The 65,045-nt window shown below is 32.8% G+C and overlaps 5 protein-coding genes, 1 long non-coding RNA gene and 4 pseudogenes across 7 annotated transcripts; 6 read left to right on the forward strand and 4 right to left on the reverse strand.

Annotated features, from left to right (window-relative positions):
- Positions 1–4,873: 4,873 nt before the first annotated feature.
- LOC146937624 (uncharacterized) lies at positions 4,874–9,822 on the reverse strand. The gene is made up of 2 exons (XM_085751844.1): positions 7,076–9,822; positions 4,874–5,394 (listed from the first exon to the last, which is right to left on the reverse strand). Exons 1-2 carry the CDS (start codon positions 9,765–9,767, stop codon positions 5,081–5,083), a joined length of 3,006 nt encoding a protein of 1,001 aa, XP_085607970.1. The 5' UTR covers positions 9,768–9,822; the 3' UTR covers positions 4,874–5,080.
- Positions 9,823–19,017: 9,195 nt separating this feature from the next.
- Positions 19,018–20,356, reverse strand: LOC146937625 (ribulose-phosphate 3-epimerase, cytoplasmic isoform-like; annotated as a pseudogene).
- A 51-nt stretch (positions 20,357–20,407) lies between these two features.
- LOC146937626 (uncharacterized) lies at positions 20,408–21,683 on the forward strand (annotated as a pseudogene).
- A 5,640-nt stretch (positions 21,684–27,323) lies between these two features.
- LOC146937627 (auxin-binding protein ABP19a-like) lies at positions 27,324–28,110 on the forward strand. Its single transcript, XM_085757787.1, has one exon. It carries the CDS (start codon positions 27,375–27,377, stop codon positions 28,002–28,004), a length of 630 nt encoding a protein of 209 aa, XP_085613913.1. The 5' UTR covers positions 27,324–27,374; the 3' UTR covers positions 28,005–28,110.
- Positions 28,111–31,633: 3,523 nt separating this feature from the next.
- LOC146937628 (uncharacterized) lies at positions 31,634–38,164 on the forward strand (annotated as a pseudogene).
- A 76-nt stretch (positions 38,165–38,240) lies between these two features.
- On the forward strand, positions 38,241–39,775 carry LOC146937629 (uncharacterized). Its single transcript, XM_085749481.1, has 2 exons — positions 38,241–38,862; positions 39,714–39,775. Exons 1-2 carry the CDS (start codon positions 38,241–38,243, stop codon positions 39,773–39,775), a joined length of 684 nt encoding a protein of 227 aa, XP_085605607.1.
- A 1,874-nt stretch (positions 39,776–41,649) lies between these two features.
- On the forward strand, positions 41,650–48,862 carry LOC146937630 (DEAD-box ATP-dependent RNA helicase 53, mitochondrial-like). Its single transcript, XM_085751845.1, has 7 exons — positions 41,650–42,064; positions 43,384–43,511; positions 43,632–44,043; positions 44,825–44,923; positions 45,193–45,417; positions 46,457–46,618; positions 47,945–48,862. Exons 1-7 carry the CDS (start codon positions 41,717–41,719, stop codon positions 48,245–48,247), a joined length of 1,677 nt encoding a protein of 558 aa, XP_085607971.1. The 5' UTR covers positions 41,650–41,716; the 3' UTR covers positions 48,248–48,862.
- Positions 48,863–50,336: 1,474 nt separating this feature from the next.
- On the reverse strand, positions 50,337–53,217 carry LOC146937631 (receptor-like protein EIX2; annotated as a pseudogene). Its single transcript, XR_015033305.1, has 2 exons — positions 50,825–53,217; positions 50,337–50,474 (listed from the first exon to the last, which is right to left on the reverse strand). The product of XR_015033305.1 is annotated as a receptor-like protein EIX2 (transcript).
- A 4,729-nt stretch (positions 53,218–57,946) lies between these two features.
- LOC146937632 (uncharacterized) lies at positions 57,947–58,796 on the forward strand. Its single transcript, XM_085751846.1, has one exon. It carries the CDS (start codon positions 58,043–58,045, stop codon positions 58,571–58,573), a length of 531 nt encoding a protein of 176 aa, XP_085607972.1. The 5' UTR covers positions 57,947–58,042; the 3' UTR covers positions 58,574–58,796.
- A 2,418-nt stretch (positions 58,797–61,214) lies between these two features.
- Positions 61,215–62,242, reverse strand: LOC146937633 (uncharacterized). Its single transcript, XR_015030991.1, has 2 exons — positions 61,717–62,242; positions 61,215–61,421 (listed from the first exon to the last, which is right to left on the reverse strand). It is a non-coding gene; the product is annotated as an uncharacterized LOC146937633 (long non-coding RNA).
- Between the last annotated feature and the right edge of the window lie 2,803 nt (positions 62,243–65,045).

Here is a 65,045-nt window from a genome sequence, read left to right on the forward strand (position 1 = left end):
ATTTAAATGACATATTAATTAATCTTAAATTGCTTTATCATTATATTATCCTTAATAAATGCGAAAATAATTATATTTGAGAACTATATTAAATTATTAAGTATACAAAAATACATGAAAATTTTGTGTTAATATAATTCATTTTGTTTAGTTATTAAATTATTAAATGGATTTTTTCTCAAAAAAAAAAACATTTTGGCTTGTTAAAAATACCAAATACGTGAAACTTAGAAAGAAAAAAAAAAAGAAAAGAAAAAGAAAAAAGGAATGACATTGAGACAAAAGATTGAAAATAATACAATTTTTGATTGAAATGGTGGGTGGAATTGTTTGCAAATGGATGATATTTATAATAAAGGGTAGATAACAAAATTAACAATATTATTTAATAGTCCCCACAAAAAAATTTATTTAATAGTAACTATCTAATTGACAAATTAAAGGAGAAAAAGTCATATGTTGATTATCAAATAAATAAGATTAAATGACACTTAAAGGATTGTGTATTATCTCATATATGGTCAAAAGAAATAAAAAAGAAACCATGTATATTGCTCAATGGTTGATTGAAGCTTTTGATACATTCTATTGAAGAAACCATGATAAGTGAAAAGTCGTCATAGTAAAACATGATGATTTAAGATGTCTTCTTATTAGAAAAGGTTTGTCCAAATTAGATGATGTGAACCAATTGTATGCAACCTTTATGATGATGTTTAACATGTCCGGAGATGTGTTTAAAATCATCAATTAGGATTCATCAAATAAGAGTTCATGTGTAGGATTCATCAAATAAGAGTTCATGTGTAATATACGTTTTTGTGCAAGACAAAAATTCATAAAATAGATATAGATAAAGGCTAAATCAATATATTGAGATTAGTTTATCGACATATAAATTCATTAAATAATATTCAATAAACCTAAGGTATCTAAACTCTAACATCTTGATTCTATATCAAATACAAAACATTGTCTTGATTAAAAATTATATTGTTGATGTTGAACATCTTGAAGTCGTAGAATGTAGACACATGCTCTCCAATGAGATCCTGGGAAAGTAACATTATCAATTAACAATTAGATACAAATAAAAAAGAAAATCAACCCCATAATCTACGACCTAGTGATGAAACTTCTATGATTTCAAAACACATATAAAATAATGAAAAAAAATAAGGATTTGTTGATGGGGGAAGAGACACATGAAAATAATGAAAACAAATTGTCTATATATAGGGGAAAAAATCATGGCATGATCAATTTTGATTGGTTGATGAAAACTAAATGAGTCATTGTCCATCTTGATTGGCTAATAAAAAAACAAATGAGTCATAATTCAATTTGATTGGATGATAAGAAAACATTAAATGTGATGAAGAATGTGAAGATGTCACATGTACTTTTGCCCATAGAAGTAAGCTTTTGTATTATATAAAGATGCACTCTCTACCAAAACAAATTCTAGCGACTAGCATGCACTCATGACTTGTCAAAAAAAAAAAAAAAACATGCACTCATGAATACAAAATCTTTTGGAAGAGATTTTTAGTAACATTCTTAGATTCTGTATTTATGAAGCTTAATTTACTTTTGTGGAATTTGGAATCTATAAGTAAAGAGTACATATCCAGTATTTAAGTTGATGTAGCTTTTTTCTTTGAGATTTACTCTTTAATTTTACCGTTTAATTTATATCTTTTAAAAAAAACATTCCTATAAAAAAATTAAATTTTTTATTTAAATCCTTTTTATTCTTAATCGACATAAAACAATTTAGGGTTAAATATGTTTTTGGTCCCTATAAATATGTCAACTTTTCGTTTTAGTCCCTCTAAAATTTTCCTTCAACTTTTAGTCCCTATAAAATTTTCAATCTTCACTTTTGGCCCCTCTTTTAAAGTAAACTCATATGTAGAATTCATATTATTTAATAAAAATTTTCCAGAAAAATTCAAAATATTATAAGAATCACTCCAAAAAAAATTCAGAATTTTTTAACAAAACATGAATTTAATATGAATTTTTATATGTTTTAAGGTTAAAAATTCATATTTAATTTGTGTTTTATTAAAAAATTCTAATTTTTTTTTAGGAAATTTTTTTAGAATATTTTATACATTCCTGCACAATTTCATTAAAAAATACAAAATTAAATTAAAAATAGGGACCAAAAGTAGTGATTGAAAATTTTATAGGGACTAAAAGTTGAAGGAAAATTTTAGAGGGACTAAAACGAAAAGTTGACATATTTATAGGGACCAAAAACATATTTAACCCAACAATTTAACTTTGAGAAATTGTTACTTTTTATAAAAAATTTCTAACAAGTTGATTATACTGTATGGATAGGGTTCTAAGATAAAAGGACACAGTCTTTTTCATGTATTCGTTGTACACTTGTACCTTTCTAGAGCAAGAAATCTTTTTTATTTCTTGCTAACCAATGACTTAAGAACAGTGATTAAGGAATCATTTAATAAGAACTTTGTCAAAGGATTTCTAGTTTGATCCGATCTGAACTTGCACTCTTATTGTGAAAGCCAAAAATTATGCTAGAAATGGAATAAGTTTGAATTTCTTGCCATCTACATGCGCAGAAAAGCTCATGCTTCATGTTAATTAAAAAAAATATTGAACGGATGGTGAAGGTTTGGGACCTAAGAGTGTGTTCGGTTTGTTCAAACCTCCTACGTGCAAACAATTTGTTGGACTAGTCTATTTAGAGTTTTGTACTGACTTTAACGGTTCCTGCTAGTAGACGATGACATTGGTCTCTATTGTGGGCCTTGCTTGTGGACGATGACGTTGGTCTGCGTCCTTGTATACACTAACGTTTAGACGAACATTATATGTCCGTCTATTTTATTTTTTTAATGCGTTAATGTGTATAAATAACGGACAATAATTTTTATGAAATTTGATTTTGATTAAAATTATATGTATAACTATTTTATACTCTCATATTGTAACAAACTATACTTATCTTTTTCAATGACACCAACAATATAACAAATATACCTCTAAAAAAAAACAATATAGCAAATATAATAATTCTTATCTTTTTGAATGACATCAACAACTTATCATTCTTATGGCATATTTGTTTAAAGGTATAATTATGCATTTTCTTTTATGTATGGTAAAAATATAGTAAAGATATACATGAGACCAAGAGAAACAGTGGCGGATCTACCGTCCGGCGACCCCGGGCACTCGCCCGGGCTCAATCGATAATTTCTTCACAATAGGTTCAACCCAAAGCCGATTAACACACTTGAAAAAAAATATATATTGGGCAAACTCACAATCATAGTCAAGAGAAGAGAGATAATGAAAAAACAGGGGAGGCAAATTAGGTTGTATAATAGATTCGTATTTCAATTTGAGAGAGGTTATGAAGAGGCAAATTCAGGCTATATTGTAGATTTGGCTTCCATTATATATATGATCAATTGAAAGTTGGAAGAAAGGAGAGATAATGAAAAAACAGGGGAGAAGAGAGGAGTGTGTTAAGGAAGATGAAGATGCACAGTTAAGAGAGAGATTCGTCTAGTTGGTAAAGTAACTTTAATTATTTTGTTTTCTGAAGAATCGGTGTTAACCACTATTTTTTTTTTTTTACTAAATATCAATTACTCTTATAGCCTTTCATCCTTTAAAAAAGATATTACCTACTTTTTGATTACCCATGCACAGCGATAAATAATAATTACTAGTACATTGTTATGAAAAAATATTAACAAGTTTTTATTTTTTTTGGAATAATAAGACTCTTTGTTTTTAAAACACTATCCGTATACTTCTTTTTTGAGTAATCTATCCGTATACTTCTTGATCACTAATACATTTGCAAAGAAAAACCATCTAAGGTTTTTTTTTTTCTTGAAAGGAATTATTTACATTAATGTTACCTCAATCGGTCTTATTTACAAGAAATAATTGACTTTTTAGATACATTGAATAATTTATGTATTTGGTTTAGAATATAGACCATATACAGTAGTTATTCAATTAATCTAAAAAGTAAATTGTTTTTTATAAATAGGACCGGATAGAGTAATATTTTTGCTCGTGTACTTTAATGTTTGTAAGTAAATAATTATTTTCCTAAATAATTGTTTTCATTAATAATGTATCGATTAGTATATTTGAACCGAATGTACCGCGAACCCAAATAATCTACTGAATATGTATACCCCCAACAAACCTCATTGAGTTGGCTTTGATATTGTCGGTGTTGACAACATCCGTGAAAGATTATATTTCATCTCTCTTATTTCAAATTGTACTTTTGTTGAAAAAATAATGAACTTCTTTTATTTCGATATATATATATATATATATATATATATATATATATATATATATATATACATGTGAATTTGCGCTGCGGTAATTTTTTCGCCCAAGCTCTATGAAAATCCTGGCTCCGCCACTGAAGAGAAAGTACTCTAATGATTCATATTATTTGTTTTAGACAACTTCACATACAACTTGTTCCTATATCACTAGTAACATGAAAAACGTTTAACCATGATATTCCACATCAACAAGATTATTAGGAGGCCACACTATGCGTAGGCCTTGTAATTGGGTAATGGAAATTTCAAGGCCATTTTAACACCAGCCATGATATTCTCATCAGCAAAAGACTTCAATTGTATGATCAACAAGTTAATCACGATATTCCCATTTTAACATCAATCATACATTACTATTTGAAGTGTGCCTAACAAATGTAAGTCTTTTGCTCCCCTACAAAATTGGGTGCTAATAAGATGAAAGTCCCACACAAAAAAAAAAAAACATCAAAATTAATGACAAACTAATTTTGAAATATTAATACCTTCTAATTAACCAACCCAAAACATAAACACAAAGCTATTTATAGTAGTATATATAGTTATAGACTTCGACCCTTGTTTTATCTTGTCCTTTTTTTTCTTCCTTTTCTAGATCACTGCATTTGAACCGGCACTTCCCGATTCGAGATATTAGTCTCTGTAATTAAGCGCATAATATACGCAATTTACACACACACAAAAAAAAAAATTTGCTGCATTTGAAATATGTATTGTTACTTTGCTTGTGCAAGCATCTCAACCACTTCCCTCATGGTTGGTCTCTCCACACTATGTTCATGAACACATAACATTGCCACAAAAAACACTTGTTTTGCTTCATCTAAAGGAATTTGAGGTAGCCTCTCATCAAGGATCTTCATCACCATATCTTTGTTCCAATTAGTTTTCATTTTGGTCCATTGAACAATGTCTAAACCTTCTTCCTCAAAATCCCCCACTGGCCTTTTCCCTGTGATGAGTTCTAGCAGCACCACTCCAAAACTATACACATCACTTTTCTCATCAACTTTCAATGTGTATGCATATTCTGCAAACATAAATTAATGAAAATCAGTAAAATAATAATACAAACAAAATTATACTAGCTTTTACAACTTACGCTAGACGATATTTCAAACACAACATGAAAAGAAGTGTATTGCTGCTAAAAACAATGTATGAAAGGGATTCGGATTCCATGCATTAAATGTGTTACATATTAATTAATCTTTCTCGAAGGTGTAATTTGAACCAACCGATCTCACATCAACAATCACGATAACTTAATAATGTTCTTAATGCGTGTATTTCCTAATGCAAGGAGTCCAAATTCGTACTAAAGACTAGAACAATTATATTCTATAGATGAACAATGGAAAAAGGTTTATTAGTATCAAATTAAATGTGTTTAGAGATATCCTAGTTGTTTTTTGTGCCTATAAGTTCATTTTTTTTTTTAAATATTTTTCCTGGGGTTTTGAGAAAGTGAATCTTATAGATCCTAAAGCAAAACTTTGATGGAAAAAAAGTACTACATTTTTTTTTTTTTGTTATGAATGTGATAAGGGGTGATGGTCAAAAAAGGATGGGTGTGATTAGATCTTGCAGTTTCATCTTTCAAGGCATGCAAGCAAAAGCACAATATTCAATTAGCGTGAGAAAAAAGCAAATGGAATTTCCTTTGTGTTGTGTTAGTGGAGCCTTTGCTTACTCATTTTAGGAATCCATGTACATGGTGCCTGACAATGTGGTCCCACAAAAAGAGTGATCCATGTAAAAGAAGTATATTTTTTAACACAAAAATATATGTAAAGTATACTTGTATTTATCCCATGGTACTTTTTGCTATGAATATTTGAATTTGACTGTTGAATTTGAAAACAAAAGACCCTGAAATTATCTTGCTTTTTGTAGCACGTTAGTATTTTTACTCATCTCAGTTGTCATAATCTCAACAATGGTGTCCTATACATGTTTGAATTGAAGGTGAGAGCAAGGTTAGCTGAATCACGATAAACCACGGTGATTCTTCGCGATGAGCCACAACGATTCGTCGCGATTTTATCAAAAACTATACTTTTGAACTTCTGCAATTTTGACAAACTTAGTATCAATCCAAACATACATACATATTTCTGTTTTTTTCTTTTTCTTTTCTAAGGGAGCTAGGTAAAGATGTTTCCTAAACTTCAAGTTAATGATGCTGACCAATTAGATTAAGGTAGAGTATTTAAATCTATTGAAGTGTTAATGTACTAAGTATGAAGGTTTTAAAAAAGTTTGCAACAATCTAGACTATATCATAAATGTTTTTCACATCAATATGGACATAATGCGATCGCGATTGAAACTGCGTTGACCACACTTAACTGCAATTCTCAATATCAAAGATCGTGGTATGACTGCAATTGAGATAGCTTATGACTGCAATTGAGATAGCTTCAACAGTTATTATCGTGATTCACAATATCAGGGATCACAACGTCATGACCTAGTTTTGAAACCTTGCCAAACATCTTTCAAACTAATTGCGAAGTACACTAAGCATCAAGGTTTCAAATAGAAAGTTTCGCGACCTATCTAACCGCAACATCAAGATTTTCTATGTCTCTACACTGCAATGCAATGCAATTGCGATCCTATGCAATGTCAATAAAAAAATTCTAAGCATCTTTCAAACTAAAGAAAATGATTTTATATATTTGAGAATTTTGTATTAAAGTATGTACCTGGAGCAATATATCCATAAGAACCAGCAATAGAAGACATGCATTCTGAATTCCCATTATCTTGCAAGAACTTAGCAAGTCCAAAATCAGCAACATGAGCCTCAAATTCAGAGTTCAACAATATATTATTTGACTTAACATCTCTATGAATGATCAAAGGTGAACAATCATGATGCAAATAACATAGTCCTTTAGCAGCTTCAACAGCAATTTTCAACCTAACATCCCATTTCAAAAACTCACCTCTTTTCCCATGCAAAACTTCACCAAGGCTACCATTTTCCATATAATCATAAACAAGCAAATTTGTTTCTTTGTTTGTACAAAATGCAACCAACCTAACAATATACCTGTGTCTGATTCTACCTAATGTCTTAATTTCGGCCGAAAAGCCATTATCAGCATGAGAAGAAGAATTTCCTTTGTTGATTCCTAATAATTTCTTCACAGCAATTTCATCTCCATTTGGCATTGTTCCTTTGTACACAACACCTGCTCCACCTCTTCCTATCACATTGCTTTCCTTTATGCAACCTATGATTTCTTCACTTCCATATTCCATCTTCTGAAATGCTGTTAATTTCCATGAACTTGAATGATTCCTCCTCGATTTTCTACTCTTCATGATAGCTAAAGTTACAAAAACCAACGAACATAACAATAACGCCAACGCGAAAAGCAACTTAAACTTTCCAGGGAAACTGTTTCTCGAACCGTTCTTTTGTTGAGATTCCGATTCATCTGTTGAAGAAACTTTGCATGGATTGAACTCAACCAACACATAACCACATAGTTGAGGATTACCTTCAAAGGAATTTGGCTTAAAAGTTGAGAATTGTCCTCCTTCTGGTATCGAACCGGAGAAGTTATTGTGAGAGAAATCTGCTGAAGTTAAGCCCTTTAAGGCTCCTAGCTCCTTAGGAAGGCTTTGGTTTAAGTGATTCCATGAGACATTAAGATGGTTTAGTATATGAATTTGAGCAAGTTGAATTGGAATAGGACCTGAAAATTGGTTTTGACTCAAATCCAAATAAGTTAGTAAGGTACATTTACCTATTTCTCTTGGAATAGTACCTGAAAAGTTGTTGCTGCTTATATCTAATTTGAGAATATTTTTGAGTTTTCCTATATCTGATGGAATTTCACCTGAGAATCTGTTTCCACTAAGTTGAAGAGTTTGCAAATTTGGAAAATTTCCAATTGAGGTTGGTAAAGAACCTGATAACCTATTGTTTGATAGATTACATTGTTCTAATTTGGAGGTTTTGTTTTTATGTGTTTGTTGTGGAATCACACCACTGAGATAATTGTTCTGTAGTTCCAAAAGAGATAGATTTGGTAAGTAAAGAAAACCATGTGGAATTGAACCAGTCAAATAGTTTTGACCAATTCTAACTCTTTGGAGTGTGTAGCATTGACCAAGATCATTAGGCAAAGAACCAAACAAAAAGTTGTTAAGCAAGATCAAAATCTTTAGTCTCTTCCCAAAGCAAAGTGATTTTGGCAATATTCCAGTGAGTTTATTTGTCGACAAATCAACCTCGGTTAATCTTCCATTCTGACCTAGCTTCGAAGGAATAACTCCAGTAAAGTTATTCCTCCAAAGCTTAAGAACTTCCAATTTAGGAAGCTCGGAAATGAAATCAGGAATTTCGCCGTGAAACTTGTTGATAAACAAGTTCAAAAGAGAAAGTTGTAGAAGGTTCGAGAATTCGTTCGGAATTCCTCCTGTTAGGTTATTGAGTGATAAATCAAGAGCATTCAATCTACTCAAATTACCTAATTCAGGTGGAATAAAACCAGTGAGTTGATTTTTTTGCATGAAAAGTGTATCTAGCTTGTTAAGTTGACCTAACTCATGTGGAATTGAACCTTTCAAAAAACAACTTGCTAGGTCTAAATGAACCAAATTAATCAACTTACCAAACTCTTTTGGAACTCCACCATCAAATTGATTGAAATAACCTAAATAAAGATTTTCCAAACTAGTTAAGTTTCCAAGCTCACTAGGTAAAAAACCACTTAAATCATTTCCAGCAAGAGACAAAAAATTGAGCTGTTTCATTTCTCCATAACTTGTAGGAATTTTTCCAGAAAAGTAATTCCCTCCAAAATTCAAATGCTTGAGACTTGAAACCTGAGTAACACCATGAGGAAGTGAACCATTGAAACCATTGTTGTAAATATCCAACACTTCAAGCTCTTTCAATTTGTTGAATTCCCAACTCAAGTTTCCACTAAACATATTGTTTGATATGTTGAGGCATTTCAAACTTTGTAGCTTGTGAATTTCAGTTGGAAACTCACCATAGAAGCTATTACCTTGGATTGAAACATTTACAAGGTTGTGGAGTTTTGTGATGAAAGGTGAAAATGAACCTGAAATGTTTAAATTTGAAATATCAAGTGAAACTATAGACATGTTTGTATGGTCACATTGAATTCCATACCAAGTACAAAGTGACATGTAGTTAGACATGTTCCAACTACTTAAAGAAGTGTTAGAAGAAGGTTCAAAATCTTGTTTCATTGAAACTAAGATTGAAGCTTGAGTTTTCAAAGAAAGTTGAAGTGAAGAAATTGAAGGAAAACTAGTGAAGGAAACAAGTAGAAGGTAGAAAATGAGAGGAGTGGCCATTTTTTTTTTTTTTTTTGAGAGAATTTGTTTAGACAAAATAAAATAACATGTCATGAAAGTTGAACTTAGTTATAGTGAATATGAATATACACTTGAAGATACAAAAGATAGAGAGATATGAGAGGTAGCATCCAATGTTATATTTCTTTTTCATCTTTTTTTCTTTTTTCTCTTTCACAAACACTACTTTGGTGTCCACTTTAGCTTTTTTAAAAAGAAAAAGCAAAAGCAAGTAAGTGTGTTTGGACATAAAATTATGTATAACCACAGACAGGTTCATCACACAATTAATATGTGTGTTGCTTTTGTGTCAATTTATGAGACCATTTTAAGTGTTTCACCATTGGTCTTTTCCTTTTTCTTTTGTTTTTGCTTTTTTTTCTAATTTGATTTATAAACTGAATTCATAGGGTCCAACGACCAACATGGAAGTTGATTCAGATTTGGAATCTTCATTCATGCAGATGAAGAGATGTATGATTAAATCATGAATGGATATTTTTAAGCATCAATCATGGGGAAAAAAAAGGTTCAATAAGAAAGAGTTTTAGGCCAGCTTAATGCACCTCAATTATTTTTATTTCTGGTTTACTAAAGTGAGGGGGTGGGGAAGAGATATATATCGTACTTGTAGAAAAAAATTAAATAATCAGCAGACATAAAAAATGAAATCTATCATCAATCTTTTATCATCGTGTTATCGGTGCGAACTATCCATCAACTTTAGTTGATGTTTAATCTTTTCGGATAATCTAGTTGACAATTTATAGTGGAGATTCTGCTCTCTATTAGACAACCACATTTTTTTCATCTAAAAAACTTCAATACGAAACATTGTTTAAGGTTAGTCTTTGCACTTGCGCGTAAAGATATTAGGTTCACAAAAAATACCATTGTTTAAAAGATGAATTTTTTAAAAGAATAATACAACCGATTCCCAAAATACAGAAAGAAGCAATTGGATAAGTTGCTATATGACGATCAAGACATGTGAAATGATGAGCTTATTATCTTGCTAAAGTTTCATTAAAGCTAAACAATTGCTCTTGGAAAATTCATTATTGAGACAAAACATGAATGCATTAGGATATGTATATATTATATCATGGGAATTAAAATTTTTAGAAAGTTGAATTAACTCACCTAAAATTGATATTAGAGAATCAAATATGAGACCGCATTTCAAGATTTTAAGTCAACAGAGCCAGACCAACCTAAATGGGTTACATTTCTTAAATTTCAATGCAAATTTCATATACAAATTTGTATAAGTGGTTCCACTATTATTTTTTTCTTTTTAAATAAACTAGTGGCGAAACTCACTTAATACCAAATGCTAAGATCCAAGTGGAGAGTTGTTGTATCCAACCCTTTTATCATCTACTTACATAACTTATTCAAGCAGTGTGTGATGGTAATGAAGAACTCACAAAAATATTATACGAGAAAAGGAATACCAAATCACAAATATTTGCACGTGAATAATTTTCCTTTTTCGTATAAGAATGACACTAAGAAAGTGCATCACTAGAAGAGCATTAGTTCATACCAATCTTGTATCAATTAAAATTCAAATAATAGCGATATTTCTAACATGTTACTACTTCAATAATCTGATAACAACGCAATAGGTTGTATTATTCTTTTAGTGTCTTTATTTCATGATGCGTTAGAATCGGTGTCGGGATCTGCTGCAATAACTTGATCAATAAGAAGATGAAGATGAACATGATGAAGTGTGTATATTAATCCCAAGGTGTGTGTGGGACTCATCAACCTTTAGGTTCGATTCACATCAAGTGTATCGACCAATATGGTAGTTTACTGTATAAAGTTCTGTCAATTTTCCTCGTACACTAGAGAAAAGAAAGAATGATTTAGTATTATTTTCAATAGAATTCTGACATACAAGTATTATAGAGAAACTTATGTCATTTGATGCTATAGAGAAAATATGTCTTTTGGTGAAGAGAAACAACTCCTTAAAAGAGTTTCTTCATGAATGATTACATTGCTTCAATTGTCAAGTATTAATTTAAAGAGTTTTGCTAGAAGACACCTTTTATGAAGGTGTCTTTTAGCAAGTTATTCTATGAGCATTTGCTAAAAGACACCAACTAATTTTTATGAAGGTGTCTTTTAACATAGTTATAACTAAAAAGTGGAAATCACACCTTAAGGTGTAGATTGCTAAAAGACACCTTCATGGGTGGCTTCTAACAAAACCCTAATTTAAAAGTTTAAAAATAAATGTAAATGTAAATGTGAAAAATAAAAAGTTTAGGTTGATACCTTTGGCCCCATTGGACCCTCCATTCCTTGTAATTTTTCTTGTACATGAATACGGTACGAAATGAGCACGCTCTGCATTACGCATTATTACTGCATGTTTTTCACCCTATCACTATCACTATCAATTTTTTCACCCAAAACGTGAAAACAATAAAACACAAACCATTGATTATTTTTTAAAATGATGTCGGGAACCATCATTTCAATCTATTCCATTTATACCATTAGTGTTGCATGGACATAGGTATTGTACGAGGAGAAATGTTAACTACATATTTTAACACACACTTTTGCAATTGACCTACCAAATTTATATGGGACCCATATGATTTGGTGGGAGTCATATGAATTTTAACCAATAAAAAAGAATGTGTTAGAGAGTGCCTGTTAAAATGCGTGTTGTTAGCATTCCTCACGAGGAGAGAAGGCTAAGATGAATTGTAAGATAAGTTCTTTTTAAAGCTCATCATAATAGTATTTTTATTTTAGTCAAATTACTAAATTTTAATAAAATTTTTATTTTTCAATGATCTAAAACACAATAACTTATTAATTAATATAATAATTTTAATACATATTCATTTTTCAATTAATGATAAAGTCAATCAATTTAATATTTGTTGAGACAATATTAATTTTAGGTGATATTTTATTAACATTATTTTTAAAAATAGGAAGGAGGAAAGAAAAATGGAAGGACTAAATGAACTTTCTTTTACAGTAGCAAAGAAATTATAATCTTTCAACTTAAATGTGATATTTCTTGTAGAAAAAAACTTAAAAGTTAAAAATATATTAATTTATTTAATCATAAACATTCTCAAATAAAGTGAAAGTTTATCTATGTTTCCTCTTCTCTCCTCACTCTTCCCCCAAAACCTTCTCCCATTTCCCCTTCAAACTCTCAATGGGACCCTTTTATATAGTTATATATACACACTTTAGTAATATACCATGAGTATTGCCAATAATTCAAATGGGTCAATGCCACTATCAGCCATGGCAGATTGGCAGTGACTTGAGCTTGGCATGATCTATATGCTTCAAGACAAAGCATAATAGTTGGGGAATTGATTGCTGAGCATGTTGGTCCCATCTTTTGATGATCAATACTCTGCATTGTTTTGGGTGATGGGTTTTTTGGGCCCATTTTTGGCATCGCGCCACTGAAAAAACAAGTACTTTGGGGGTACACTTTCTGTTTCTTTTGAAAATACAAGAAGAGATATTTATCACTTGTTTATTCCAATATGGATAAAGCTAATTGTTATGAAATTAATGTAAAATATTGCAAGATATTGTACAACATAGAAGAGTAGAGAGAAAACGATAAAGAGATAACAAAAGAGTATATTATATTGTTTCTCAAGTATGTCTTTACACTAAATATGAGTCCTAGGATACAATATGAGCAAGTGAATGTAATTAAGGACCACTAACCATCCATTCACTTGTGGGAGTTATAGGAAGGTGGAAGACTAAGGATGGACATCAACCAAGTTAATTATTCATAACACTTCCCTTGGATGTCCATCAGGATATGCCTCGTTAAAACCTTACTAAAAAAAATCCGGTGGGAAAAAATTCAATGAAGGAAAAAGAGTACACCATCCTTTTGTGTCATAATTTGCCTCGTTAAAAACCTTACCAAGAAAACCCAATGGGATAAAACCATGGTTAAGGGGAAAAGAGTGCAGAACACATTTGTGTCTCCCGCTCATAAAGACAATTATATGAGACGAGAAAGGTCAAATAATCTTTTATATCTATACTTGATGGTGACTATGTAGAAAGATATGGTATATCTCCATGATCTTCTCCAAATAAACAGTCCTTGAGATATTGTCTTCATATTGAGTTGTAGAAAGAATCTTCTTATAAACTTAGAAAACCACAAGTTTCTTGTATGAGTGAAATCATAATCCTTAATAAATAGCATAATCCACTTACTTACATTTTCAAATGATCGAATGATATTGTTGTTTTTTAAGATACAAATTGTATGCTTGACTTTGCTGCAATATCTGACCAATTCAAATTGTTCACAATTTTCTTGAGCACATGATCTTTACTCACATCAAGTGACATCACAATCATTCTATTACATAATCAACTAGATTTGTTCATATTGACCTTTATATAACAAATTATAGAATCTATTCAGGAGTTCTAATAATATTTATACGATTATCATAAAATCGATTATAAGAAATTCATTTCCATATCCTTAAAATGGACAAATGATATCATCTTTTCAATAATTTTGATAGTATGTATTACGCAAATGAAATCCTTCAGGGAGTTTCATATTTCACTATCAAGTGAGCCATATAAATAAATTGTAACACATCTTTCATATGATTTGAGTCTTTCATGTGCTACTAAACTTAATCAAGTATGAAAAAGTTCTTGAATTCACTTCAGGTGAATATGTATTTAAAGAATATATGTCTCTTAAAAATAAATGGTAGACATTTACCTATTCACTTCAGGTGAACATATCAAACTATATATATATATATATATATATATATATATATATATATATATATATATATATATATATATTACCACACCAATTCCATTTTCATGCAAAAAATCATATATACTCATTTAACTTCACACCTTCAAGTGTGCGGACTACAAGTCTAAACAAATTCTGCTTTATGAAGCGAGTTTGATTTCACTAGAATTGTTACTTTTCATTTGTAAATATTTTCATTATCTATAACATTAATAGACTTTAACTCATGATCCTCATTATTACTTATCACATATAGCGCTATATTATATGCAAAAACACATCAACGTTGACTTCATTTCGGTTCTATCTCATTCCATTGAGGTCTTTCATTCATGACATAATTTATTAATATTTCATAAGTTTCAGGTACATGATTAGTTCTTCTAGAACTGAAAAATCAATTATGTCAGAAAAATCTTTTAGAGTTTCTATATCCTTGTTTGGGTTATCATTCCTTTAAGCTCATTTTCTTATTCGATGCTATTTATATTTGGAACCAATTGATCTACCATGCTTCAGGCACGGTTGAGACTCATTTGCATATTAGATTATCCGACAAAGACATCTATTTTATTTGGAGCATTAGCAGTTGATATTTGATTTATTTAACTTTGCAAATAAGTTATATTCTGAGGATCAAGATGAGACAATAATATTTTGTTTCAAATAATTTATTTGACCTTTCGGTTCACATTTTCAGCTACTTATCATCTCCCCCTAATATTGGGAAAACTAATCCATCAATTGATAATCAGCCTACTGGACTGTAAATAAGTTGGCTCAGCGTAATTAATGATAGATGAAGATTCATATCAAATATATTTTTCCATTATTCTTTCAAGATTTATCTTAGTGTATTATATTGGAGCAATTGTGATATACACAACACATCCAAAATCCACTTGGATGAGAAATATTAGGTTGTTAACCTAAAACCAATGATAGATTAAAGGGAGAACTTAAATATAGTAATGTGTTCGCTCGATACAAATCAATATCTCAACATACAAGATTATTGAATCCCAAAATAGAGTTTATAAAATATGGTCTCATAACCAAACTAAAGTTTATAAGCTAAGGTATGGTGTCATAAGTATCAATCAATTAATTTTAGACGTCTAAAGAATGGATCTTCAAGTCCATTTTTAGGAGCATATGCTACGAGCTGTTCAATGTCAATTTCAACTGACGAATGATACTTATCAAATGCTTTCTGAAAAGTTCAGAAAATAAACTCTTAGTCAAATTGTTGACATAATTATCTCACAAGCTTCTGGTTGTGAATATACATGTGATCATTTAGTTGATGCATCAATTCAAATCATATAATATTCAAATGATTCACATGATCAATGTATTAATTTAAATATCACCTTATATAAGTGAGAGACTCATTCTTTTAAATTGTCAACTTTCTTTGGGAGCTAGTAATACACGATAGTTACTAGATTGAAGAATCTTCTGGCTCTTCAATATATATCCATTTTTTTCAACTAGTTTCTGCATCATAATAGACCCGGGATAACCCAATCGGTCTTGCCAAAGTATATCTCGTAATATGGAGATATTTAATTGATTTTTTTTTTAAATCTTTTGATAGAATTTATATTAAGATCAAATAGATCTTATATATTTGAATTGTGGTCAAGAACTCCACAAACCACTATGAACAATAAGCAAGTAAAATCACAATTTTGCAATCATTCAAGGATGATTTAATATTAAATTTTAGTTCTTCAGGAGCTATATTCCAAATCTTCATAAACAATTATCAAGAAACTTCTTTATTTGAGCGATCCTTCAGGGATCCTTAAAATAAAAAATTAATTTTTCGAGAATTTTGTTACATTCTTAATGTGTAACTCTTCAATTTTTTTTTTTAAAGAACACAAAGGTAAAATATATCTTATATTCAACCATAAATCTATCAACACCAAGTAAGATCATGATATTTCCCATCATTCGAGGATGCTTGATATTAAATATTTAGTTCTTCAAGAACTACATATATCTCAAACCTTCATAAACAATGATAAAAATTTGATTGTTTGCAATCCTTCAAGAACAATTCTTTTGATCTTCAATATATTTACGAATGCTTGATGTTAAATTATTTATTCGTTCTTTGAGCAATCCTTCAGGGATGCTTTAATATTAAAAGAACAAAATAGTTCTTCGATAACTATATCATAATGAGCACCGCTATTGAACCCGATAGATGTTGTCCCAAAATCATCTAGAAACACAATAAACCAATTAAACCTCTTCTGATGCGGAAACAAGGAGGTGGTGGGGTATGATTTAAGAAATATACTAAGTGAACAATTGCTCGTGAATGATTCGTGGGATAATCTGTCGCTGTAAATAGCAATATTCTATCATAAAATACATTCATTGTCTAAGCATTCCTTCAGGGATGCTTCAATGTTAAATTCGTCAGGATTTTAACAAGAAAATAAATAAATAAAAATATGATAATTATACAAGTCAAAGAACTTTTCTTTTTGAAGAATAAAACTATTTCAAGAAAATTTATATGTAAAATCAAAACTAATAAGTTTCAAGATTTTTTCTTGCTAAAGTTAAATCAAAGCCATCAACCAATAACAACTATACAGCAACCAATATTATAGAATAAAACTATTTCACCCATTTTGATAGTACATATATTAATTTTTTTTTGAAGGAGATAGTACATATGTTAATGAAAAGCTTCTAAATTAATCGAAGCTTTATGAAGGAAATAAAACATAGTAGAATGAATAACATATTAAAAGTATATATTAGTAATCAATTTCATCAGTTCGTGAGAAGTAACAATTCGCAAATTCATTTTTTATCTAATCATCCCATATATTTTAAACATTTTCCGATTTCACAAGATGTTAGAGGTTTGAAGGATTCAATTAAACTATTTAGCATGAATATAGTATGAATGAAGAAGAAAATTTTCTTACGTTGAACTAATATGGATCAAGAAAAATATTATCCACTAAAACTAAATATTATTTGATGAGCGACCTCAACAAAGCATCATAAAAAGAAGTAACGAAAATCAATATTACCTCAAGTACTTTTAGAGCCTCGTGCTGATAACGTATTATGAAATTATTCTAAAGTATTGCAAGCTATTATAGGTATCTTACCAATAATAGAGGAGGCTTTCTTAGCGCTTGACAAGCGCTATTAAACTCCTTAAATGAATGTTATTAAAGGGGGTATTTTGTAGTAGTGAAGATATTGTACAACATAGAAGAGTAGAACGAAAAGGATAAAGAGAGAACAAAAGAGTATATTATATTGCTTCTAAAGTATGTCTTTACACTAAAATATGAATCTTATTTGTAGGATACAATATGAGCAAGTGAATGATCAAAGTAATTAAGGACCATTAACCATCCATTCACTTATGGAAGTTATAGGAAGGTGGAAGACTAAGGATGGACATCAACTAAGTTAATTATTCATAACACTAATCATTTTCACGTAAAAAATAAATTTCAACGAATGCTATTTTTTTTTAGAAAAAAAAACTATTTTTGCACCCCTCGTCTTTTATATTTCCTTCAAAGTTTTATTGCGGTTTGGAGTTTGTACCGGTTGGTTTATTGAAGTTTACTCAAGCCTTTGCATTTTAATATAGGGAAATGTTAAGGGCACAAGTTAAGAAACCAAAAGTAGAAATAAAATCTTAAAAACGGTGTATTCTTAATTTTTAAAACTTTAAATTTTATCTTTTTAACTTCTGCATTTATTTGATTTATTCCTTTTTAACTTCTTAACTTGTGTCATAAGGGCGCAAGTTAACATGACCCTTTAATATGTTCTCATTTTAGTTTTGTAAAAAAAAATTGACGACACATGAATATATAAAATTAAATTGATAGGTGTAACAACAAATCAAAGTGGCGCAGCGGAAGCGTGGTGGGCCCATAACCCACAGGTCCCTGGATCGAAATCAGGCTTTGATAGATTTGGTATTTTTTTGGTATTTTTTTATTTTAGCTTTGATAGATTTGGTATTTTTTTTATTTTAAATATGTTATCTTACCTTTTGTGACTATTTCATAATATTTTGGGTTAATACGAATTTATATATATATTATAAAATAATAATGCGTATCTCACATTCGATTTTAGAACGAAGGCTTGATTAAAATCTCTCACCGTGCACCATTTATTTTGGCCAGTGGATTAGATAAAATTGTTTCTATCGTAATCATAATAGTAGGACACATCTAAAATCTCAAGTACTAAAAAATGTGTTACACCGTGTTGTTTACAAAACAAGGTAACAGTAATAATAGTAGATCAAAATGAAAATTTAAACTTCAATATTCAACAAAGAGTTTATGTTACAGCTGAATGTGTCATCCCTTTTATGCCTTTACAGTTTCTGTTAATGACACTATTAAATTATTTGATCTCTCTCATATTTGTCTTGAAAATGTTAGCACATGAAGCATATTTGGATCTTTACTACGTTGTTTACAGTGATTTTTCAACAGAACTCCTCAGTAAGGATATTACATGAGCAGGCTCAGGGGCTCCAAACACTGAACTTCCAGCAACAATGCAGTTCGCTCCCGCTGATGCAGCCACATCTATGGTTGAAGGCCCTAAACCCCCATCAACCTGCAATCAAAATTGGGCATGTTTTGGTCACTGCAAAATATTATTATTAACAATAATCTCCGTGAGCATGCTGACACAAGCAGTTCATAATCTCCATGAATACAATAATTTGTCCCATATAAAGGTAAGTTTTGGTCAAAATCCTATATAAAAAACAAGTTAAAAATGTCGAGGCAACAAGTAAATAAAAGATCACTGTCAATGCCTTTGTCATTGGACAAGTAGTGAGAACTTTTACAGTGTAAAATGTATAGGACTTTACAAGTTCAAGAATCAATGAAGTGAAAAATAGTCACACAAGTTCAAGAATCAATGAAGTGAAAAATAGTCACATAATTTGCAATTCACGTTGGTATGCGGTACAGGTACGGGTTCACAATACGTGACATAAGAATTTGGTACGTATGGGTGTATGGGGTTTGGTACGCATTGGTTCGCAATAGTACGTACTACCAAATTAAGTATATTAAGCTATCTTAATATTGCAAAAGAGTATAAATTATAGTAGCCCGCTGCAACAAACTAGTGCTTACTTTCCAAAATATTTTTTTGTATTTACTTTTTTCTTTTTTATCGGTATTATTTTGCAGAAGACGTTCTCTATCTCCAAGCTTCAAAGAGGTTTTCTAGAAAATTTATTTGCTACACCAGAGGTTTTTCTTTCTCATTTATTTTCTACTCAACCTCTTCATGTTTCTTCGATATTCGCTCACTTGTCTCGATTTTTCCGGTTTGTCAATTTCCATGAGTTACAGGGAAATTTGTGCGAACCAATTCACAAAAGTACCACGAACTGGTACACAAGTACCAATTGGCAGTTTGCATCATGTTAAGAGAATTATGTGACTATGGAAAAATCTCAATAATAGTGTTTACAACCATGAATTTATTTTGACAAGAAAGATAGAAGCAAGACAATAGGGAGAGAGATACCTCTATATCAAGTGATGGATACTTCTTCCTCAGTATCCGGACCTGGTTTGAAAAGGAGGGAAAATCAACCACAATATAAGTAAAGATGTGCCATACACAGAGTTGTCAAATGTCGGCCAAAAGACGTAAAAGTTAAGAAACAGTAATAATACCTTGTCCATCATCCTGGCATAAATTTTTGTCCTCCAAATCCTGGTTCTACAGTCATGATCATGACAAGAACCATTTCCACTGGATTTTCAGCTTCAACCTGTGAAAAACACTTAAATTACACAACCACACACACGGAGGGAACGGCTCTTGATAAACAATGAAACCAATGAAAACTAGTCGTATTACTAGTCGTATTCTAAAGAATTATGCCTCAGGCCAGGCAGGTGAAACCAATGAAAAGTTCCTTAGTGTTGCTGACCTTTCATCATCAGCTGTTGGTAAATCTTCTTCTGGAGCAGCAGCAGCAACAACAGGTATTGGCATGGGACAAGCATTGAAAGGACTAGCCTCACTTGTTAATTAAGCAGAACCTACCATTGCAGGAGGAAATTCCTTCACTGAATGTCATATTAATATACCTGGTAAGAATGCTCCTTTGGATCTTACTCTAAAAACCAGAATGCGAATGGGAATGGTATTCTCCCCCCCTTCTGCGAATTTGAATGAAAATATTAGGGGTTTCAAAGATATGCATTCATGGTTGTATCCCCAATATGTTATTCCTTCCTTTATCATATCAGTGTTGACCTCATCAACTGCAGAAGGAGAACTGGAGTTCTTAAGGAAACGACAAGTCTGTTGGGAAGAATCCTTTCGGGACCTCTTTTACATGCTTCGGAACAACGTATGTGGCCTTTTTTATGTTTGCACTTCCCATTTTGTTGTTATGTTCACCAGTGGTGGTGGCTCCAGAAAATTTAAATCCAAATGTTCCTGCAATGCTTATATTTCTCAGTCAACAAGAGGTTTGAGATCGTTGCTAAGAGAGCACGATCTTTGTTTCTCTATGCCGCTTTGCAGTTCAAAAGTAGATCAAGAAGTTACTATTGCTGAGGATATGGTTGAGCTGTCAGAGATGGAAAGGCAAAACTTGGGGGAGACCCGGAGACAACGATCTTCTGATGTTGATAATAGCCAAGCAGAATCTTTGCTGGTTTTTAGTGGGAACAACAATGTGCATGGTTTATTTATACAACCTATTACTGAATTACAAAACTCTATTGACCTCGCTGTCCGGTGGGGAGGATGTACCTATCTTGTGTTCTCCTGTTCCATTCCAAAATTCTGCTATGACTTCTCCACATATTAAATGCATGGAGATGCCAAGAGCTGAAGATATTGCACAAGGATCATCAAATGGCCCTTTTTATAGAATTGAAATTAAGGATGCAATTATTCCACCTTGGATTATCTGCAGTATATATGCATTAATGATGGGCTCCCAAGGGAGAAGAAACTTTGAGGCAAGTTTTGTGACTGAACCACTCTCAATTGGCCTCAATGTTGCTTTGAAATCAATTTGTGATAATTCCTTTGGCATTCCAAATTCAGTAGTTACATCTTCCTTGTGATGGTCCTTATATAGCATCTCTATCCCCTGTAGTATAATATATCAAAACAAGTAACTTATTATTATTACATTGATGCCTAATTTATTTAAATGCTCCTAAAAAAATGAAAAATTGGTGATGTTTTTTCTACAAAAATGTAAGAGCCTCCAAAGCATATGGGTGTTTGTAGAAAAGGTGAAGTACTCGTATGTGTCCGATACTAGTATGCGTGAAACTTGTTTGATACTTTTTTTTTATTTTTTTTGTTGTGAGTAAACTTTGTGACTTTCATAAGATTCTTTGAATTTTATGAATCTGTTTGAAATTTATACCGCACTGTGAATAAGTAACTCTAACTGTCAACATAATAGGAACTCCAAAAGGACCTATATTGGAAATTAGCAACCACCATCAAGAAATGACACTGGTTCACAATTTATTTTTAATACAATTGTGAGAAACCATGTCATATGTCCCGCAATTATATGAACATGTCAAGTGATGCTTTGTAGTCTAACATGACTAAAGAGAAATTCGTTGATATGACTAGTTAAATCATTCTAAATAAATGAATGGTGGATAAACATTAGCGCATCGCGCCATCTTTGCTATGATTATGCTATGTTCAAACATACGCTGCTCTTGAGAATAAGAAAGTGTTGTTATAATATTATAACACCATTAAAGTCGTTGACCTTGGAGATATGAAATTGCAATTCACGTCCAAAAAGGAAATTATTCTCTAGGATGTAATGCATGCTCCATAAATAAGAAATAATCTTGGTTCAAGGATTTTTATTGAATAAGTTTTACTGAATAAGATTGAGTTAACTCAGACTTAAAGAGAGATTTGTGTACCATGCATTCTTGTGCGAAAAGACCGGGCCTTTGATGGTATGTTCAAAATTAAATTCTCCTTCTATTTTATAAGTTGTTTGATTTTAATATTTTACGTATCAAAATTTACTATGTGAACAACCGTTTAAATTTATACTTGAGTAACTTGGACTTAATTACAAAGTTATATGATTAGGCAATTTTATTTTTTGCAGTCAGGTTAAATGAAGCAAAAGTTCATATAAATTAATGTTTATAGAATTTGAATCTCTAAACTTAATAAATTATGATCTGTGCGAACTTAATGACACATAACCTAGAAATGATAAAAATGATATTTTATCATATTTATTTATGACTGCGAATTTTGAAAAATAAAATTGATATGCTTGATATGTTCAATTTCTATAACAAAAATTGAAATTTATGTTGGATAGAGTACCCCAAGTCTATGAACAAAAATTCTAATTAAGAAAAGACAATCCAACTTGTCTTATTTTTGAACTTGGGATTGTTTGGGCAATATTTGAATTCTGGACCCCAAGAGAGTTAAACTCATTAGTAGAGCATATGAATGTGTATCCATTGGGTATGCTACAAATAGCGAAACATATAGGTTTTATGACCTTAATGCTAAAAGTGATCATAGAATTAAAAGATGCCGATTTCTATGAAATAAGTACCCCAGTAAATTAAAGAATAGTGGGGGCACTAGTGGGGGTAAATTAAATTCCCCTTGTATATTAAGAACTAGTGGGGGCAATATATTTGATCACATTCCAGAGTAATCAGAAATAGTTATAAAAACATCGTACGAGATGTTATAGAACCTCGAAGAGGTAAGAAAGCAATAATTGCTAAAGAGTATGGACCTTATGATTTATACTTTGGAAGAAAATCCATTAAGCTTTAAAGAAGTTATATCCTCATTGGATGCTGAATTATGGCAAGAAGCAATAAATGATGAAATAGATTCTCTAGAGTCTAACAAAACATGATACTTGGGTGACTTGTTCATCGTTGCAAACTGGTCGGTTGTATTTGAATTTTGGGAAAAAGAACTAAAACTTGATGGTACGATTTATGAATACAAAACCCTTCTTCTAATCAAAGGTTTTAGACAAAGAAAAATATAAACTTCTTCGACATTCATTCATCAGTCACTAGAATCATATCCATAAGAGTACTAGTCTCTTTAGTCGTTGTTCATAACTCGATAGTACTCCAAATGGATGTGAAAGTTGCCTTTTTTAAGATGAACTAGAAGAAGAAGTCTATATGGAACAACCTGAAGGTTTTGCGATTCATGGACAAGAAAACAAGGCCTGTAAGTTAGATAATTCTTTGTGAGGTCTAAAATAAACTCCTAAGGAATGACATGAAAAATTTGACATTCTAATGTTATCGAATGAGTATAATGTGAATGAAAGTGGCAAATGTATTTACAACAAATATGGAAATAATATTTGCACGATCATATGTCTCTATGAAGACGACTGTCTCATATTTGGTTTAAAGATTCATGTTATGAATTATGTGAAATCATTGTTTATCAACAACATTGATAAGAAAGACCTAGATGAAGTTGACATAATACTTGTTTTCAAGATTACTAGATCCGAAAAGAGAACTTTTTCGATGAATCTCACAAAATTGAGAATATCTTAAGGAAATGTAATTATTGGATTGTAAACTTGCAAGCACACCTTGTGATCCAAGTGTAAAAATTTTCAAGAACACTTGAGATGGTGTTAGACAAATAGAATATGCGAGCATCATTGGCAGCCCTTAGGTATGTCATTGAATGTATTAGACTCGATGTTGGCCATGTTGTGAGACTTTTGTTCAAGTTTAATATTAGATGGATGAGAAGCATTGCCATGTTATTGAAAGAGTCATGAGGTGCCTTAAGAAGATGATGACTCTATGATTACATTATGAGAAGTATCCTATTGTACTTGAATAGTACAAGATACTTATGAGAAGTATCATATTGTACTTGAATGGTATAAGATACAAATGAGAAGTATCATATTATATATGAATGGTACAAGATACAAAATATAACATCCTTCAGATGAGTCTTAAGCGACCAGTGGCTGCACATTGAGCATCACTGGAGGAGTTATTTGTTGAAACAAATGAAATTGACTTGGTCCACTATAGAATGTATCTAGGATGAGAAAACTAGAGAAAACTAGTGAAGAAGCAAGTTGATAAGATGTTTACTAGTTGAAAATCCTTAGTGGGTGAAACTGTTTCCAGAAGTGTTAATTCATTGCTGCAGCTATTACAAAAGTTGAGAATCGTTACTACAATGGAAGGAGACAATCATTAAGGCACGAACACATAAAGTATAGAGAGCTAGCTACTCTCAAAAGGAGTAGTTAAAGTAGATCATGTATATACTGATAAAGAATTAGTCAATTCTTTGACGAAGGAAATTACTAGTAAGAAAATCCTAAACAAATCCAATAGGATGGGACTAATGCTTATAGATCACTGAGTGATGGTAACCTGACCTACATGACTGGAGATCCCAAGACTTAAGTTTAATGGGTAATAAGGATTAAGTGAAGTGATATAACATGCTATGATAAGGATTAAGGAAGCATGATCCTGCAACGAAAGAAGAATGAGGTAATCGAAACTCTTGAAGAATAACAAAATTTCTTTCTCAATGCTTTCTATTTTCTCTTCTAGAATTCTAAATTCACTTTCTTAATTGGGGTTTTGACTGAAACATGTATGATTCTAGTAAACCATATGGGGTATTTGATGAAAGTTTTAGTGTTTAGCCATAGATCACTAGATACAAATTATAGCATATCGTCAGTAACAAAGAAGGAACAAGAAATTGTGTACCTTTGAATTAAGTTGATGAAGGATAAACGTAGACAACTCCGACAACTATGAGAGGGATAACTACCCTCATTCCGTCTAGCTCTAGGTTTTCACCATGACATTCAGAATAATTAACCGTCTGATGGGATGACGTTTAAATAGCTAAACGGCTGAGGACAGTGACCTCTCACTGGGCTTAGCTAAATGGTCCAACCCATCACGGTCCATTTAGAAACAATAGCCCAATCACACATATTCATCAACTAATTAGTGATTAACACAATAGACCATAATTTATATTATAAGATTAACTTATAATAATTGATGATTGTCAATCCATAATTGATTAATTAGTTAATTAATCCAACAGTATTTTGTAAAAAATTTTGAGACTGATTTTTTTGTCATCAATAATATGGTCTTTAAGATAATTTTGCTATTGATTTAGTGACCAATTTATCGATGACGAATAATTGGGAAATTTTAGTCTCTAAAGTAGTCTTTATTGTAAGCAATATTTTTCGTTATTTTTTTTTAATTTAGTCAATAAACAGCAACTTTCTAGCAGTAACCTTAAAACTTTTCCATCCACATGTCTACCCTTCAAACTTTTTAGCCAGTTTTTGCAAAAAATGTTTATAAAATTATAAAAATCTCTCCCATAAAAGTAAAACATGCATTAAATAAGAATTTCTAAGCATTAAAAATATAAATATTGATATTTATTTCATTTTTCTGGTAAAAAATATAACTTGTTTGTTATGGATTCAATTCAAAATTTCGAACCATATACATGAATTGACTTAAAAATAAGAATCAACAGTGGCGATAGAAAACTTTTGATGGAGTAAAACTCGAAGAAATATTTTAGTGAAACTATAAACGAAAAATCAGGATATTAATAAGGACAAAAAACGTTCAAAATCAAACATTAAAAATCAATTCCCAATTTACGAGTTTTAAATCAGTCTGAAAATTAAGCTTTCAAAGACTACCTTCCAGCAATCAATCAACAAGTTATTAATGAGTGTTAAATCAATTCCAAAATCAAGCATTCAAGTAATAATGCATTCAAAAATAAATTTGCAAGTTAATGCGTGCTAATTTAGGGATGCCTTCAATGAATCTGTGTCGATACTAAATTAATTAGCAAATCAAGCATTCAAACAACACTTATGTAAATTCAATGTGTAATTCATACACCCTCGTCACTATCATAAACAAAAAAGTATTTTTAAGTTTATAAAATAAATGATGTATTTAGTCTATATTATGGACTGCATACATCATTTATTCAATAAATCTAAAAACTAGATTTTTGTTTTTAATAGTTACTAGAGGGTGTATTTAATAGCGATATGGAGATATAGATAGGGATGAAGATCAACGATAACAATTAAAATTTATCCCCTAAAAACACAATTAAAATTTATGATTATTTAAATTTAGATTTTTTCGTGATTGGTGATTGATATGTTATTCAATGAGGGAAAAAATGATTTGATAATTTTTTTTTGTTACAAAAATTACTTGATGATTAAAAATTACTTGATGAGTAAGAGTACATGTGAGGAAAAATTGATTTGAGGAAAAAGGTTAGTCAATATGAGGAGAACAATATAAGGAAATTGATATGTTATTCAATGAAGAAAAAAATGATTTGATAATTATTTTTTTACAAAAATTACTTGATGATTAAGAATACATGTGAGGAAAAAATTGATTTGAGGAAAAAGGTTAGTCAATATGAGGAGAACAATATAAGGAAATTGATATGTTATTCAATGAAGAAAAAAATGATTTGATAATTATTTTTTTACAAAAATTACTTGATGATTAAGAATACATGTGAGGAAAAAATTGATTTGATGAAAAAAGTTAGTCAATATGTGGAGAACAATATAAGGAAATAAGGAAAATTAGAATACATGTGAATTATGACTGAATGATACCATTGACCGAAGAATGTTACCTCTTTATAAATAGTTTAGCCAATTCAAACATTACCTCATCCCAAATACTTATAATTTGTAATCGTCATCCAATAATAAGATGAAGATTATTTACATACTTTTCATTTTCACTTTTTTCTCATTCACTATTTCCCGTGCTTCTCTCAATGATTTCTGTGTTGCAGATTTAAAGGCTCCAAACACTAACTCAGGCTACCCTTGCAAACCTCTTGCAAGCGTCACATCAGATGATTTCGTCTTTCATGGTCTTGTAGCTGGAAAAACCAACAATTCTTTCAAAATTGGAGTCACATCCGCAAGTGTCGCAAATTTTCCAGCCCTTAACGGACTTGGAATCTCTGCGATGCGGATAGACATAGACGAAGGTGGATCAGCTCCATTGCATACTCATCCTGACGCTACCGAATTATTGATAGTAGTTCAAGGTGAAATTACTGCTGGATTTTTGACACCTACCTCATTTTATTCCAAGGCGTTGAAACCTGGTGATCTTTTTGTTGTTCCACAAGGAATGCTGCATTTTGCAGTTAATTCTGGTAAAGGATCAGCTAGTGGTTTTGTTGCTTTTAGTAGTGAAAATCCTAGTATTCATACACTTGATCTTCTTTTGTTTGCCAATAAATTGCCTTCCAATTTAGTCGCACAAACTACTTTGCTCGATCTTGCTCAAGTGAAAAAGTTAAAGGCTCATTTTGGTGGAAGTGGGTAGAAATATAAGGATTTTTTTTTATGTTCCATCCATACCAAATGTTAAGATTCTATATGGTTGATGATTTAGCAAGATACTTATAATAATAAAATAATAATTTGGGTCATACAATTTCTTGGTTTCTTCTCTCTTCGAAAATGAAAAATATCTTTGCATTAAAATTGAATTGGAGATCAAATAAGCAAGGGAAAATTCTATGGTGAAGTTATGAGAATGACTTTTCTGGTGAAGTTAACACTATAACATCAAAAATGTAGTGAGTAACACCCAACTGTTTGTACAATGACATCAAAAGTTCAGTCCTCACAGTATCATCAATTCATCAGATTAACAAGACTACACTTAATCTAATTTTATCCTACCTTGTTTTAAGCGTAACACCCCACAAAGTGTAAGACTTAAGACTATCTCATAATATCATCAACTCTGTTTGCATGTTAAAGATTCCAACGATAAAATAGTACCTATAAGTCCAAAATGTTGCAAGCATTACTAGATGAATTACTATTGATCAGTAATCAACAATTTAAAAATGAATCAAACATTAAGATCAAAATTAACTTTTTCAAAAAAGTCAGTTTCATGACTGCATGTAGAAGCTCCCTTTTTTAAACACTCAAATATGTAATACAAATCGGAACTTCACCATAGTTTTGAAGAATAATTATATACGTAGTTGCCTCTACTAAAGAGTGAAATGAAAGTTAGACCAAGGAAGTAACCATGTTCCTTGGTAGTGATCTACAAGCTAAAATTTTTTGTTTGCTGAACTAATGAAAATAAAAGTAAAATATGAAGGAGTATTCTTTATATTGTTAGTACTAGTGTAAATGACATGTGCCAAGAACATATTAGAAAACACTAATAAAGTTATCAATTGCGTATGATCATTTTTATTTTATTTTTGAATTTTTTTATATAAATAATGATATGTTCGGAAACAGAACTTAGGACGACGTGGTCTCAGTGATCGTGTTGCGGTTAAACAACTTCTTTATTGAACCTCTTAATGTAGTCTCGAAGATTTTCACTTTTTCCTTGTAATTCACTTTTTCCTTGTAATATATCTTCCAAGGTTGTAACCATCTTGGGGTGCCTTTGTGATGCAGTGAAGCGAGCGCTGAACTGTTTGCATAATTCCTTTCATGGGTCGATGGACTCTCTTCTCAAGTTGTTGTACCATGTCATAACTTCTTATGTAGCATCATGACTCAATGCTTCTCAAATGTTTCGATTGTCGAAGATATCTTCAATGTTTTCAATATGCTCGTATAGATTTGTAGTTCCTTCATATGGATCTATTTATGGAGGCTTCTCCAAGCCTTTTGGGATGTGTGTCTTTGATGAACTAGACCTAAAAGCCATGTTTTTTTTTTATGAATGATGGTAATGATAGAAGAAATATTTATCGGTGAAGATTAGACAATTTTATTGAGTATTTTTAATGACGATTTTGTTAATATCATGACACAAAGATGAAAATAGATTATGATTTATATTTTATATGAATACTCCATACTTTGTGTTTTGATCACAAATATTGTGATCTTTATAATGATGTATTAATGAACACCAATGCATATTTTTCATACTTTATACATATATAAGTTTTATCATAAAAAATAGCCTAATTACCATTTTCATCCCCCAATATTAACTGTAACGCCCACTTTTTCATAATTAATATTTAAGTGATTTATGGCTTTTTATTAGAATATTATGTGAATTATTATATATATTTATAATGGTAGAAGATATGTTAATAATATAAGTATTTTCTTAAGTGGGGGAGAAATATTGTTATTAGTAGAAATAATTAAATTATTTGGGGAAAGAGTAAGTTGTGGTGAGAAGAGCAATTAGGGAAAGAATAAAAGTCTGTAATTGGGAGAGAAAATTAGAACGCGTACAACAGAGAAAAGAAGAGAGAAAGAGGAGAAGTTAGGGAGAACCCTAAAGAACGAAGAACGCGGCTGTTGGATTTCAGAAACATAATCTAAGGTAAGGGTGAGACTAACTTTCATTATTAACAAGTTTTGATTCATAGGAAGTAGTCAATTGTTGTAGGTTTAAGGGATTGGGATTAGGTCCAAAAGTCAATAAAATTGGAAGATTTAAGTGAATTGTTATGTAATTTGATGTAAACAGATGTTAATCAATCATAGAGAACATTTAGACATCGATTCTGGATGATTTAAAGACTTGGATAGTGGAATTTTGGGTGCTGGGTGAAGGAGAGAGAGCTGCGTCAGAACCCTGTTCTGTCATCGCTCGCAGCTGCGAGTGATCCTACTCGCACCTGCGAGTAACCCCTTAGCTCGCAACTGCGAGCAATGTTATACGCGACTGCGAGCTTCCCCGTTGAGCTCGCCATTGCGAGTTGTTTAGCTCGCCACTGCGAGTTAGTGCAGTACAGACTTGATGTTGTGCGAAATTGTGTCTTTTCGCCCGTTTCTTTGATGAATTAGTTTCTGATGTTTATATTAGTGATGATGCTGCTAATTATGATGTTCCAGTGATGCTGTTTTGACGTAATGAGTTTTTGTGAATTATTTGTTAATTAATTTAACATTAAAAATGAAGATTGTTGCATTTAGAGTCGAGTTGTTGCATAGTCAGCGATGGGGGCTTAATGTCTGACAGGTTCTTATGACCTTAGCGATGGGGGCTTAATGCCCGACGGTCCAAATATGACCTTAGCGATGGGGGCTTAATGCCCTGGTGGTACCACATGCATGTTGATGTTGTCTAAGTTGTTGTTGATGTTGTTGTTGCATTGTAGAGTCATCATAACTTAAAATAAATGATCAATGCTGTGATGATGTTGCTGCCTTGTTGTTGTTGTTGTTGTTGTTGTCCCAATAATTATAATGATGTAAATGAAGTGAATTAAGATGAATATGCCACCTTTGAATAACTATGAAGTTGTGGATTACTTAACCTTGTTAAATAATGATTAAATGATGATATTAATGTTAGATATATGCTGTTGGTTATCTTTTATGAATTATAATTTGTTTTTAATGAATGTGAAATCTCACCCCTTCTGCGTATATGTTGCCTCGACCGTGGGTAATGTGCAGGTATTAAAGACTAGCTGTGCTCGTGAGTAGACTCCTCACATCGTGTCGTCTAGGATGCTCTGATACGTAACAGGATGGGGGTGTCTGATGGTTGTTTTTCCTTGTTACGTATTTTATTTGATAAATGTTGAACATTTTATGAAGACTATTTGAGATGTTAAGTTGTGGCCTTTTAATGCCAAAGATTTTATGAGACGTTGCAAAATAAATTCCGCTGTTTTGATTATTGAATTTTATAAGGACAGGTTACTTAAATAATAGTATTACCTATTATCATTATATTTGTTGGAAATGATGTATTGATGTATGTGATGCTCCGTTATGTTGATAAACTCTGATAATTTTTATGAAATTTTTAAGTTGGGAAAAACGGGGCATTACAATTGGTATCAGAGCAGGTCGGTCCGTCCGGCCATGTAGTGAGTCAAGTTGTGTCATTTTAGCAATTGGAATACCATTATTATGTTATTCTAAACGTTGTGTGTTGTGCAGTGAAGAAGAGTAGACCTGGAGGCTGCAAACCTTATCTGTTACAAGAGGACTAGAATGGCTGGAAGAAATGATGCTGCGATTGCTGCTGCTTTGGAAGCTGTAGCCCAAGCTGTGGGACAACATCCAAATGCTGGTGCTGGTGTGAATGCTGATGTGAGAATGTTGGAGACCTTTCTAAGGAATCATCCTCCTACCTTCAAAGGAAGGTACGACCCTGATGGAGCACAGACGTGGCTCAAAGAGGTTGAAAGAATTTTCAGAGTTATGCAATGTACTGATGATCAGAAGGTGCGTTTTGGTACGCATATGCTGGCCGAGGAAGCTGATGACTGGTGGGTGAGCGTTCAACCTATCCTAGAACAGAATGAAGCGGTTATCACTTGGGTTGTGTTTAGAGAAGAGTTCCTAAACAGATATTTTCCTGAAGATGTTCGCGGAAGGAAAGAGATCGAGTTCCTAGAGCTGAAGCAAGGAAACATGTCGGTGACAGAGTATGCGGCAAAGTTTGTGGAGCTGGCTCAGTTCTATCCACACTATACTGGAGACAATGCTGAGTTTTCTAAATGTATCAAGTTTGAGAATGGCTTACGTCCTGATATTAAGCGAGCCATTGGTTACCAACAGATCCGTGACTTTTCTGCGTTGGTAAGCAGGTGCAGAATCTATGAAGATGATTCGAAGACTCATTATAAGATTATGAATGAGAGGAAGGGTAAGCAGCAACAGAATCGAGGGAAGCCTTATAGTACTCCAGCTGATAAGGGCAAGCAAAGAGTGAATGATGAGAGAAGGCCTAAGAAGAATGAGACTCCTGCTGGGATTGTTTGTTATAAATGTGGAGAAAAAGGTCACAAGAGTAATGCTTGTGGTGCTACTGAGGTGAGAGGATGCTACCGTTGTGGTGTCAAAGGGCATACAGTTGCAGAATGCAAGCACGATGACACTATTTGTTTCAATTGCGGTGGGAAAGGACATATTTCTGCTCAGTGTACTGAACCAAAGAAGGCCCCGACCAGGGGTAAGGTTTTTGCTTTGACTGGTACTCAGACTGAGAATGAGGATCGTTTGATCAGAGGTACTTGCTATATCAATGACACTCCTTTAGTTGCTATTATTGATACTGGTGCTACACATTGTTTTGTTGCTTTTGATTGTGTTTCTAAGTTGGGCCTTCCTGTAACACCCCGTTTTCCCAACGTAAAAATTTCTTAAATAAAATCAGAGTTTTTCATCATAAAACGAAATGTCACATTTCTTAAAAAACATAAATGGAATAATAATTTATCCTTCAAAAATATAACAACATAATCTTTAAAACTTCGCAGCGGAATAGTTTGACAACTTAAATAATCTTTGGCACAAGGGTCTCAATATAAAATTTCATAAAACTTAGTTCAACATCAATTCTTGAAAGATTCATAAAGTAATACGTAAGGAATAGAAAGTAAAGACATAATCCCATCCCGTTACGTATCAGAGCACCTAAGACACACTTGTGAGGAGTCCACTCACGACCGCAACTAATCCTGGTTACCTGCAAGTTACCCATACGAAGAGCAACATTTCCAAGCAGAGGGGTGAGATTTCTCAAACAATAATATTAAGCATATAAATCATATAAAGTACATACAACAACTTAAACATCTTATAATTCATTAATCATATCTAATAACTTAAACTTCCTTAACTAGTGTCATTATCCTTCCTACATTAGTCATATACTTCATCAAGTAATCTCAATCATTATTCATAAAATATCTTATCTTAAATCATGATCATAAGCATCAATATCTAACACCAAATATAATCGTAAGCATCATCATATAATTCACATAAGTATCATTATCAAAACATAGCATTTATCGAAAGCAACTTCATAATCAAGTTCATAATCAACTTCATAAACAAACATCATCATTAAATCATAATCATCAAATCACAATCAAACTTCATAATCAAACCTCACTTAACTCGACAATGCGACTCAACTCGACTATGTAACTCTTAACATCTCAAATCATCTTAGCATCTTGACAACTTAACAACTTGACAACTCGACAACTTCACATCTTAAATCATCTTAAAACTTCTTGATATGCAAATGCATGTGGTACCATTCAACAACATAAATGAGCGTAATTAGGCTCTTCAACATGTGAGCATAAAGCTGCCGGGCCTAAAGCCCCCAACTTTAATGAGCACAAGGCTGCCGGGCCTAAAGCCCCCAACTTTAATGAGCACAAGGCTGCCCGGCCTAAAGCCCCCAACTTTAATGAGTATGCAATGGACTCAACTTCCTACAACTTAGACAACTTCATGAACATCTATGACATCCTAACATCTTGATATCTTGACAACATAACATCTTAATAACTTGATGACTTCATAACGACTTGACGACTTAACAACTCGTATCATCTTAACGTCTTAACATCTTAACATCTTGACAACGTATGGATCATATAAATAATTCATGTCATATCATAATATAACAATATCAAATGACAATAAACAACATCTTAAAACATCATATTCATCAATCATAAACAACTTCATATAACATCGTATTTAAACATCAACAATAATTCACTATGTATCTTTGTAAAAACATAATAAATTATCCACAACATATTTTCATGTCAAACCAAAACTATTGGAAAGATATCACAAATATCAACAACTTTCATGTTTACAACAAAGATCAATTCAAAACAGAAACATATGAACAAAACGCAAAAACATGAAACACCGTACAATTTTGCTAAGACCTCCATGTAGTATTTTCATCATAACTCACAGACCAAACATCATTTTCACGTCAAACCAAAGCCACTAGAAAGCTAACAAAATTATCTAAAACTTTCATATTTACGCCTAAGACCAATTCTGTACCGATCAATACCAGTTTTCATTTTAAATTCGGAAAAGTTGTGCTGAAAGTCCATAAAAATTTACTGTGACCTACGTGCAGTAATTTGACCATAACTCAAGTTCTATATATCGTTTTGACGTGAGACCAATGGCATTAGAAAGCTAACATCCATACCTACAACTTCCGTGTTTACACCTAAACCCAGTTCGGAACTTAAACTTGTCAAACTGAGACAATAAAAACGTGTTTTGTACGTTGACAGCAAAATCGCAGTTCAGCTGCGATTTCGCTTTGGGGAAATCTTTTCCACTTCTTATTCGATCCAATACTCTCCAAACTTGACCCTAATCATTACCCTATGATTGCCCTATCATTAGAACACTAATTATTCATCAACTTACTGTATGCAAATTCAAAGGGTTCTCAAATCTATTAACAACCTATTACAATTATTAAACCCTAATTCTCAAATTCTCACAAACTTTCCCCAACTTGCTAGATGCAATCTAATGATTTAACAACTTAATATTAATGCAAGATAGTCTCAACCTAACTTTAGATTAGTTCCTGAATCAGCGGCAGCGTTCTTCTTTCCTAAGGTCTTCTCCTCTTCTCTTGACTTTTCTCTCATCTTCTCTTCTTTCTTGTTCTCCTCTTTTTCAAAAAGCGGTTTCCGGTAAACTCTTTCTAACCCAAGCTTCTCTATTTATAATACTAAAATATTCTTCCCAAATCTATTTAGGCCCAACAACTTATTCTTCTTTCTATTCTAACCCCAAAATCCACTCACACTAATAATCCTCATATTCTAATAAATAATATTTCTCTACTAAATATATAATAATACACCAAATAACAAATATATTTCCACATAAAATAACAAATATATTTCTGCACCAAATAACATATATATTTCTACACAAAATAACAAATATATTTCTACACCAAATAACATATATATTATGCTAGTAAATACCAACATATAACATAACAAAATATCACTCAACAAAATATATTAACTAAATTATAAAAAGACATCTAATCTCAATAAATCATATATCCCTCATATAAATCATATAAATACATAAATATATTTTAAAACTAAGTAAAATAATTAAATAAAAAGGAGGGCGTTACACTTGGTATGTCTGATATGAATGGAGAAATGGTTGTCGAAGCTCCAGCTAAGGGTTCGATGACCACTTCTCTCGTCTGTTTACGTTGTCCTCTGTCTATGTTTGATCGTGATTTTGAGATTGATTTAGTATGTCTACCTTTGAGTGGAATGGATGTGATTCTTGGTATGAACTGGTTAGAGTACAACCATGTTCTCATTAATTGTTTTAGTAAGTCGGTGCGTTTCTCTTCTGCTGAAGAGGAAAGTGGAGCAGAGTTTTTGTCTACTAAGCAGCTGAAGCAGCTAGAACGCGATGGAATCCTAATGTTTTCTTTGATGGCATCCTTATCTTTGGAGAATCAAGCAGTGATCGATAAGTTATAAGTAGTGTGCGATTTCCCTGAAGTTTTTCCTGATGAAATTCCTGATGTGCCACCGGAAAGAGAAGTTGAATTTTCTATTGATCTTGTTCCGGGAACGAAGCCTGTGTCTATGACACCTTACCGTATGTCAGCCTCTGAGTTGGCTGAGTTGAAGAAACAGTTAGAAGATCTACTTGACAAGAAGTTTATTAGACCAAGTGTTTCACCTTGGGGAGCTCCAGTGTTGCTGGTTAAGAAGAAAGATGGCAGTATGAGGTTGTGTATTGACTATCGACAGTTGAATAAAGTAACTATAAAGAATAGGTATCCACTTCCAAGAATTGATGACTTGATGGATCAGTTAGTGGGTGCACGTGTGTTCAGCAAGATTGACTTGAGGTCGGGTTATCACCAGATTAAAGTAAGAGATGAAGATATGCAGAAGACGGCTTTTAGGACGCGATATGGACATTATGAATATAAGGTGATGCCTTTTGGTGTTAGTAATGCACCTGGTGTATTTATGGAGTATATGAATCGCATTTTTCATGCATTTTTGGATCGCTTCGTGGTTGTGTTCATTGATGATAATCTGATTTATTCTAAAACGGAGGAAGAACATGCTGAGTATTTGAAGATTGTCTTGCAAGCGCTGAAAGAAAAGAAGTTGTATGCTAAATTGTCTAAGTGCGAGTTCTGGTTGAAGGAAGTAAGTTTTCTTGGCCATGTTGTTTCTGGTAGTGGTATTGCAGTTGATCCATCTAAAGTTGAAGCGGTATCACAATGGGAGACTCCGAAGTCAGTTACAGAGATTAGAAGCTTTTTGGGTTTAGCGGGTTACTACCGAAGATTTATTGAAGGATTTTCTAAGTTAGCACTTCCGTTAACGCAGTTGACGTGTAAAGGTAAAACCTTTGTGTGGGATATTCATTGCGAGAACAGTTTTAATGAATTGAAGAAGCGCTTGACGACGGCTCCGATTTTGATCTTGCCGAAACCTGATGAACCTTTTGTAGTGTATTGTGATGCGTCCAAGTTGGGTTTGGGAGGTGTACTTATGCAAGATGGTAAGGTGGTTGCGTATGCATCAAGACAGTTGAGAACTCATGAACGAAACTACCCTACTCATGACCTTGAATTAGCTGCAGTTGTATTTGCACTTAAGATTTGGAGACATTACTTGTATGGTTCGAGATTTGAGGTGTTTAGTGATCACAAGAGCTTGAAGTATTTGTTTGATCAGAATGAATTGAATATGAGACAGCGAAGGTGGCTCGAATTATTGAAAGATTATGACTTTAGTTTGAATTATCATCCGGGTAAAGCTAATGTGGTTGCAGACGCCTTAAGTAGGAAGACTTTACACTTGTCGGCAATGATGGTTAAGGAGATGGAATTGCTAGAATAGTTTAGAGACTTGAGTTTGGTTTGCGAAATGTCGCCAAGGAGTGTGAAATTGGGGATGTTAAAGATCAACAATGAATTTCTGGATAGTATCAGAGAGGCGCAGAAAGTAGATGTAAAGTTGGTGGATTTAATGGTTGCAAGCGATCCTGCTGTAGACCGTGACTTTAAGGTTGATGACCAAGGAGTGTTGAGGTTTCGAGGAAGAATTTGTATTCCTGATAATGATGAGATGAAGAAGATGATCCTTGAAGAAGGCCATAGAAGCAGTTTGAGTATTCAGGTTTGAAGAAAATGTTTTGGTGGTCAGGTTTGAAGATGTATCAAGATTTGAAGAAAATGTTTTGGTGGTCAGGTTTGAAGCGCGACGTGGCACAATTTGTGTATGCATGTTTGACTTGTCAGAAGTCGAAAGTTGAGCATCAGAAGCCTGCTGGGTTACTGACACCGCTAGAGATTCCGGAATGGAAATGGGATATTATATCCATGGATTTTGTGACAAGTTTGCCGAATACCAACAAAGGGAATGATGCAATTTGGGTGATCGTAGATAGATTGACGAAGTCGGCTCATTTCATTCCAATTAATATTACTTTTCCTGTGTCCCAGTTAGCAGAGATTTATGTTAGAGATGTTGTGAAGCTACATGGTGTCCCATCGAGTATTGTGTCGGATAGAGATCCGAGGTTTACATCGAGGTTTTGGAGGAGTTTGCATGAGGCCTTGGGCACTAATTTGAAGTTAAGTTCAGCGTACCACCCACAGACGGATGGACAATCGGAAAGGACAATTCAATCGCTGGAGGATTTGTTGAGAGTTTGTGTGCTTGAGCAAGGTGGAACTTGGGATAGTTATCTACCTCTGATAGAGTTCACGTACAACAACAGTTACCATGCTAGTATTGGAATGGCACCCTTCGAAGCATTGTATGGACGGAGATGCAGAACTCCGTTGTGTTGGTTTGAATCCGGTGAGAGTGTGGTATTGGGACCAGAGATTATCCAACAGACCACCGAGAAGGTGAAGTTAATTAGAGAAAAGATGAAAGAGTCACAGGATAGACAGAAAAGTTATCATGATAAGCGCAGGAAGGATCTTGAGTTTCAAGAAGGAGACCATGTGTTTTTGAGAGTCACTCCGGTGACGGGCGTTGGACGTGCATTGAAGTCAAAGAAGTTGACTCCGAGGTTTATTGGTCCGTATCAGATTTCAGAAAGGGTCGGAATGGTTGCTTATAGGGTGGGTTTGCCACCACATCTTTCGAACTTGCATGATGTGTTTCATGTATCGCAACTTCGGAAGTATGTGCCGGATCCATCCCATGTGATTCCAAGAGATGATGTGCAGGTAAGGGATAACCTTACAATCGAGACCCTACCGGTGAGAATAGAGGATCGAGAAGTGAAGAGGCTTAGAGGCAAGGAGATACCTCTTGTGAAGGTCGTTTGGGAAGGAGCAGCTGGTGAAAGTTTGACTTGGGAATTGGAGAGTAAGATGCGAGAATCTTACCCGGAGTTGTTTGAACAAGGTACGTTTACGACGACGTAAATATTCTAAGTGGGGGAGAGTTGTAACGCCCACTTTTTCATAATTAATATTTAAGCGATTTATGTCTTTTTATTAGAATATTATGTGAATTATTATATATATTTATAATGGTAGAAGATATGTTAATAATATAAGTATTTTCTTAAGTGGGGGAGAAATATTGTTATTAGTAAAAATAATTAAATTATTAGGGGAAAGAGTAAGTTGTGATGAGAAGAGCAATTAGGGAAAGAATAAAAGTCTGTAATTGGGAGAGAAAATTAGAACACGTACAACAGAGAAAAGAAGAGAGAAAGAGGAGAAGTCAGGGAGAACCCTAAAGAACGAAGAACGCGGCTGTTGGATTTCAGAAACATAATCTAAGGTAAGGGTGAGACTAACTCTCATTATTAACAAGTTTTGATTCATAGGAAGTAGTCAATTGTTGTAGGTTTAAGGGATTGGGATTAGGTCCAAAAGTCATTAAAATTGGAAGATTTAAGTGAATTGTTATGTAATTTGATGTAAATAGATGTTAATCAATCATAGAGAACGTTTAGACATCGATTCTGGATGATTTAGAGACTTGGATAGTGGAATTTTGGGTGCTGGGTGAAGGAGAGAGAGCTGCGACAGAACCCTGTTCTGTCATCGCTCGTAGCTGCGAGTGATCCTACTCGCACCTGCGAGTAACCCCTTAGCTCGCAACTGCGAGCAATGTTATACGCGACTGCGAGCTTCCCTGTTGAGCTCGCCATTGCGAGTTGTTTAGCTCGCCACTGCGAGTTAGTGCAGTACAGACTTGATGTTGTGCGAAATTGTGTCTTTTCGCCCGTTTCTTTGATGAATTAGTTTCTGATGCTTATATTAGTGATGATGCTGCTAATTATGATGTTCCAGTGATGCTGTTTTGACGTAATGAGTTTTTGTGAATTATTTGTTAATTAATTTAACATTAAAAATGAAGATTGTTGCATTTAGAGTCGAGTTGTTGCATAGTCAGCGATGGGGGCTTAATGCCTGACAGGTTCTTATGACCTTAGCGATGGGGGCTTAATGCCCTGGTGGTACCACATGCATGTTGATGTTGTCTTAGTTGTTGTTGATGTTGTTGTTGCATTGTAGAGTCATCATAACTTAAAATAAATGATCAATGCTGTGATGATGTTGCTGCCTTGTTGTTGTTGTTGTTGTCCCAATAATTATAATGATGTAAATGAAGTGAATTAAGATGAATATGCCACCTTTGAATAACTATGAAGTTGTGGATTACTTAACCTTGTTAAATAATGATTAAATGATGATATTAATGTTAGATATATGCTGTTGGTTATCTTTTATGAATTATTGTTTGTTTTAATTGAATGTGAAATCTCACCCGTTCTGCGTATATGTTGCCTCGACCGTGGGTAATGTGCAGGTATTAAAGACTGTGTTCGTGAGTAGACTCCTCACATCGTGTCGTCTAGGATGCTCTGATACGTAACGGGATGGGGGTGTCTGATGGTTGTTTTTCCTTGTTACGTATTTTATTTGATAAATGTTGAACATTTTATGAAGACTATTTGAGATGTTAAGTTGTGGCCTTTTAATGCCAAAGATTTTATGAGACATTGCAAACTAAATTCCGCTGCTTTTGATTATTGAATTTTATAAGGACAGGTTACTTAAATAATAGTATTACCTATTATCATTATATTTGTTGGAAATGATGTATTGATGTATGTGATGCTCCGTTATGTTGATAAACTCTGATAATTTTTATGAAATTTTTAAGTTGAAAAAAACGAGGTGTTACATTAACCAATCATGTTGTATGCCACATCATTTAAAATATGTAAAATTATAATTTTAAGTACGTAAATCTAAGCGAGGGAATACGATTGGGTGATTTTAAAATAAGGGGACCAATTTTGTAAATGCATGTAGATAAGAGACCAAAACATTAATTAAATCTAAAATAATTGTGATAGTACTTTTGACATGTCGTACTCTGAAATTCAAAAATTTCAAATATCTATATCATATTCCATCTGAATCCGTTATATCTAGCTTCATAGCATTCATGGACTAAAATGAGTATACCACCAAATTGGTCTCTATTTCTGTAAACCACTCTCAAATTAGTCATTGACTCTATTAATATTTCAAAATAATCTCTATCTTTGTCAAACGTTTCTCAATTAATTCTCTCCGTTAGTATCCTTCATGCGATAAAAACATAAAGCCAATGACTTAACCAAGAAAAAATTGACAGAGAGAGAAATTTGTTTGAAATAGTAACAGTGTTGAAGACTAATTTGAGAAAATCTCACATAAAACCAATTCAATGGTTTATGAAAAGAATAATGATATTTGTACAACCTTTGAATGACAACATTTTTTTTAGTCAAGTAGTCTAATGGTTAGAACTCACCTTTGAATTACAACATTTTACTATATTCTTATTGTTAAAAGAGTAGAGAGAGAAAATGGAAGAGAAATAGTAAAAACGTAATGTGAGTATTAAAGAAAAAGTTATTCAAAATTGTTACAAAATTGTTGTACAAATATTATTTCTTTTGTTAGAAATGTCGTTTAGTATAAATGTACGTGAAACATGGAGCATTAAGTCAAATTCAAATATATGAACCATATCCATATGATCAATTACCTTGACCAAATTTTCCATGAATCATACGGTGCTCATTACGTAAGTACATAATAAATCAAGAAGACTCCACCACACACGATTACTACTCCCAAAACCCTTAAACCTAAAACCCTACAACCTCAAAACCTTCATTTCATTTTTCACCTCCTTCATTTTCATTCACCTTCCTAACAAAAAAAAAAAAAACTCCATTTCTCTTCCAATGACAAGCACGATTCTCAGAAGATCCTCTTCCATATTCTCACGGCGTTTCTTCGTCGCCGCCGTTGAACAACTTCCGATCCGTCACAGTAGCCTCGCCTTGTTGTCCTCCGCCGTCAACGGCAAAGTAGGAGAGAGGCTGTTTCACGCGAAATCTGGACCGTTGAACTTCCACTCGTCGCTGGTATCTCGTGGTGCGCAGCTTGCTGTGGATTACGATCACGCGGAACACGATGATGGTTGCGGTGTCAATGGTGATGAAGGATTGGAGATCGCGAAGCTTGGGATTTCTAAAGAGATCGTGAATGCGTTGGGGAAGAAAGGGATCGCAAAGCTATTTCCCATTCAGGTATGGTTTAATTTCGAATTTCAGTGAAAATTATTATTATTATTATTATTTTGGAATTATTGTTGTTTTTTTTTTTTTTGTTGGGACCGATTTTGTTATTATTTTGAACTTTTTTTAACAGGTTATTAGTTATGGATCAGAAAGTAATGGATTTTTTTTTAAGCCTAATAGATGTTACAAAATTTTATGAATGAAGACATTCAGTTACTTATTTGATTGAGTAAATAAAGATAAAGGGCCAGTATGGATTGGCTTTTTTTAGCTTATGTAAATAAATAAGCTTTTATGTAGAATTCATAAGCTTGCCAATGTAGTTTATGAAAAAACAACTTATGAAAATACAATTTGTATTTTCATTAGTTGGAACTTATGAATTAACATAAGAGTAATGATATTTTGACATCCATTTGATGACAACTTTGTTGACAACCTTGTTTTTCTCACTTCTTATTGGTCAAAAACAATGGAGAGAGAAAAAGGAAGAGAGAGGATAACAACATCGTGTGAGTATGAAAGAGAAAGTTGTCAAAAAGTGGTTGTCAAAATATCATTTCTCTTAACATAAAAGCTTATTTCTTTGTATAAGCTATTTTTCAGAAGCTAAAAAAGAAACCAATCCAAACAGGCCCAAAGTCTACTAGTCCTTAACTCAACGGACAAAAATAACAAAATTGTTAGGTTCGAACCAGCTCCTCCACTTGCGTATGTGAGTTCCCAATGACTATTGTCGTAGTCTATGTACCAATAAAATAAATAAATAAAGATAAAAGAGCATTTACCAATAATTGATTGGTCCAAGTGAGTGGTAAGGAATTTGAGCCTTAAGTAAGGGGTCAGGGGTTGTTCCCTTACTCTTGCATATATATTTTGGATTAGTTTTTGAAGAAAATCGTTTTTAATCGAAGGTTGGAATAAAAAATGTCTTTTTATAATTTCAAAAGTTTGGTTGAAAAAGAAGACATCTTTGCATTTATAAATAATTCACGAACAGGCAAATGTCTGTGTTTATAAATATTTCACGAAAACGAGTTTTCCTTATATTAGTTGTAGCAACTAGATTAGAAGCAGCAACTCAAGTAGCATCAGCAGTAGTTGTAGACAACTGTGCTGAAATGAGTTGATATTCATTCAAAAATACCTGTGCGTGTGTCTGTTATTATTCTTAAATTTTCTTTTAAATATTTTGAGCTGAAAAAGAAGCCAACACAGTGTTTATTCGCAGCGTTTTTAGGAAAGCCAATTCATACTTACTAGTGCTGCTGTCAGAAATCTTAGTAACTTGCAGCTTGAGCTTCTCTTATAATTATTATTTATTGTAGAGAGCTGTGCTGGAACCTGCAATGCAAGGGAGGGATATGATTGGTCGAGCCAGAACAGGAACTGGGAAAACTCTTGCTTTTGGGATACCCATCTTGGATAAGATTATTAAGTTTAATGCTAAAAATGGGTTGGTTATTTTATTGATACTTGCAAAATACTTTAAATTGATTCTGTAGCCTTATTTTTCTGGTTGGTAGATCTTTACTTTTGTCTAACTATTCAATTTTTTTGTGGTTGATTATGGCAGCAAAAGAAGGGATCCTCTGGCTTTGGTGTTAGCACCAACTAGAGAACTTGCACGACAAGTTGAAAAGGAATTCAAGGATGCTGCACCTAACTTGGAAATAATTAGTCTTTATGGGGGCATGCCTATTCAGCAACAAATTAGCAAACTTGGTAGTGGCGTAGATATTGTAGTCGGCACACCTGGACGTGTTATTGATCTTCTCAAAAGGGGTTCACTGAAACTGAAGGATGTTAATTATGTTGTTCTTGATGAAGCTGATCAGATGCTTCAAGTAGGATTTCAAGAAGCGGTGGAGACTATCTTGCAGAAGTTGCCTTCTAAGCGTCAAACTCTTATGTTCTCGGCAACAATGCCTTCTTGGATAAAGAATCTTACGCGCAATTACCTAAACAAACCCTTAACAATTGATCTTGTAAGTATGCAAATCTGTTTTGGGCATGGCAAGTAGGAGGATATCGCAGTTTCCAAATGATATTTTTTATTTAGATTGTGCCTAGTCTGGTAATGATATGGGCCAAAGGGTTTATGAGGATAAATTTATGAATACCTAACAAAAGCTTAATATTTGGACTCCATCAAGAAACAAAATCTTTTTGAGTAGTAGTACCCTACACCATTTTTTTTTTAATTAAAGGTACAAAAAAAGTTTCATAATAGCACTGAAAATTACAAAAAACAAATTATTCGTACTATATTCCTCAAATTGTTCCAGAAACTAGCATATTCTGTCTCTTCAACTTGCTAATTCTTCACATCTTTTAATAGTATTGAGCAACAAGTACTACCCTGTCTCCCCGATAAATGCAGAGTTAAGTATGTTAAAAAAATATAGGCTATGTAGACCATTGTAGCTGGGCGAATTTTTAGGAACAATTTCATTATGTAGAATGTAGATTCGTATATTTTGATTATATTTGTGGGTTTCACTGGCTGCGTTCTTACCCTTAAAAAGAAATTTTAGTTTTACATTCGTGATTCGATAAATATTTTTATGGTTTCATTACTTTATAATATTTTTTTGGAATTTTTGCTGTTTTACGAGATCTCCGTACAATTTATTTGCTTGATGTTTCTGCAATGCTTTGTTTCTTAGTACATATTTTTAGACTATTGTTGTTACTTTATAAAAATGAAGAGTAGATAATAATATTTGAGATTGAAAATTAATCTGTTTGAGGTTTGATGTATATTAGGTTGGAGATTCTGATCAGAAGTTGGCAGATGGAATTTCACTGTACTCCATTGCATCTAATGCCTATTCTAAAGCAGGAATTCTTGCACCTCTTATAACAGTAAGACTCCATATTATATATTTTCTCACGATTTTTGGGTTATATATGATTAATGATTGCTATTATTGTTTTTGTTTATTATATAACACACTATTTTAAAATTTATTTACTTATTTTTGTTTACTAAAAGTGATTACAATTAATTTAGCTGCTTCTTCAAAAAAAAAAAAAAAAGTGACTGCAATTGAGTTTGTCAGAGCTTTATTTGTCTCCCTGCAATCTTGTCACTATACTTGCTTTTGTAGTCTTAATGATCTATCCTCTGATAGGAACATGCTAAAGGAGGAAAGTGTATTGTTTTCACTCAAACCAAACGTGATGCTGATCGTCTATCACATATAATGGCAAAAAGCATTAAATGTGAGGCCTTGCATGGAGATATTTCACAAACTCAGAGAGAAAGAACTCTTACTGGCTTTAGAAACAGCTATTTCAATGTTTTGGTGGCAACTGATGTTGCTTCCCGTGGGCTTGATATACCAAATGTTGATCTTGTAAGTTCTACTTTGCTAAATTTTTTGTTTTAAATCGTGTGTCACGCTATCACTTCCATTCCTTGTTTCTGGATAGTTGATTGAAGTTCAAGTACAACATCTAGTTTCTACATGATAGTACCTCCATTCTTATGACCTTTCGAGAATATATTTGAGATAGTTTGTTAACTACATACGACCATGGTGTGGTACCGTTGAGTAGCAAAAATAAAATGTTCCTGTAGGTGTGGGATATTTCCATTTTTTAATTTGAACTTTCCAAATATTTGAATGAGAAGGAGATATATATGATCATGTTTCCTTTTAAGTTGTTTCTTATTTGAGGAGTATAGCTACTCGTGCTCACCTGTGCTCGTTAGGACCTAGTGTAGGCAATGCTAACTAACTAACTAACTAACTGCAGTTGCCAGTTAGTTAGAGTTAGTTAGACCATCCGCAACAGAGCACCCAAAAATGGGTGCTTATAGGGGTCATCTGGGTCCCTATCATTAATTTTACGGTAATACTTAAATAAGCACCAATTTTCTCCAACCCAGCACCTCAAAAGAAATTATTTAATAGGTCCCACAAATAATTCTATATCATTATATTTCAACAAAATTTATTTAATTTATTAAGATTTATTAAATAGGACCCGCGAAAATTGAAGAGAGAGAGGGTGCTTCCATAGCTACCATTCTCCATAGGCACCCATATATTTTACTCCACAATGGGGGGTGCCTATTTAATATGGTGCTAAGTAGGTTAAGCACCCATCATTGTGGATGGTCTTAATCACATTCCAATCGAATTACAACAATTTATAAATAGCTAACAATTTATAAACATTCTACAATTCTCCTTTAGGAGCTTCTGCTAAGCATTCAAAAATTCATCATGGCTAATAAATTTTTCACACATTCAGCAATTTGTCTCTAATCTGAATGTTGTTTTCTTAATATGATTATTTGTGTATATGCAAACACTTCATCATTGACACTAACATCCATTGTTACTCAATTCGTTATTATGTGATTATTTGACCTTGGTTTCCTCACAGGTAATACATTATGAACTTCCAAATAATTCAGAGATATTTGTTCATCGATCTGGACGAACAGGACGTGCCGGTAAGAAAGGAACTGCTATTCTTGTCCACACAGAAAATCAATCCAGGGATGTAAAGACAATTGAGAGAGACGTTGGATGTAAATTCACAGAGGTGGCTTCTTTACTTCCTTTTCGTATGCATCTTATATTTTTTACTCGAAGTGGTTTTTTCTTTCTTTCTTTCTTTCTTTTCTTCTAATTTGTTGCCAGACACATGGATAGTCTATATCATCTTTTGCCATAAATCCAGCTCATGTTTCATGATAAATATCCATGTTGTTATTAGTATGTCATAGAATCATGGAAAACAATCATTATATTTTACCACGGTGTTATTTTACATTTGTGCACTAATTTTTGATAAATCTCAAGTTGCCGAACATCTTAATCAAATCCAGTCTGTGTTTTCTATATCTGAACTAAGTTCTGCCAGTGAAGTATTGTGCTTAAATTGAGGAATTCAGCTTATCAATCTTTAGTAGCTTATATGCTGGATATTATCTTAGATCGTTTCAAAGGATTATAACTTATAAGTATGTACATACACATGAATCCAAGTTTGATGGGCTACTTTACCTTTAGCTTTCATAATATAAATGGTGAGTGGGAGGGATAGAGCTGCAAAATTCAAGAGTGAAACCTTTTTGAGAATGAATAAAACTTTATCGGTTTAAAATACCAGTAATACTTGTCCATTTTCCATATTGGCCAATTTTATTTTCGTAATAGTATTAAAATATATATTAATACTTGTTTTGAATTAAGTAATTATACCTTGTAAGCTATTGGTGCTGGAATGTTATTAGTAGAGTTGCCAGACCAGAAGATCTTTGTTGTAAGATGTCAAGGTAGATGCCAAAAATTCTAAACTGTGTTGGTTTGCTTGGAAGTGATCTCAAAAGGCTGAAGTTCTCAACTTTTATTGGATAGTTAGTAAGAGGAAGTTGAGTTTTGTCTCAATTTTTAGGAACTGGAAATAGCTGTCCATGCTTTACACCTGTTTGAATGCTTTGCCCAGCATATTCTCAATAACTTCTTGTGAACAAAGAAAATTGAGAAACGTTTATAAGCATGATACTAGAGTTGGTTATTATGATCATGAGGTGGCTAGATTTGCATTTATATCATGAGTTCTCATTTTAACCAAATTGGTAGCACACAATTGAGGCCTTTATCAAACTGTTATACGATAAATGGGCAGTACATAAAATGACATTCCAATGGTGGACATTTATTATTGATCTCTGGTGTTGAGTGTGGTGTTACAATTGTATCTACATGTGCATATTATACATTCTTGTATGCTCAGCATGATAAACGTCAAATCATACTTCGCAATTATTTTGCGCTTCTATGCTAACATTTTAGGTCTCTGATCACTATGCTTTATAATTGTGTAATGACTAACTGCTAGCATCTTACATGTATTTTTGTTCAGTTACCAAAGATTGCTGTTGAAAGTGGATCAGCAGACATGTTTGGCAGCATGAGTAGTGGTCGATACGGCTCTTCGGGAGGTAGGGATCGTCGATCAAGTAGTAGTTCTGGATCTGGCCGAAATGGCTATGGGAAATCCAGTGGTTTTGGTGGCTCTAGTTCAAGGAAGTCAGGAGGGGGATTTGAGGAATTTTCTGGTAAAACGGATAAATATGGTGGTGGAGGATTTAGCAGTTCAAGTCGTTCCAGTGGCTTTGGAAAGTTTAGCTCAGGTAAATCTGGGAGATATGGTGACAGAAATTGAAGCCAGAACCTAGGAGATTCAAGGCTGTGACTTTGCTGCCTTTGGGGATAAGCCAAATAATAACAGTTAAAATAGAGGAAGCCCATTTTAACTCCTGGAAAGTGCACGCCATCTTCACTTGATGGTTTAATTTTGGCTTCTTGCTTACTTTAGTTTAGTGTCCTCATCTAGTATAACTTCAAGCATCTTGCCTAATCCCCTTATCACTTGATATGGAGAAAGTTACGGCGCGTGAATGATACATTCTGCTTTGAGGCATGCAATTTTTCTTGGACAGTCTTCAGCTCATCCTGAATTCCATCCACAGGAAAGTGAGTAGGAGTGCTGCATGTTCCAGCCCGTACGATGCTTTTTTTTTTTGGATTAGTTTCATGCACCGGGTGTGCCTTCGGCCTTGGCAATCTTGAAGAGCAACCTTTATATAGCAATGGCAATATGTTTCATTTGGTAGCTGTTCCGTGAAGTATGTAATGGGCTGAGATACAACATTTTAGAAATAGGTAGGTGCAATCTTGTCCGCAATATAGTTGTTATATAGGGAAGTTCTCATCATCTGTGTAATAAACTATATTTTTGCTACATTTCCGGGAATTAATGATATATTTTCGTTGTTTACATTCTGGGTGGGTTGTGTTGGATTGGAAACAAATTTGCATGACTACCTTGAAGATCATCTCACAAGGAACTGTTTATTGAGAAAATGGAAACCGGTTGAAGTAGATGTTTTTGTTAATGATAACATGACTGTAATTACTTTATTTATCTATTCGTTGCTTTATTTTTTATTTTTTATTTTATTTTTCGGTGAATTGTTCCATAATTTGGTAGGAGCTTGAATTCCTGCTTCCAGTTTTCCTGGATGATTTTAAAAAAAAAGGGTGCTGAGTTGGTCCACCCATTTTTTTCACAAGCTCCTTTGCCTCATCTAGTGTTTCTCTTTTTAAGATGCTCCTTATGAACAAAAGTTAGGCACCAATGGTCACTTCCCTTTCTTACATCATTTAGAACAGTGGGTGCCCTATCTTTGAAACTTGAGATGCTGCAACCATCCGCAGCTTCTATTTTTTTGTTGAAAGAAAGAACCTTCCTCAGCTTATTTAGTGTGATTCTAATTTCAGACCACTTTTTTTAATAAATTTTGAACTAAATACATTAACTTTTGTTAACTAATTTTTACTTAAATTTTTGGATGGAGACAGTATATAATACGTATTATCAACTAAAAAAATTTGGTGTCCCCTTAAATCTACCCCCTTGAGCGGTTCCCTATTTTAACCGTAATCAAACATCTCAAACCATATCCTCATAAGAGTTTAATTGGTTTTTTTCTTTCTTTTTCGGGTGTTGTTTTAGTTTTCGCTTTTATTTCTCTTTAGAAGAGATTCTTTGTTTTTGTTACTATTTGACCTGAGTATTTCTTGTGCTTAAACTTTTATTTATGTTTGTACTCTTGTAGAAGATTTTTCCTTTTTATATATAATATATATTTGTCATTAAAAAAAAATCTCAAATAAAAAAATAAATAAATTAAGACACCCCATTCAATTCTAACAAAATGGAACATACATCAATTGGAACCACAATGTCTTCGAAGATAACATTACCACGATTAAAGAGTTGTCTGAAAGTGCTATCAAAATGTTTTCCTCCTCATAATAATGATTAACTTTAAGCAGTATTTGTTATCTCTTTATTGAATTAAGTTATAAGATTGTATGTACCATCATATCATAAATTAGACTTTCAGACACTTCAAAAAAATTTAGCGACTTCGAATCCATTTATTTTAGATATGACATTATTGGTTTTTTATTTTGTACTACAAATCAAATCAGATGGCATCTTCACATAATGTAGATTTTTAAGCAACCAAGTTTTTACACAAACTCATATTCTGCAACTATCTGAAGAGATGTACATAACATGAGGAATTCACAATGTCCAAAATCACAACATTTTGCATAAGGATATAGAACCTGAGTTGAGAACAAACCACAAGAACAGTTGACAACTTGAATGCAACCATTCCCCGATTTGTATACACAGTTTTTCAATAAACAAAAACATTACGACAAGTGAAAGATGAATTCAGCAGAAATAGTGGTATAGTCACAAATGATACCATCTCATACAACTCTTAATTATATCCATCACAATACTGGCTCTGTTGGGAAAGTTATATCTATGATTTGCAAAACAATGCAAGATCTTCCACATGCATAATCACCTGAGAAAATATGAAGCAAATGAAATGAATATAAGTTATGCATATAACTACATAATAAAAAAAAAAAAGGAATATATGTTAACTAGTGCCGTCGGGCACAAGTTAAGGATTTTAAATGGTAACTTTTAATGAAAGTTTGTTTAGTTAGTGTATTGGAAATTGAAAACTTAACATTTTAAAAGAATAATTACTTAATTTAGAATACTTAAAGAGTGTCTGGAGACACTCGTTAACAAGACCCTAAAAAAACTATTGTATAGCTTGATCAATAAAAGATGTCATACATAAACTACGAATAATACAAATTACTCTATAGTTTGATTAATAAAACATAAAGTAGGTCCACTAACCTTCACTAGCAGGAGCTCAACTTCTGTGAAAGCTATTTAACTTTACCATCAAAGTTACATACAGCTTGTCGCCCACTCCATCAATAAACCGATAGTATGTGTGCCTCCATTTCCTAATAAGAAACAAAGAACCACAAATACCCCAGAAACCTACTGCAAATCCAACTCCTAAGCCTAGTATCATTATCTTCACTTTTTGTAGATAGTGTAGCGTTTTTAGGATTTTCTTTTGTGGTACAGTTTTTAAGAGGAGCTCCGCATAATTTTGGATTGCCAATGTAGCTCGATGCATTAAAACTTAGAGGTTGAGTTCCTATCGGGATTTTTCCTTCAAAATTGTTGCAAGACAAATTCAAATAACCCAAAAAGTTTAAGAGAGACACACTATGAGGAATTTCACCAGAAAACTTATTATTAGAGAAGTCAAGAGATTCCATATTTTTCATGCCACCAATCGTCTTTGGTATTTTTCCACTGAAATTATTGTGAGATAAGTTTAAGGTTTGAACTTGAACAAGCCAAAACAATTCCAATGGCACTTCTCCAGACAAATTATTGGCTGAAAGGTCAATAGTTCTCCTTTCCAAGTTAACATCATACACATAATCTTGACCTTTTGTAAACAACTCAATTGTAGCCAGATACCATGAATTCAAGTGAAAAGTAATCATATTAGTCAAGTTATAGACATACTTTGGCATAGATCCTGAAAGTTTGTTATGTGCAAGGTCCAAATGAAACAAAGAAGAGAGATTGAATAATTGTAGTGGAATACTTCCTTCAAATTGGTTAGCTCTCAATATGACAACTCCTATGTTTTGTGACATCTTGATTGGTATGGTTCCAGAAAATTCATTTTCTCCTAAGTTAATCACTTGTAATTGTATCAAATCAAAGAGGTGCACTGAAACTTCACCAAACAACCTATTACCCCACAAGTTAAGGTAAGTTAAATCTTTCAAGTTCTTCCAACTATGTGGAATTGTTCCTGAGAAGGAGTTGTAAGACAAATCAACTACTCGGGCAATTGGTGATATGTTCGGGAGTCCTCCTATGAAATTATTATGATCCAACGCTAACCATGAACAATTTAATGTTAGGTTAGAAATGTCTTCGGAAATCGAATTGTTTGACAAAAGAAGTTCAACGAATATTCTTTCTGTAAGGCTTGAGAAGTCTACGAATGAAATTCCTGAGCTTGATAAGTCGAGATATTGCAATGACTTTTGTGTATATATCCAGGATGGAATGTTTGGACCTTGGTTTGTATTGTCCAAATAAATTTCAGTTAGTTGAAATGGAGGAACCCAATCCAAATCAAATTGGAATACAACACTTAATCTTCTCATGTTTAGTATATCTAAACTAGAGAGTTTGGAAAAAGTTAAACTTGAAACTTCACCAGAGAAATCATTATTGCCAATAGATAAGGAATTTAAAGATGAGAGGTTTCCTAGAGTTGAAGGAATGAAACCACTTATCATGTTCATTGAAAGATCAAGGTCTTGAATATGTGCTAGTTGGCCTATTCCATCTGGAATTGATAGTTGTAGCTGGTTTTGAGAGATATCAAGGTGTCTTAAATGTTGAAGGTTTAACAAGCTTGAAGGTATCTCACCATGTATATTGTTCCATGAAAGGTCAAGATACTTGATATCTTTGGTGAGATTTAAAAACCCGTTAGGTAATTGAAAGGTTAAATTGTTGTAAGAAAGATCAAGAGTTACAATTGAAGACGAATTCGAATACTCAATAGATGTGTTGATCATGAAGTTGTTCAATTTACAAGAACTCAACCGCAATTCTAATAGTGAAGGAAGTGTATTCATTGCCTGAATCCAATTGGTTTCCTTATGAAGATCAAGTCCACTTAGGTTGAGATACTTCAAGGAAGAAAGTGGAAAAAGCCAATGAAGATTATTCATACTTATGTGAAGAGTATCGAGGCTGAGGGAGGATAAGTCAAGGTAGACAAGGTTAGATGCATGTGTGAGGTTTTGTTGAATGGATGGAATTCTTATTAGGTCAAATTCATTCCAGCTCAAATCTAAGTAAATTATAAACTCAAGTTCTAGAATACAAAGATTCATCTCACCTTTCAAGACTTTGATTGGCACATCATCAAAATTAGACTGCCCTTTGAGATCGAGTTTTGTAACTCTTCCGGTAATGTTGTCGCATTGGACTCCTTCCCATGCACAACAATCTTTTTCAGTTGACCACGTTGATATCCGACTAAAACTATCATTGATGCCTTGTTTGAAGGTTAACAATGTCTCTTGATCCTTCTCATTGCATCTAACCAATCTGTGATCATTGTTAGATATGCTTTTGTGGAATGTGATTACAAATAAAAGTAGAAGCAAAATAAGTGACATTTGTGTGGTCATCATGAATGAATGTTTGGATGAGAAGAGAAAAATAATTATAATTTAAATAGGTATGTGATTGCTAGAAACAATTGTTGGTAGCTTGTCCTCATGAGCTTAGCTCAGTTGGTAAGGACAATGCATAACATATGCAAATATGCAAGGTTAGGGGTTCAAACCTGTTTACACTGATTTTTGGTAAACAACCGCTGGTTTAAAATTAATTACTTGCAAGATCAACCAGTAAATCTTAAGGACATATTGTGCTTTTGTTATTTTCCAGAATTTGTAATTATTCTTCAAGAACATAGAAAACTTATGAAGATAACTTATCAAATTTAACCCAGTTAAACCCGTCGAAGTTACTTTCAAATGAAATAAAAGGAATTGCTTGAATAAAACAAGTAAACTGCAAAGATGCTTAAGAAAATAAACTTAAATTGCATTGATTGAATGTAAATTGGTACACATATTCATACATTGCAACTTGTGACTCGTTTCTCTCTTCCATGCGGATAATTTGAGTGTAATTTTTGTGTATGATTGGATTGTGACCTCTTTCTCTTGCGAGAAACTACTATTTATACTAATAGAAATAACTACCTAAATTTGAATTTGAAACTACAACTGCTATAAACTAACAACACTTATCTATTCGATTTGAATTTCGAATGTATGTGCCTTGGAAATATCCGTTGCTTGACCTTATCCGAAACAAACTGCTTTTCGATACTCACGTCTGTCGAACTGAAACACGCGCTTCGAGCATTTCCAGCAAGTCCAACTTCGATTTAAATACATAAGAATAAGAGAGCATTCTTCATTTCTTCGATTATAAGGTCAACCTTGGTTTGACTGCATTTAAGATAGCTCTTTAAAAATATTAGCTAACAAAACCTCGGCCACCACAAAAAAAAATTTGTTGGTAGCTTAATGACATTTGTTAGGAGAATCTAGTGCGATTATATAAGATATTTCCTAATGGGAAAGCATGAAAAAAGAAATAACACAAAAGAAAATGGCATGGAAAAAACAGGGGAAGACTTTGAATTTTGAAGTCAGTGATATGAATGTTGTCGAGAACTCGGCTGTGTTTTACATGACAAAACCAAGTTTGGAAGGAAAAAAATGAATGTTAGCTAGTGGAAAACAGAAATGATATTTGTGCGACTTTATTGAAATTTTTTGAACAATTTTCTTCTCACACTCGTATTATGTTATTGTTTTCTCTTTTCTTTTTTCCTCTCGATAGTTTTTGATCAAGAAAAAAAAAGACTGTCACAAAGTTGCCATTAAATGGTTATATAAATATCATTATCCCATCATTTTTGCAGGGGCACAAAAATTATTATTTTATTTAGTGGTTAATATATTTTTTTATAAATATTTTTTTTTAACTCCTTTTGATTAATTCTAGGGAAAATTACATTAACCTCCCCCGAAGTCTTTTTAAATGACATAGACACCCCCTCTAATTTTATATTAGATACTCACCTCCCTTCAAGTCTTTTAAAATAGATACTCACCTCCCTTTCAACTTAACACCGTTAACTATCTCTGTTAAAACTAGAAACATCATCTTCCATCATTTATCCAGTGGAATTTGGCTTTAGAGTTGCAAAGATACAATAGCATAACATCAACAAAGAGTGTAATTATTATTAATACAAGTCAACAATAATGAGTCAACTGGGAAGAATTACTAAAATCTGTTGTTTTCATTTGGGACCGTCTCTGTTTCAACATTACATTGCCTCTACAATCAGCATTAAGCCTCTGGATCTTTACATGAAAGAATTGGGTGTCTATCCCTTTGTAATAATTCCATTGATCTCTGCATCGGTGCTTGAGACTATCCAATATTGGTAAAGATGATGTTTCAGATGTTAAGAAGAGTGGATGCTGCAGTACAACATAGTTTGAATTGAAAGTTGTATACATTAGAAGAGGAAGATCTTAGTTACAGAGTAAATTCTCATCATTTTGGGATCCATTTGAACTGTTTTGATATTTGATTGATACCTTTATTTTACCATCGAACTTGCTCCTATTTGTTGTGGGAGAGTCATTATTTTGTAATGCATTTTCGTTTGCAGAGATATAGGATTTGTCTCAATCTCAAGAGTCCATTATTGTTGTTAAAAAAAAAAAAAAGTCAGAAAGAGAAGAAGCATTCTCATGTTTTTTGATTTAAACGGAAGGTGGATGGGGTGTGACGGCAGGGGGTGTTACTGCTTTTTTGAGAAAACAGAGGGGAGGTAAAGTATATTTACATAAATTTTAGGGGAGGTTAGTGTAATTTCCCCTTAATTCTATTGAAACTATATTTTTTGAGAATTTTGATTACAAATGAATCTTTTAAGACCGATTCGCTCGGGGCACAGTAATTTTTAAGACCGGCCCTGGCTCCAAACAACAAGATTTTTGATAAAGCATAGAAGACTTTGAATATTTGCGAAAGTCCGTCTGTGATACGACATAAGCCCGTTGCTGAGAATGTATGCCTTAAAGACTCTGCTTGTTCAAATTGACTTAATTGGTTGCCATTAATAATTGAGGAAATTACAATGAGTAAAATATCAAATCGGTCCCTGTCTTTGTAAGAAATTCTTAAATTGGTCCCTAACTCTATTAATAACTTAAAATGGTCCACATCTTTATTAAATGTTTCTCAAATTGGTCTCTGTCTTTATTATTTGTTTTGTATTTTGAGTGTTAATGACTATTATTTAGTGGTTAATGACATAATGCCTTTTGGATCTTATTCGGTACGTTAATGACTTTAAATACAAAACAACTAATAGAGCTGAGGATCAATCTGAGAAACGTTTGACAAAGACAAGGATCATTTTGAGTTATTACTAGAGTCAGAGACCAATTTGAGAATTTGGTACAAAGACACCGACCAATTTGGTGATTTACTCAAATTACAATCTGTCAGCAATTGAACTAGTCAATAACTAGTATGATTAATTTGAATTTACCACTTATTTATTTTTAAGTAACACAATATTTCAAAAAATCTTTACTTATATAATACGTTGATTGTAGATATAGATTGGAAAGCAGTGCCAATCCAAAGGAGTGGCAAGTGGCCATGATGGGTCTGACATGTTTTTATTTGGTTGCTAATAATATTTATAGGCCTAAAATTTATATTTTACTTTATTTATAATATTAGTTCTATTAATTTTTTTGAAAAGAATATTAGTTTTTATTAATATTAATTATTTTAGGTCACACTATGAAAAATTTAATCATTAATTATACAAATTAATTTACTAAAAGTTAATCAATCTTGTAATATTAATTTTTTATTTTTTATTTTATTTTTGAGTGAATTGTTCCATAACTTGTGTGGAGCTTGATTTGCTGCCTCCAGTTTACCTGGATGATTTAAACAAAAAGAGGGTGCTCTGAGTTGGTCCTAATGAACAAAAGTTAGGTACAATGGTCACTTCCATTTCTTGCATCATTTAGAACAGTGGGTGTCCTATCTTTGAAACTTGAGATGCTGCAACTTTCCTCACCTTATTTAGTGTGATTCTAATTTCAGGTCACTTTTGCCAACAAATTTGAGTGCACTTCTAACAAGTTTACAAGATCAACTTCCTCATCCACAATGTCAAGTTCTGAAGCATTGCAAAGATAAACTGTATCTACAAAAGCGAGGTAAAGACATTAGTATAACCCCAGTCTAATAAATTCATGTAGAAATCGTCCAAGATATCAGGGGCATCCAAAGACCCTCTCAGAACTCTGCAAAATGGAAAGAATTTCATGTAAACATCATACAAACGAAGGGTATTGCAACTTGAACATTAGATTTTATCAACATTCCAAAATAAAAGACAAATAAAATCATAAAGTATCCTAGAATTGGGTGAAGCACACATCAAAGAGAGCTATGTCAACCAAGAGAAAAATATAGCTACTATGTCCAAGAGCTCTATTCTAAAAACAAATTAAACGGAAATCAAATTTGTCTAGTTACCTCATGACCTGCACGCTGTGTTATTTGAACAACCATTTTATTGACAACCTTTGGAATAAACATAATTTTATAAAGAAAAAGAGGTATTGTTACAAAAACCAAAACAATAATTTTACGATCATAATTTTACGAAGAAAAAGATGTATTACTACAAAAGCCAAAACAAAAGAAAGTGAAAGTAAAATCATAATGTGAGTATGAGAGAAGAAGCTGTCACCAAATTTGTTAAAAAGTGGTTATACAAATATCATTTATCTTAAAAAAAAGAGATAATAATCATTTTGGTCCTTAAATATGTAACGAATAGTCATAATAGTCTTTCAATGTATCGAAATTTCAAAATAGTCTTTGATTGTGCACGATATTAGTCAAGATAATCATTCACGTTAAAATATTTCATTAATATTGTCATATTAGCACTTCAATATACTTACTTAATATCATATTAGTCCTTATACTTAAAAACCGTCATACTAATTCTTGTATGAATATAGTTAATGTTAGTATTGAGAGACTATTTCAATGTCAAACATAAAATGCACAATCAAAAACTATTTTAAAATTTTGATAAACTAATGACTACTGTGACAACTCGTTTCCTTAAAAAATTGAAGGAGTCATTATATCACTACAATAAATAAAGTCGTACAAAGATTTCGTATAATCCAAGCAAGAAAATTCCACCCCTTTAAAAAAAAAGCAAGAAATTTCTTCCCCTCAAATAGTTCTCCACTTCAACATTATAAAACATTAAACTTTGTCCATTTCCTAATTTCCATTTATATAACAAAACTTCATTTCAACCCCACAATTTGTGTCCATTATTCATTCTCCCAAAAACCACACACACACACCATGGCCATAACCAGAGTCACTTCTATTTCCATCACCGTTTTACTCTTCCTTTTTACTACCACTCTCTCACGCGCCCGCGATCTTCAAAACCCATTACCCGAATCCAATTCCGAAACCACCACGCGCTCTCACAGTTCTCCCAAAACCCAACAACACGACACCGTTTCCTTCAATCTCAACTCCATCGACCACGTTCCGTTAACTTTCCTCGATTTCCGTCCAATCAACCGTCACATCCACCCACAGCAACGCATATTGCCGTTAGACTTTCCGTTATCTCACCGCCGTTGCCGTCACGGTCACCGCCGTCAGATCCCTTACGGCAACGACATGATTTTGTCGAAAGATGCCAGTAACTCCGATCGTCGGATCCAGAAACGATTGGCGAGGATTCACCGTGGTGGGGTCAGGTACCGGCCGATGGTGATGACTTATAACGATTTCATTCGCCGTGATGAGGAGGATCGTCGTCATCATGATGAGAAGAGTTGGTTTGAGAAGAAGATTCATGAGTTGTTGAACTTGTTCTAATTATGATTATATTATAGATATAGATATGAAGTGTTTGTGTGTTGAAAAATAACAATAATAATGTAAAATATGTAGTTTTAATTTTGTATTAATATGATATGATTCACTATATTACTAAGTTTATTATAGATATATGAAGTGTTTGTGTGTTGAAAAATAATAATAATGTAAAATATGTAGTTTTAATTTTGTATTAATATGATATGATGTACTATATTACTAAGTTTTGTATTAATATGATATGATGTAAAATATGTTTTTTTTGACAACTAATTCGGCTCATGCGTAGAGGCATGAGCACTCCAAAATCGTACCACGATGACATAAATCGTACCACGATTGCTTCATTAAACCCTAATTACCTTCCAAGCCCTTCTTGCAATCGTATCACGATTGGTTGGCAAGCTTTGTTCCTTTTGGGAATCAAACTTGGTATTTTTCGTGTACGTCTTTGGTAGAAGATCCTTGCCACAGGAGCCCAAGCAACTTGGTTAGTTTTTATGTTTATTGGAAAATGTTATTTATCTAGAAAAACAGTATCAAGAATTCTTTATTCTTGAAGAATTCTTGATGTTATTTTTCTAGATATATAGCATTACTCAAGTTTATTAGTTATGAGTTAGTTGTTAGGGTAATTTAATAGAATTATGATGCTATATTTATGGATGTTATTGTTGCTATTTACCAACTATTATAGTAGTTGATGATAAATAAGTAAATGTTGGACCTTCACTCTGAGAGGGTTGTGTAGATGCAATTGTTTGTTAATTCTATATCTAACTTATTTAGTATAATGTTTTCTTTTGTTTTTTGATAGTGAAGATATTTGGAAATGAATTGCAGAAATGGGACTTACTTCATCTCATAATTCTTCACACTCCCCCACCAAAAGTCCAAAACGTATCATGTTTTATTTCTTCAAATTCAAATATTTACATTTCTTCATTTCATATTATTTATATTATGTGTCTTTGTTGCAAAACCAATTGGATTAACATTAGATAATTCCTCATTCAACAACTTTAGATAAATAGTGCCAAAAGAGTCCTGAAATTTTTGATTGGATGGTCGGTATCATAAGAGAGATCAGAATATCCAGAATTGGGTTATCAAAGAATTTGAAACAAATGATATGGATGCTCTTGCTATGTAGGTTCATTATTACATGGTTTTATTTCTTAACCACAGATATTAGTAACGTTAGTGGAGAATTGGAATCCAAGTAACCTCTATGTTGTTGCTCCTTTATATCAAGACACCTTATGATTGTATATATATCAGACCTAATTTCATGATATTCATATTAGGTATATTTGTTTACTATCTGTGTTTTTGGTAAACAAAAGTGCTGGTTTTAAAATGTTATTTATATGATCAAACTAGAAATCTTAGGACACGTGCAATGTTTTTTTAGAAATTGTTTGAGTGTTCATGGCATTCATTAAGTTTAACGTAAAAAGTTGAAGATAACTGTCTGATTCGACAGAGATCAACAAGAAAGTTTATGAATTTAAAAGAGATCAACAAGAAAGTTTATGAATTTAAAAGAAACGTAAAAATCTTCAAAGATAATAAACAAATGGACTTAAAAGAAAGTCATTTGCATTGTATTGGTAAAAGTATGGTTCATCAAATTAGTTACATACATTCTTTTGACTTTTTGCTCTCTTCTTGGATAATTCGAGTGTGAAGAACTTTTGCATGTGATTTGCGACCTCGTTTTTCTATGAAAAATCACTATATATACATAAGAAAATAATTGAAAAACTAATGGTCCTAAACTATATGTCTTCAATAGACTTGACCTGCTTTCTACGTGTCTTGGACCTTTGATCTTGCCCCTTCAAGAGAGGATTTAAATTCTTTCAAGTCGAACTCAACACTTGAAAATGTTAATTTAAATTGACTCTTGTCGAATGCCTTTGTATCCAGCCTACAATTGAAGAAAATTCCTTTTCAACAATAACTTTCTCACGTCGAAGACAAACACTTAGAAATACAAGCTAACAAATTGGCCCCCAAAAATGTCATTTTCGATTGAATTTATAAATAAAAGAGGAGATCGAAATTTTATGTTTCCAAGAAAAATATAATGACACCATCTCTGCTTTCAAACTTGTCCTTTCAACTCACATCCTACAAAAAAACCCTTATGGCGCGCCACTTTCTCATAAAGTTAGTGGGACATATCATCATTTTGAAAAACACAACTGTCATCAAATAACTTCAGCACGCTCCCGATATCTCTGGATTTTTGACTACGTGGCATCTCCTTACTGGAGTAGAATGTTGGAAAAAAAATTGGTTTGTACAATTCCTCTAAGATTTTGATGATAACAAAGTATTGATCAACAATTGGATGTGCTAATATTTGTTCAAGTGTGCAGGATCATAGAATAAATCCATCAATGAATTGAACATGTATTAGAGCATCAGAAATACTGGAGAAGCTTAAAAGACACCACTCAGAAGCTAGAAGAAAAGGTCAATAAGATTCCAGAAAACTGTTAACGAATAATTCCTAAAAAAACGATGAATAGTCTTCTATAAATTTTTTATACGGGGGAAGTAAAGAACCAACTTTAATTTTGTACTTGTGAACTATCAACTTTTTAAAAAATTCAATCAGAAGGAAGGTAAATTATCCAAATAAAATTACCATCTATAATGAACCAAGAAACATGTGTAATGTAAATTATCCTTAAACATCATATAACATAATATCCATTAAATCTAAAGGATAAACAGCATGTACAGAGTGCAAGATGAAAACAAGCTAGCATCAACAATTGATGAGGGCCTCTTTCTATGAGCATGATCAGTGGCTTACTTTCTGCTTATGGTGGTCCTGCATGGTCCAAAGAAACAGTTATTTTTTATTTTTACAGAAGTAACAAAGTTAATTAAAAGGCTAAAAAACCCATATAATATAACTACTATGAGCATGTGTACAGGAACGGAACTATTAATTATGAGCATCCATATGTGCAGTAAAAAGGATGATATTGAACAATTAATTGTGACATAAGCTATTGGAGAGTAATGTTACTTGAATGTGGAACCTCTACGGCCTTAAATATGATCTACGGCTGAAATCTTAGCAATATAATAAAGCAAAAAGCAAAATTTCATTTTATTAATACCTATTACTGAAGATTGTCATTATCGTTGGGGGGACGACGGTCCAGAAGGTCTTTTAGGATTGGAAGAATACGTTCAAGAGCCGTATCAAACGCCTGTTGAATCTGTTCCCGCTGCGCCCCTTGGGCTGGCTGCGAGGAAGACGCCCCTTGGGCTGGGGCTAGGCTTAGGATTGGAAGAATACTTTCAAAAGCCGCATCAACCGCGGTATTGCACATCTGTTGAATCTGTTCCTGCAGTGCCCCTTGGGCTCGGGCTGGCTGCGAGGAAGACGCCTCTCTAATCAGCCTGGGCCGTGTAGCACTAGGTCCCTCCAAATAACTCCCTGGCCTTTTCTTCCAAGAAGGATCTTTGCAAATGTAGTCGTAATAGTCTTCAAATTTTTGGATTTTACGCTTTAGTATTTCCTCCGAGACACCATAAAAAGCATCTTTATAACGTTCATCGCTAAGTATTGCACCCGGATTATTGCCAAGTTCATCCAACGCTTTGGCCAGTGTCTCTCTGTGAACAAGGGTGAAATTTTTCCTAAAAAAAAAAAAAAAAAATCCAGAAAGAACCAATTTGATTAGAGTAAAATACAAAACCAGAGTAATTCACAAGTCTAGCTAGTACTTCTAAAGAAATGAGAAAGCACTCTAAGATAACTACCAAATTGACTCTCAAGCAGACTCATCATATCACCAAAAATTATTATTATTCGGCAGAGTATAGTTATCACTTTGAAAAATCCTTCATGCTTGTGGACTATGGCAAAATCATAACAACCAGGACAATATGTGTTTACAAAGAAAAACTTCACATGGCAAGATCATTCACATAGCAACCTTGAACAAACAGTGTCACACAACAATCCAGAACACACCAGTAGAAAATTGAATATCACGATATAATGAACAACAACACAAACAAACACCAATAACACAAATAAACTTAAATTGCATTGATTGAATGTAAATTGGTACACATATTCATACATTGCAACTTGTGACTCGTTTCTCTCTTCCATGCGGATAATTTGAGTGTAATTTTTGTGTATGATTGGATTGTGACCTCTTTCTCTTGCGAGAAACTACTATTTATACTAATAGAAATAACTACCTAAATTTGAATTTGAAACTACAACTGCTATAAACTAACAACACTTATCTATTCGATTTGAATTTCGAATGTATGTGCCTTGGAAATATCCGTTGCTTGACCTTATCCGAAACAAACTGCTTTTCGATACTCACGTCTGTCGAACTGAAACACGCGCTTCGAGCATTTCCAGCAAGTCCAACTTCGATTTAAATACATAAGAATAAGAGAGCATTCTTCATTTCTTCGATTATAAGGTCAACCTTGGTTTGACTGCATTTAAGATAGCTCTTTAAAAATATTAGCTAACAAAACCTCGGCCACCACAAAAAAAAATTTGTTGGTAGCTTAATGACATTTGTTAGGAGAATCTAGTGCGATTATATAAGATATTTCCTAATGGGAAAGCATGAAAAAAGAAATAACACAAAAGAAAATGGCATGGAAAAAACAGGGGAAGACTTTGAATTTTGAAGTCAGTGATATGAATGTTGTCGAGAACTCGGCTGTGTTTTACATGACAAAACCAAGTTTGGAAGGAAAAAAATGAATGTTAGCTAGTGGAAAACAGAAATGATATTTGTGCGACTTTATTGAAATTTTTTGAACAATTTTCTTCTCACACTCGTATTATGTTATTGTTTTCTCTTTTCTTTTTTCCTCTCGATAGTTTTTGATCAAGAAAAAAAAAGACTGTCACAAAGTTGCCATTAAATGGTTATATAAATATCATTATCCCATCATTTTTGCAGGGGCACAAAAATTATTATTTTATTTAGTGGTTAATATATTTTTTGAGAATTTTGATTACAAATGAATCTTTTAAGACCGATTCGCTCGGGGCACAGTAATTTTTAAGACCGGCCCTGGCTCCAAACAACAAGATTTTTGATAAAGCATAGAAGACTTTGAATATTTGCGAAAGTCCGTCTGTGATACGACATAAGCCCGTTGCTGAGAATGTATGCCTTAAAGACTCTGCTTGTTCAAATTGACTTAATTGGTTGCCATTAATAATTGAGGAAATTACAATGAGTAAAATATCAAATCGGTCCCTGTCTTTGTAAGAAATTCTTAAATTGGTCCCTAACTCTATTAATAACTTAAAATGGTCCACATCTTTATTAAATGTTTCTCAAATTGGTCTCTGTCTTTATTATTTGTTTTGTATTTTGAGTGTTAATGACTATTATTTAGTGGTTAATGACATAATGCATTTTGGATCTTATTCGGTACGTTAATGACTTTAAATACAAAACAACTAATAGAGCTGAGGACCAATCTGAGAAACGTTTGACAAAGACAAGGATCATTTTGAGTTATTACTAGAGTCAGAGACCAATTTGAAAAGTTGGTACAAAGACACCGACCAATTTGGTGATTTACTCAAATTACAATCTGTCAGCAATTGAACTAGTCAATAACTAGTATGATTAATTTGAATTTACCACTTATTTATTTTTAAGTAACACAATATTTCAAAAAATCTTTACTTATATAATACGTTGATTGTAGATATAGATTGGAAAGCAGTGCCAATCCAAAGGAGTGGCAAGTGGCCATGATGGGTCTGACATGTTTTTATTTGGTTGCTAATAATATTTATAGGCCTAAAATTTATATTTTACTTTATTTAAAATATTAGTTCTAATAATTTTTTTGAAAAGAATATTAGTTTTTATTAATATTAATTATTGTAGGTCACACTATGAAAAATTTAATCATTAATTATACAAATTAATTTACTAAAAGTTAATCAATCTTGTAATATTAATTTTTTATTTTTTATTTTATTTTTGAGTGAATTGTTCCATAACTTGTGTGGAGCTTGATTTGCTGCCTCCAGTTTACCTGGATGATTTAAACAAAAAGAGGGTGCTCTGAGTTGGTCCTAATGAACAAAAGTTAGGTACAATGGTCACTTCCATTTCTTGCATCATTTAGAACAGTGGGTGTCCTATCTTTGAAACTTGAGATGCTGCAACTTTCCTCACCTTATTTAGTGTGATTCTAATTTCAGGTCACTTTTGCCAACAAATTTGAGTGCACTTCTAACAAGTTTACAAGATCAACTTCCTCATCCACAATGTCAAGTTCTGAAGCATTGCAAAGATAAACTGTATCTACAAAAGCGAGGTAAAGACATTACTATAACCCCAGTCTAATAAATTCATGTAGAAATCGTCCAAGATATCAGGGGCATCCAAAGACCCTCTCAGAACTCTGCAAAATGGAAAGAATTTCATGTAAA

This window comes from Medicago sativa, chromosome 3, assembly GCF_051527215.1.
Source record: "Medicago sativa cultivar Bolivia chromosome 3, Bolivia_mono, whole genome shotgun sequence".
Lineage (NCBI taxonomy): Eukaryota > Viridiplantae > Streptophyta > Magnoliopsida > Fabales > Fabaceae > Medicago > Medicago sativa.

Bases quoted from the DNA above. Each gene is read 5' to 3' on its own strand.
- LOC146937624 (XM_085751844.1), bottom strand. From the start codon at position 9,767: ATGACATGTTATTTTATTTTGTCTAAACAAATTCTCTCAAAAAAAAAA. The intron at 5,395-7,075 runs GTACATACTTTA...TTATGTTTGCAG, and splicing joins TTATGGATATATTGCTCCAG to AATATGCATACACATTGAAA.
- LOC146937630 (XM_085751845.1), top strand. From the start codon at position 41,717: ATGACAAGCACGATTCTCAGAAGATCCTCTTCCATATTCTCACGGCGT. The intron at 43,512-43,631 runs GTTGGTTATTTT...TGATTATGGCAG, and splicing joins AAGTTTAATGCTAAAAATGG to CAAAAGAAGGGATCCTCTGG. The intron at 44,924-45,192 runs GTAAGACTCCAT...ATCCTCTGATAG, and splicing joins TTCTTGCACCTCTTATAACA to GAACATGCTAAAGGAGGAAA.
- LOC146937632 (XM_085751846.1), top strand. From the start codon at position 58,043: ATGGCCATAACCAGAGTCACTTCTATTTCCATCACCGTTTTACTCTTC.
- LOC146937629 (XM_085749481.1), top strand. From the start codon at position 38,241: ATGGCACCCTTCGAAGCATTGTATGGACGGAGATGCAGAACTCCGTTG. The intron at 38,863-39,713 runs GTACGTTTACGA...TTGATGAATTAG, and splicing joins CCCGGAGTTGTTTGAACAAG to TTTCTGATGCTTATATTAGT.
- LOC146937627 (XM_085757787.1), top strand. From the start codon at position 27,375: ATGAAGATTATTTACATACTTTTCATTTTCACTTTTTTCTCATTCACT.